This window comes from Dinoponera quadriceps, unplaced genomic scaffold (genome assembly GCF_001313825.1).
Source record: "Dinoponera quadriceps isolate SergipeBrazil2010 unplaced genomic scaffold, ASM131382v1 scaffold2088, whole genome shotgun sequence".
NCBI classification, from domain to species: domain Eukaryota; kingdom Metazoa; phylum Arthropoda; class Insecta; order Hymenoptera; family Formicidae; genus Dinoponera; species Dinoponera quadriceps.
In genome coordinates this window covers 131,048-202,215 of record NW_014556152.1, presented here as the reverse complement: position 1 = coordinate 202,215, position 71,168 = coordinate 131,048, and the positions used below count along the sequence as shown (strand labels likewise).

The 71,168-nt window shown below is 49.7% G+C and overlaps 4 protein-coding genes across 6 annotated transcripts; 3 read left to right on the top strand and 1 right to left on the bottom strand.

Annotated features, from left to right (window-relative positions):
* The first annotated feature begins 29,441 nt into the window (after positions 1–29,441).
* Positions 29,442–30,146, top strand: LOC106746993. The gene has a single exon (XM_014624214.1). It carries the CDS (start codon positions 29,442–29,444, stop codon positions 30,144–30,146), a length of 705 nt encoding a protein of 234 aa, XP_014479700.1.
* Positions 30,147–30,476: 330 nt separating this feature from the next.
* LOC106746992 lies at positions 30,477–33,236 on the top strand. The gene has a single exon (XM_014624213.1). The coding sequence runs from the start codon at positions 30,477–30,479 to the stop codon at positions 33,234–33,236; it is 2,760 nt and encodes a 919-aa protein (XP_014479699.1).
* Positions 33,237–33,897: 661 nt separating this feature from the next.
* LOC106746998 (uridine diphosphate glucose pyrophosphatase-like) lies at positions 33,898–35,120 on the top strand. The gene is made up of 3 exons (XM_014624223.1): positions 33,898–34,410; positions 34,638–34,711; positions 34,868–35,120. Exons 1-3 carry the CDS (start codon positions 33,968–33,970, stop codon positions 35,023–35,025), a joined length of 675 nt encoding a protein of 224 aa, XP_014479709.1. The 5' UTR covers positions 33,898–33,967; the 3' UTR covers positions 35,026–35,120.
* A 31-nt stretch (positions 35,121–35,151) lies between these two features.
* Positions 35,152–37,399, bottom strand: LOC106746997 (beclin-1-like protein). 3 transcript variants are annotated; one of them, XM_014624219.1, is made up of 6 exons: positions 37,230–37,399; positions 36,904–37,138; positions 36,656–36,816; positions 36,174–36,598; positions 35,532–36,020; positions 35,152–35,375 (listed from the first exon to the last, which is right to left on the bottom strand). In XM_014624219.1, exons 2-6 carry the CDS (start codon positions 37,013–37,015, stop codon positions 35,258–35,260), a joined length of 1,305 nt encoding a protein of 434 aa, XP_014479705.1. In that variant the 5' UTR covers positions 37,016–37,138; positions 37,230–37,399; the 3' UTR covers positions 35,152–35,257. The 3 variants fall into 3 exon arrangements, with proteins under 3 accessions (XP_014479705.1, XP_014479707.1, XP_014479708.1); XM_014624221.1 differs by having other exon boundaries at positions 36,174–36,586; positions 37,230–37,398; XM_014624222.1 differs by lacking the exon at positions 37,230–37,399 and having other exon boundaries at positions 36,900–36,983.
* Between the last annotated feature and the right edge of the window lie 33,769 nt (positions 37,400–71,168).

Genomic DNA, 71,168 nt, shown 5'->3' with positions numbered 1-71,168 from the left:
GACGTCGGCGCGATGAATTTCTCCGCGACGTGCGAAACCCAACTGACGGTGGTGCCTTCGCCCACCGCGAAGTACTTTCAACAAACGTACATTACGCCGCGCCGGTACATGCGGCGAGTACATACGCGTTAAGATATGTACGTGTATCTATGTGTATGTACCCCCCCGATGCCGTGCGGCCGATACATTTTGCAATCAGACTTTATTACATCGCTCGATTTACACCACGAATCGAAAGTCACGATCCCCCGGGTTCGATCGGGCCCGATACGTGCAAGGTGTATCTGCCCGCTCGCATGCTTTCTTGCTCGCCTGCCTGCCCGCCTGCCTACCTGGATGACTCGATATCTTCGCCAGGGAGAGAGAGGGAGAGACAGAGAGAGAAGGGGTGGGTGAGGAGGGGTAACCGATCCGACCGTCGGGCTGTACCGTAAGGATACGATCCGCGATCTCATACTCGCGCCTGTATATGAATACGCGCGCCGCGCGCGGGGTGGGGGCAAAAGTGAGGTAAGGTAAGAAGGACTTACAGCTAATAATCATTAGCCGGAGAGATGCGGGAGCAGATATCAGTCGAGGCAATCATTGCGGCATTCGATCAAACGAAACGGGCCCTGAACCTCGCCTCGAACACCACGTATGTTTCTCTGTACGTATCGTTTCTACGTACGTATGCGCGTACGTACGCGATGCCCACGTCACGATACCGCCGCCGATTGCGGGAACGTCCGTGATCGCCGTTTGCGATCGCGTTAATCTCGCGCCGCGCGACCGATAGTAACACGCGGTATAATCCTTCCCCCACCTCCCCCCAACTTATCCGTAATTAATGGCGCAATTATCTAGCGGTGAATTGTTACCGTGCTTTTCCTATTACGGAACTTCTCTATTCAAATTGCTTCTCTCGCATAATTACGACGCACGAGAGAAAGATGACTTTCCGTGTTTTACTCTGGGAAATAACGCGGACGGAAGACATACGGAGATGGATAGTGGACGCGGACGTTTCGTAGAAGGCGGTAACTTTTTCATCCCAAAAACCGTCCGATCACCTCTTCACGGACGATGTCCCTCCGATTAGCCATTATTATTCTTTATATCGTGGTTTTTCGAGGAGGTAGGGTATCGTGTCGATCGGTATCGATTTTAACGCGCGTCAGGGAGACCGGAAGAGAGAGGGAGAGGTCCTTAATTTGAGGTGGCGTCCATCCGTTTTCGAAAGTACGGGCGATTTTATGACCACGCGACCCTTATAAGGGACGAGGTTTAGGCTGAGAGCAAGCCGGACGAGGTAATTAAGCTTAACGCGCGCATCGCCTCGCCGGCAACCGCCAGCGGCTCGCGATTCTCCCGTCCGCGCGGCGTTCCGCCGTATAGAGTAGGTTTTGCCGCGGCTGCGTTCTGCGGTTTACCGCATGTCCAACACGGCCGCTACGGGGGCCTGCACCTCCTGCGGCCATAAACCATCATTACGCTAGTATATACAAGCGCATAAGGGCACTCGGGGATCGCGCCGAGTTACCCCGCGTCTCCGCGCTTCCATCGTGTCGGAGCCGCGCGAGCAGCATCCGTGAAATTTCTGGTAATACTTCCCACCGGAGATGGACGAACTTCGTCGATCCTCCTCACCGGTACATTTCCTCCGCGTAACGGTCGCGTGAATCTCGCGCAGGAAGTGGAATTTCCGAATTTTATATCAGAAAATGAGTTTGATCGTGGATCTACTCGACAGTGGACTACCAAACGCGTTTTCGTTGAAACAAAACAATAATAATAATAGTCGCTATTAATGGGAGGCATCCTTTAATATACATAATTAAGTGAAAATACATAGACAGACAGAGAAAGAAAGAATGAAGGAATGTATTAGTACATAAATAATGATGATAATTGCATAATTAGAAACTGAAAGCTCATGAAATCGCAGTATGAAATATTTAAATGTCAAATTGCTGTGAGCGAAAGCTTACAGAATCGAAGTTGGCAGTTAAACATAATCTTGTGGTAATTTAAACCACATAGAAATCGCGATGTTCAATGTAAAAAAAATGGGTATCTTAAAGGTCTTGGTAGAATGTTTAGGTTTAACAATTCTAACATGTGCGGACAATCGATACCACAGTCAATATTATGTAAAATTTCTAGTTCTGTGAACAAGTTTGGTTTTTGCAACCAGCAATTCTTTTTCCTTCAATTAAAACGCGTTTGATTATATATTGTCAGATAGATCAAATTGAACTAATTTTTCAGCAACCACGCAACCACGGGATTTTCCCCGAGGAGAAATATGAACTTTGCGACTGACGATTCAGGAATATCGGTCTTGAAGCTTCTTATGCCTAATGATGAGATATCGGTACCTTTTTTCTGACGTCGATCAGCCGTCCGCGCGTTTCCTTCGCGATTCCATATCCTTGAACCTCGCGAGTGTGAGTCTAAAAAACATAAGAAAATGCCTAATGAATTACGGCACGTAGTGCGCGCGCGGTCCGCGAACGACTTTCACCTTAACGGCGTTATCACTCGACACTTGACGCGGCGCACTTTGTACGTTCTCGTTGTAGTTTAGTCGGACGATAAGCAAACAGGCTAGATCGCGAACGTAATAAGCCGCACCGCGCATATAACGCGCGGCGGGTAATTTACGTATCGGCTCGGGGGAAGCTCGGGCCTTAAGTGTCGAGATAATTCGACTTCTTATCAAGCGGCGTCGAGCAGTTTCGTTCATTAAGGGAACTGGCAAGAAGAGCCGCGCGCACGCCCCCGGTAACAGTCGACGTAATAAAACGTGTCGGCTACCGCAAGCTCTCTCCGAGCAAGGCCCGGCTACTTATCAATTACAATAATGGGACTATTAAATAATAATGGCGGACATGTTAGGTGCAAGGGCGGGACTTTTATGGCTGCAACTTTTATAATGGGGTAGGTGTTAGACTGCCGACTCAGATTTATAGACGATGTAGTACAAACACCGCGTCTTAAGAGCCAGTCTTCAATCTTGTTACGCCGACGAGATGAACCTCGTGATTCGGTTCCCGTATCGCGGACCGTTTTACCGTTAATTCCGCTTTGAACAACGGATATATAATATATCGACCGTGGAAATGTGCATCCGCGGCGCGGGCCGGCGAACGTGAATTTCGCTACCGCGATATCGCGCCGTAATCATTTTACGCCAGGGTTAATGAGACACCCCGTCTTTCCTCCTCCTCCCGCCGCCCCCCTTTCCCTCCACCGCTCGCGGAATCGATCTCTTCGTGATCCCGTCGGTTTCTCGCCGGCTTCCGCGGCGGGGACGTCGATCTCGATCGAACGGCACCGGGCGACAAAAATACAGCGATCGTGAGGAGCCGGGGTCGATCGGGCACGAACGAATTTAATTCTCTCGTTCGACGCGATCCGTCACGCTCGCGTGTCTAGCCGTTCCACGGATGATGGCCGCACCACGAGCGTGTCATTTGCTCGATTAGCCGTCGCTTCTTAGGCCTGCGACGGGACGCGTTTTTTCTTCGCCCCTCGTTTGGTGGTCGGTCGACGATGCGACCGTGGCGGATATTTCGTTTCCCCGTGTCGCGGTTCCACGACATTAGGCACGGGAACGATCTTCTTAGCCCGCCTACTGTGGTCTCGTTGCTTGCGGCCACGAAAAAGCACAGCCGTACAACCGGATTTAATTGGGCTGCTCGCGGATATCGCCTGCGTTATCGTGCTCGACACGTACGCCGCGTCGACGCAACGCAAAGGAATCCCAGGAACTTCCGTGCCGCTTCACAACGGTCGAGCCTGCGGATGACCGGCTTCGATTCTCAAGAGCACTTTTCTCGTTTTACCCTATCGCAATGTGGAATCAATCATGACGATGGCTTTTTATCGCAAGCCAATGTTACGTTCGAGTTACCAATGTTACCTTCAAGGTGCACCGACTGCTAGAGTATTCGGCACCGTGATGCTAATATTGCCGCGAGGCTATTTCTAAACAGAGAAAGTACGATTATCGCGAATACTTCTAATGCTTGCGCACGAGCGCGGTCTAGACGGAAGATTCTATATATATCTCCGCGTGGACACGCGAGCACGTGCAAAAATAGATACAGCGTAACGCGACGTTGGCCATCTCCTCGCGCTTATTCATGCGCATTGTTTCAGATAGCCGCTCTTTACACAAACTTATTACGCCTCCCGCAGATTTACTTACTTACGTCTCACGTACGTCTAATAAGTATCGTATATCGCGTGGGCAACCTCCTACATGCCTAGTCGCTATCCGACGGGAATCGGCTTCGACGAATAACACGCGTTGCGCGCAATACCGCGCCGGCGGTGGCGCTTATTGTTATCCGGGTATGGACACATTGTGCATCTATCGCAGGCCGAGGAAGAGATCTCGCGTAGGTATTACACGCGACTGTCTCCCCCCTCTCTCTCTCTCTCTTCATCTCCCCGCAATATCCAGGTGCGTGTCGTTTACCACACACGTTAATCCGTCGGTTCTCGCCGTGAGAGAGGACACAGGCGCGAAGCTTACATATTTCTCTTAATAGGACGAACCGTTCTCGAATGCATCAAATTACATCGGTTATACCGATCGGGCGAGAACTTTCACCGTCCGCGTCTATGTATACTCAATTGTTGCGCGTGAGATGAACAGGTCGTCGTAGATCCTCGGGTCGAGACTCTTAGCGTAATGTTTGAATGAACAAAAATGCGTCTTAAAAATCTTTTTCGCGAGAGGTTGCGCGCCCCATCCAGAATATATCCGTCACCGCTCGCGATATCGAGACGCCGCGAATCCGCCGACCATTCTCCTCGTGTTGCGCCAAGATCTAGATAATTCGTGATTAATTAGATATTATAAGCGTTATTGATGGGAACAGCGGGGTCGCGCGCGCGCGCGCGGGTCCGAGTCGGGACCCTCGAACGATGCGAGGGACAGACGGATGAACGAGCGAACGGACGGACGGACGAACGAACGAACGGACAGAGCGTTACAGAGAGAGATCAGATCAGAAACGGTAGGTGGTCCATCGAGAGGCTCGCCAGCATCCACTCTCCTCCGAACAGTCTCGATCTGGCCATCTCTTCCAGCTCCCGCGCTCTCTCTATCCGTCTCCGTTTCATCCCTCTTCGTCGTCGTTGTCGTTCCAGCTCTCTTCCGCCGCGTTTCCCGTCTACCTCCCGCTTCCAGCATCCTCTCATGTCTCTTCGTCGCCCCTTTTTCTCTCTCCCTCATTTGCCCTTCGTCTCTCGTTCTTTCTCTGGTCCAGCTTCTATCTACCGTCTCTTCTCGTCGCTTCCTTTCCACCTCGTCATTCTCTCCCCGATCCCACTCCGCCGCTACACCGTCCACCCGACTTCCCGCTCTGCGTCCCGATACCGGACGGATACACGGAACTCAACCGCCGCTGCCAACACGCGATTCGACTACTCTCGACTATAAGCCGGCAGCCGATATACCCCGAGAGTGTCCGTACGCGAGCACCGGCTCTCACCGACGCTGATCTCCGTGTATACGCGTGCACGAAGGTGGTTCGTGCTGGTGTCGTTCGTACGAGAGCTACGTACGAGGCGAGACCGACCGGCAGCATCGACCACGGTCGAACACCGATCGAATCTCGGCCGAGGATCTCTTCCTTCTCCTCTCCCTCTCGCTCTTTGGCACGTTGGATCGCGTCGTGGCACCGTCGCCGCAGACGCACGCGTTTCCCCGGTGACTTTTCTCGTCGTGGACAAACGATGCCGATCTCGCCCGACGCGCACTCTGACCCGACAGGTCGTTACCTCCCGACCGACCAGCTTGGTGGCCTCTTGACGAGACGTGACCGCCCCTGAAGCGACGGACTTCTCCACGGCACGGTCAGAAGTTCTCGCCAGGTGATGCCGCAGGCGGCACACCAGATGTGGCGTCCGCGCACCGTAATTTGATGTAAACAACACTCCCGCCTCTCTATCGCTGACGAATTAGGACGGTTACCTACACGCGCCGCCCGAACGTCCAATAATACCGGGTCTGCCGGTGAAAAAAGAAGGAAAAGAGAGAGAGAGAGAGAAAGAGAGAAAAAAGAGAGGAAAGGAAAGAAAAGAAACGGTATCGAAGTAGCGGGACCGCGTTCACGAGTAAGGAAGTAACGCGCGTTTCCTTCTGTTTCGTCACTACCGGGGTGCCCGGGTGACAAAGATTCCTTTGGAAACGCGCGGGAACTAAACCCGAACGGGACTGCGATTATCGAGGTTGCATCGCGTATCCCTTGATGGCTCTCGCCAGATGGTTCCCGCGGACGGTGGGATGGTTACGCAGCGATTTCGCGCGAGTATCAGCGTCCTTATATCACTCGCGTGTATATGTACTTGAAATACTTTTCTCCACTTACGAGACGCGCGGAGGCTCCATTAGCGGGATGCTCGCGGTGAGACATAACGGCGATCTCGGTGTCGGCTCTCACGTCTCAGCCGCGCGTCTCCGTAATGAAATTCAGTGCGCGAGATGTATCGGCGCGAACCGAGGCGATTCCATTGAGGAGGAATCTCTCATGGATGATGCATTCGTCAGCGATAGAGATAAGGAGAATACGATTCGTCCGGCGAATGCGTCCTCGTTTGAAACGTCGATAATAATTATTCCATGGCAAGAACCGTCGGAATTAGCGGCGCGGGATTTAACGGGCTGCCGGCTGGCAAGCAACGTCCGATTATTCGCGCCCGAAGCTGAATTCCGAAAACGCGCGGGGTCGCGCAGTGGTGTCGCGTGACCGCGCGTGCACGCCGTTTTTAAGCGTAAATTGGATGCCGCCAGCAGGTTGGGCAACGCACACTCGTTCTGTCCTGCTTCTGAAGCACCAGAATCCCGGTTCATTAACCCAGAATCTAGTATTTTTCTTTTAATAAAACTGGTTGAGCAATGCGCGGATTACGTCAACGTTCGAGCATTGTGCGTGTGTGTCTGTGCGTGTATTACCGTCTTATTATTTCGAGGTATTTGTGCCGTTGAGACTCTCTCTAAAACGCTGGCGTACAACTTTTATGAAAGCTCTCTCGTCAAGAGACTGTTAATCCCGCGTACCTTCCGACCAATTAATCAAACGATTTAAAAGTTTGGTCACCTTACTGACAACGCTCGTATAAAATAATCATATGCACGCGCGTGCGGGATCACCGCTTTTTATATCCTCTGTCGTATCGAAAGCCTGAGTAATCTGTTAAAAGCGTCACGTGACCGAAAAAGTAGCGACACGCAGGTACGATGGCAAGGATCGGTTTAGCCTCGTCGACGGCGAGTATTTATCTTATTCGTTCGGTCTCCCATATCTTCTCGATTAGCCAGACGGCCGCTTGCGGTGGCAGCTAATATGATAATTTTTTCAATCGTGTTTCTCCCTCTTTCTCATTCAGCCGGAAGAAAATCGGACTCTCTCTCGGCCAGCGTGAAATTTATGATTAAAACGATGCGTCTTAATTAAAGGAAATTATACCTAGTCCTGAGATTCCCGGTGGTAGGTGGATTCTCACCGTCGGACGCCGGTATTACGTACACGCTTATTTTCTATGCCGTTAGAATAACCTTGTCTTTCATTCCGCTTTTTTTCACCTCGCCTCGAGTGTGTAATTGCGAATTCATGTTCAACATATTGGTGCAAACCGCATATTACCGTTCACGAGCGAATTATGTGTTTTGTATGAATTTTTCGTTGCTGCCGGTTAATAAGCCTGTAATTATTTATTTTATTAATTAATGGAATATAACAAATTCATAATATAATCCTTTTAACGCAGCGATTCAATTTCTGAGTGATCGGTCGAAGTGGTAGACGAGTGCGAACAAAATATCGAGTGTCAACATATCCGCGGGTTCTCGCGCGTTACATTCCTAAATTTTCATCGTTATCGCGTCCGGTGATCGCCCTTACGTCACCGGTCCGCCAATGATTTATTCCATCATTGCTATTAATTATGACGCGCAGTCGTAAAAGATGAGCACTTAACATTCTTCCGACGATGACTGTTTACGCGCACGTACATGCGCGAGCGTTCATGTACCCACGTAGAGAACGGATCACACGAGCTCCTTCCCTCTCTTTCTTTTTCTGTCTCTCTCTTCTCCCGTCCCTTCTCGTTTTCCACGTGGACAGGCATGAGCATGAATCATCTCGTAGGTGCTTGCTCGTTCACACTCGTCGAAGGACGGAAAAGGTGCGCGGCGCGGTCTCCGTGGAGAACCACGGAGAGGACAGCCTCGACTCTTTCTCATTAGACGACGATGTCTCCGGGTTGAGCTGTCCGCTCCCTAGAATTCCGAGGGAGATGTTACGATTATTGGCCCAGAGGAGGGTCCGAAGAAAGACCGAGAAAAAGAAGATGAGATAAAAGTGCGACGACGTCTGTACGTGGAGAGAAGCGTATCCGCGAGACGTAGGTTCTTTGTGAGAGACTGACGCGTGCTAAACCACGAAGAACGACGGAAGACATTGGGCATTAAGATTTCCGATTCTGAGCGCCGGAGGATGATCGCGACTGTTCCGCCCGCGAGAGGAAGAGAAAAAGGGAAAGAGCGAAAGGGCTCCTCGTGAAAAATAACGTCGCTTCGATAAAAGACGCGTACCGTTCGCGTACGAGGACGCAAGAAGGTAACCGGAAGATATCACTTTCGACGTGATCGCGTATCGAGTTAGCTCCTCGGAATTCGACGTGGACGAGGTGCCACGGCTATTGCCTATATCCGTGACGACGTTGGGGGGGAGGGGGCGAGGGCGGGAAGACGGAGGTGAATCGAAGGTAGGCCGCAGAGGGGAACAAAGAGAATCCAGCCAGAGTAGGAGGAGGCAACGAGAGTGGAGGAGGGTCACGCCTGTCGGCACGAGCTCTTTCGATACCGTCTGCTTCACGCAGGACTCGTAATTACCGATCCATCGATCGAGAGGCGCTCTAGTCTCGCTCAGCTGACTTCTATTTCGAAAGGCTTTTTCTTCTTGGTCGTCGTTGCCGCCGCCGCCGCATCTTTCTTTTCACGGCACTTCTTTTTTCGTCGCATCGCGGCCCTCTCGACGGACTCGTTCCCACCCTGTTCACCGGCTACGTGACTGCGCGGCCTCTCTCGTCCGAGCCGAAGGAGTTACATGTCGTCTGTCTTCAGGTTCGTTTGTGGTAATTACGACGGGTACGTTGAACCCGCTGCGCGGCGCAGATGCACGAGGGGTCCCCGCATCAGGTGTTTTCCATCCTAGACTCGTCATTGCACGGGACAAGAAACTGGACCGGACGCGACGTCCGGAAATTTCGATACATCTCTCGCAGATTCTTATCTTGATTAGTACGAAACGCGGTATAAACGCAGGAAGTCCTGTCGGATTGTCACGGGATACTGAATCGAGTAATTACGAGATCTCGGAATGATCGAACCAGCCCTGAGTCGATCCATCGTTCCCCTAAGTCGAATTCGCACGTACAGCGTATCGTGGCATGGAGAACCACTGCCTCGCAATATTGCACACTCGGCTACATTGGTGGATCGTTAATGAGGCTTCGATTAGATCGGTGCGATATCGAGGGACCGAAGGATTCGCGAGGCATTGCAGTGACGAATCGTGAGACACGGGTGAAGGTGTTTCTTAGTCGGAAACGCGCGCACAACCGCGCGACGTTAAGCAGCACGCATTTGAGCTTCGTCCATCCCGTAATGCAACAATGATGAGATTAAACGCGACGGAGTTTAACTCTAATACCTGGTAACGCGTATCGCGCGTAAACGCAGCCAAGTATGCACAAGTAAATATCCCGCGAATGGAAGGTAAATTAAGGCGAACGTGTCGCAACAACTTATTTTTTCTTCTTTCAGAAAGAAGCAAGTCACGCGACATACGCATGAGCGCGTACGCACACATTTGCAATCCGGAAAGCAATTTATATTGCTTTTCCGCATTGTTCATCGTGAATTATCATTCATCGGTAAGAGATCGCCGCGATATTAATCAGACGATGCGCACGCTAATCGGCATATTTTTATTGCAACGCGACGCGGCGATCGTGCCTTGCCAATCGCGTTTTATTATCACGCAAATTGTTTATTGGTAGAACGCCTTGTCGATAAGCTGACGCTGGGGCCCGGTGCGAAACGCCCACAGATTTTTAACTCCCCATTGGTATTCGCTGAAACGGGATCCGAGGCGATTAGTAAGTCAGGATCAGACGTGACAGATCATTAATTGCATTTATTGGGCCCGGTAATCGAGAGGGCAGCCGAGGCGTGGGTCGACGGATGAAACGTCGAGGGGGTCGGTCGAGGTCGGTCGGGCCGAGAGAGGCGGGGAGAGCGAGACAAGGAAGCCGGGAGAGAGCGAGAGGGCGAGAAGAAGGAGAGAGAGAGAGAGAACGGCAGGATTCGAGGCTCTCGATCGGATCGCAACCGGGACAGGTTTCGTTCAGCAGCTTTTACGAGTCCGATCGCGGCGTTATTAGTAGGACGTTTTATGGTGCCCGGATTGTATTCAGGCAGCAGCAGCGGGCGGGCGACTTCGCGCGGTTAGCGTTTCGAGCGAGCGACGAGTGTTTCGCACAGGTGCACGTTAGACGAGGACGAGCGTTCCTTACGAGATCATCCGAATAAATTAAACACCGTCCCGAAAGGGAAACGCGAACGGGGAACGAGTTTGCCGCGCTCCGATAACATCGCGCCTCTGATCTATCAGCAATCATTTATTACACTCGTCCCTTACGATTCATGAAAAAGTATCTTGTAATCGGGACGATGGCTGTGTCAACTGGACGATCCGACGAATCGATCGTTGGCGTATACGGACCGGTTGAAAAATGCGAGCACGCCTCGTCACTTTGCGCGAACTTAACGCGCTCGTTCGACGCGCATTCGCCAATTATCCGTACGTGTGCATGTCCAATGTTTATATACGTACATTCAATTTGTCTCCCTGTGTGTGTATGTGTGTGTGTGTGTGTGAAAAGAAATTATTAGAAGACCGAGTGTGATATCTGCCGTGCGGCGATATCGTTGAGGGAAGCGGCCGCGCGAGAAACGGCTCGTTCTGCTCCCGTCGACGCCACGGTGATTCGATTTCGAGGGCAAATCGATGCCGAGTCGAAGATCGCCCTGCGAGGTAACGGAACCCACTCGTCAATGCCCCGTAAGCGTTCCATCGCTCGGCAAGTAATTGGCGTCGTAAAGAATGGCGTACGGGAGAGAGAAGAAGAGAGAGAGAGGAAGGGAGAGAAGGAGATCCGGAAAATGCGCACCGCGAGAGCGTCCATTTGCAACGGAACGATCGTCGGCCGACACCGCGTTCCCTCGCGGATCAGGCCGCGATAGACATAAATAATCGATAACAACGTCAATATTCTACTCGGCGAGAACGACTTCCAACGTTCAGTCGGAGGTGTTCGAGCGCAACGGGCGTCGAAAGAAATTAGGCCACAAATATGCTGGCTGTGAGACAATACGCGCGCATGTCTTGCCGCGATATTTCGCGACGCGAATTCTCGTCGTCGAAAACGTGGTCTCGCTTGCGTCTACCCAAGTCGAAATTTTGGCCTTATATTAAATCTTTAATTTTATAATATAATAGGAGCTAAGATAGCAAAATAAGCTCGATTTCAATTCTATTAATATAATAATATCCTAATTTTTTGTGGTATAATGAGTAATAATGTTTTAAATTTCCGTTTTTACTATTTTAACGTCAAAATAGGTTGTTGAAGGTAGCATTAAAATTCAACCAGCAGAATAAAAAGTTCAAGAAAAAAGTTGAAAAATGTCGGTATCGTAAAAAATAGGTTTTTGTTAGTCTAAAGCGATCTAAGTAGGCGCAAACTATCCTCAAGGACGTCAAAATAGCATCAAAATTTCGACTGGGATAAGACTGTCCATTATTATCGATACCGATTAACGATATCAAATATTAATTCTAATACAAACGCGCTAGGATTGTTCTTTATCAACCCTGTTATTCTTTGAAATAATGTGGGAACGATAATTCCGGAAAGATTAATTTCGAGAATAACACGTTAAATGTATTATTTCCAAAAGCATAATGTCTTAAAACGTGAGAATATACTTTATTTCGCTGTCTGAATTACATTTTCAAGTATTTTTACGGTCCGGTGATGATTAATGTTGCGCACGTTCTTCGGCGAGACCATACTTCGTCCGGGAGAGAAAGAGAGAGCGATGTCGCCGTCAAAGTCGCCATGTCAAAGTCGCGTTACTCGACAGATAGATAAGTTCTCGCGCGACGGTCTTATCGCGGAATCGCGTAATAAAGTCACCCGGCCGCTGAATTATATTAGACTTCCCGCTAGGCTGTCGTGTAATTTCAGTTAATAATTGGAGTCGTTCCCGTGCGGCACCGAGCACGGGCGCATGAGAAACGCTCAAAAGTGGCTACTTACTTACGACGGTGACCCAGAATTTTGGGACAATTAACGGCGACGAGCGAGTCTGCCGCAGTCGCGAATTTCTCCATCGTGAATTTTTAAACGGGCAACAACGGTCGGCTCGCGATTGTGCCGAGCGCCGAGAAACTCCTCCCTCCGCTGATACTTTTTGATTTTCCATTTTCTGATAACCTGACGATTTGTCTCGATAATTCTGGCCATAATGACTTCCGGCAATTTCCGTCTCCTCCATAATATGCAGATTCCGTGAAAAGTATTAAAAATTTCGTGTTCATAAACCTATCTCGCATTCTCACGCGCGGGATGATTTAAGTTTTCGATACAGCGGCACCGACGCGAAACGGCGCGTTCAATTTGCAAAACGATAGGTATCGCGGTTGTTTTTCCCTTTTACCACATTATATATATCGTCGGCTCGGAACAAACGATTACCGTCGCACAGCCGGTGGTGGTCGAGCCGAGTCGAGTCTACATAGCCGGCTACCTGAGCCTCGTTGCCGAACGGGCGACGCAATTATTTTGCGCAACAAAGCGCTAAACGTTAACGCGCATAAATACGTTGTGAATAAATGACCGAGGCCCCGGCGGTTCTCCGCGCAGCATCCGTCCCACCTGGTGCACGCTCGAACCTGCGCACCTACCTGAACCGCGCACGGCGCCGATCCTGCCGCGCCGTATCTGCGCTAGAATCATAAAGGCACGAGTTTTACGAGCCGTCCCGTGAAATTAATACACGTGTTTCGCATTCTCTCGAATTCGGTGCCGATTATGTGCCCGGACGAGAGCGCGGTGCCGAGAGGGCTGGTGGCGCGGCCGTCACGACGCGCGTTCCAGCTTTTACTCATTCTCCAGTTTCGGGTTACCCGTGCTTATGCGCCGTGTCGCGCACGCTAATTGATCGCCGGCCGACTCTGAGACCCGGGCCCGGGCCCCTCATTACCGTAATGAACAATAAAGCCGGCCACATCGCGTAATGAACGTCGTCTTCGTCGTCGTCGCCCTGCCGCTGTTCAACCATCTCGAGTGATCGACGCTACGGGGTGAAAACTGACGAGAATAGAGGTAGTGGGCTACGAGTGAAGACTAATTCACATAGAAGGAGGGGTGTGTTTAGATTATTTGTTAAAATCGATGTTAGATTAGGCGGAGATGTATATTACAGAATGCGACTGTAACGATAAGTGAGATAATCGTTGAAAATTGTCCAAGCTTAAGGAAAAGTCAGAAATATTTTCAATGTTCTGATATCTGAAATTAATTTCCCTGAAAACCGTGTATGCGGTTAGTTAAATTGTTTTACAATTTTAATTTGCTTTTGCAGGAGGAGTCGCTCCGCTTGCAATTATGCCGTCATCGCGATACCGTAACTGCTATGATTGCAAAACGATTATTCAGCTATTGTATAAATGTCATTACGAACAGTGTATAGGAATATTATCGCTTTACGGATCCATTCCGTAATTATTCGGTGGTGTGGAATTGTCCGACGAGGGATACAGTTGCGAAAGGCTTAATAAGGAATAAAGGGGGAGCTCGCTGTTATTGCCGGTAGATCGAGAACAGATGAAGCGGTTCCCGAACCCTTTGTTAATCTTTCTGACCGACGATTTTGTAACGCGAACGATCGTAGGCGTAACCCCGCCGCTCGATGCCCGTAATTGTCTGGGACGCGAAACGTTCCGCCGCTCCGCTCGGTTGTTGCAACTTTTGCGGAATGATGAAATTGATTTAAGTGTACCGTCCCTATGACATTTTAGATCACGTTCCTCCGTTGGGTTTCTCAGGGTGAACGCTCGGAGAAATTGAACAATTATTACCGAGCGCCCTTGACCGACCGCACCCTGCCGACTGTTTTTGGTCACAAATTTCTTTCCATCGCAAATTCGACAAATTACGGTGATGAATTTTCTTTCCAATGAAAAAGCTCGATTAGAGTTCCAATTACAGTTTACACGCAAGATTCTCACAACTGACAATGAAATATTTCAAGAGAGAGACTCACTGAGTGAGTCGCGGTTAGCCGACATGAAAAAAGTGACGAGGAAATAGCAGAGTTTTCGCGCAACTGTCGAAGCGGGTCAAAGACGTTACAATGCGACCACGGATAAGACGCGTATGCCGTCGACGTGTTTCGAAATACATCCTAAGAATCGGGCGCCCGAGGACAATGGCGCGACAATGGTGTCTCAGAGGATGTAAAATACCCACACTACTTCCTCGGAGAGAACGATCGCGCTGTGGTGCAACCGGTGACGGCGGTGCGTTCGCGTCGGAACGCTCGCTATGGGACCCGGCGACGAGGAGGAGGTTGCATACGCGAATCATTCGTGATTCTTTCTCCGCTCGCGCCGCGAGACAGCTCGCGGATCGGCGCTAACAATGTCGTAAAAAGGCTACCGAGGCGAGACCCCGCTTCACCGGCCGGACGTTCGAGATGCAGACGGATCGTATTCGTGAATATCGGGCCCCGATACAGATAGATAGATAGGGGTATAATGACGAGGCTAGCTCGTTCGAGCGAGGTACACGTCTATTCGAGGAGATACTAACTAAGATGGTATCTCGGCATCCCGCTGGGGCCCCATGATGTATCGATCCTGTACGGCCCTGGGCAGCCTCTCTCGGGGCCCCTCCGCGCTCACCGTATCGTCAACGTGGGACCGCGATTCGCGTGGATTCCTAAACGAGTTCCCGGTGTAACAGCGATATCAACAACCGGTGCTTCTTTAAGCGACGCCACCGAAACGCGACGGGCGCGACCAGAACCGCGGAGGGTTCAATTCTCGGAAAGTACCGGCGAATTCGGCGATATCGCGCGAACGTAGATTCTCATAAACGCGGCGGTAACTCCTAGAGAGGCCGAATACCGGAAAATCTTTCCCGCGTCGTCGGTCCGCTGGAGAGGAAGAAGAGAGAGGAGGAGAGAGATCCACAGTTCCAGGAATTCCAAACGTTAACAGCGCGTTTCGAAGTTATAATCGCGTCGATAGGTGAATCGCGCCGGCAGGTAACGCAGCCGGATCGGAATTTCACGTCGAGATCTTCCGGTTGCTCGCGAGAGGGGGGGAGAGAGAGAGAGAGAGGATGGGCTGAGAGTTGGAGAAGAATTTACATATCGCGGCTGCTCCTTGGGAAAATATCGGGAAGGGCTGGATACGTGCTAGACGGAACGGCGCGAAGAGAGGGTCGTTTTGAAACCGGAGCGACCGCGACGGTCACGCATGGCCAGAGCCGCTAATGGCACGCTAATAGCTCCGTTTCTCCTAGTTTTAATTTATCGCCTCGCGTTTCAGCAGCCCGCCTGCGGCGGGTCCGATTGCGTCCTGTTATTTCGTTACGGGGTGGTCCGCGTGCGCTCCTCAAAAGCGCGTGAGACGGTGTGACACGATGAATTTGTCACGCATTTGGCTCACGCCACGTACACCGGGCTACTCCGCTCGCTCGTTACTTCGTCCGCTCTTTACTTCGTCTGTTGGCGGCTTTAACGGCGCGGGACGCCGTAATAAATTTCCTGAATCCGAGGCACGGAGCGATACCGCCGCCAACGCACCTTGCGCCCGCGAGCCACATTACCTCTGGCGCCTTCCAGTGTTTATCAATGAGCCGCCTCTAAAGGCGTCCGAGATATCCGCTAGGTGTTTCCACCGAGATAGCCGCAATGTAGTCCTAATGAATAGCGATTATTATAATTTATCCTAAAGCGGATCGCCCGTCGGGAGCGGAATAATTGGCCTCTTAAGTCGCCGCTCGTCCGTCGACACGGAATATATCGATATCCTCGCGGAGACTACTTGTGATTGTCTGATATGACCAACAGGTAGACCGCGATAACAACTCTCTCACGTGAAATAGGTGAAAGCGGAGAAATGAGAAATCACAGTATCAGAGAATACACCTACGACGCGAGCCAGTAATACTAATTACATGTACGTGAGATCGCGTCAAATTCGTCCGAGTCGACGTGTCAAGGAGATAATTCGGATCCAGCGCGATTCGTTACACCTCTCGAATCACGGTCTCTCCTCGCACAGATTAATTGCCGAAAGTTGACGAATCGTTCTGGGATTTAGAGCAAGAAGACGATCGTTAACATGTTGAATGCCGTGACGATCAACCGGCGCTATGATACTACCGTGTCTTATGAAGTAGCGTATAATTAATTACATTTGAACGATCAGTTGCGGTAGAAAGCTATCGAAACGAAGTGAAGGACATGTATATCTTAAAAATTACTGTTACTTTATTTGCTGTATTTTTGACGATCCAGTCATCAATTAAGCTTCCGCACAATCACGACGGCGGTCAACATGGTTGGCAGTTTCATTGTGCTGATAAAAATCAACGCGTGAAAAAAACGGTAGTACCGCGACTGTGAGAACCGATCATCGCGTTCGACGATCCGCTCGTGTCGGATCCGGAAGATCGCTGACATCGCCTGACAGCGACGAAGATGACGGGCACGATGACAACGACGGAAATCGAGCTCGTGCCGTGAAACCGAGGAATCGCGGGCGTTTCTCGGCTTCGGCAGAAAATCAGACTCGGTTCGCGGCTCGCGGCACGTCGGCGAGCAAGGAGGTCTCGCCTCACGACGAGAAATTACGACGCGGCCGCGGACAAGGTGGGAAGCGCGACACAAAGGTGGATCCGGCGCGGCGCAAGCAAGGGCATGCGCGAATCCGCGTCTAATCACGAGTTTAACGCTTTTTATCGCGTCCCCCGGGCGTCCTCTTTCGCGGTGGGATCGTTTTCCCACAGTCACCGCGATACCATCGCGCACCGGCGGGGCATGAAATCGGCGCCGATCTCACCTCATCACCTCTTTCTTTCTCCCGTCTATCTATCTTAGGCCGGTTCAATGTAGCGACAGCGGTAGCAATCAATCGCTCGGTTACTAGACGCGATTTCGCGCGAAAACACCGAAACCGCCTCGTCGCGGTAGTCGTCATTGTCGTCATCATCATCGCCGATAACAACGATCGTCGATCGCCGATTCCCTCGACGGTCTTTCTTGCGCCACGAGCCCGCCCGGTAGGCGCGATCGCGCGGAGAGAGATCGATCGTTCGTTTATTAAATATACGCACATCGGAGCGGTGCGTGCACGCTCGGTAATTATCATTGTCGTTCGCATTATCGTGCGTGATAACCATTCGTTACTGTCCGCGGGGGTATAATTAAGGCGCGAATTAGCCGTTTCCGTCATGGGATACCGGGCTCGCGATCGTATCGCGATCGCCTTTAAATTGACGGGTTTATTGCGAGTCCGATCGGTAGCGAATCGAGGCGTTCGCTGGGATTTTTTGCCCGCCGGTGCGCGTGTCAATTAATTAAACGTGCGTAACGAAATAATCGTTGTCCGGCGTTATTGGCCACGTTAAAAGTCGATCTGTAAGCGCGCGGCTCGACGCGCCGGCGAACAGGTTTCAATCGCGCGCGATTATCGGCGCGATGCGCGTTCTCGTGACTAATTGTGACGATTATTCCGCATGCGTACGTCGTTTGCCTACACGTTAATTGATCCCGCCTCGATTTGCTCGTGTCCGCCCGTCAATCTGTCTTAACTGCCCAACTGTCGCACCATTCCGTACTTATCGCGTACTTTTGCGCTTAGAATGTTACGTTCCTCCCCCTCCCCTCTCCGCCTGGTCCCCTTTTTCCGTTTTGGAGTTGTTAAGGAATGCAATTACGAACGGAGATGTTTCAACCGAACAAGTGTTCGTAGATATTATGCTCTCCTACTTTCTTCAGAAAATGATTGTCGAAGGGTCGCAGTCACTCGCATTCCACGGCTTCCGAGTTTCCCTCGGCGGAGCGAAAATTCGTATGGGAAATATAGTCGCGGCTGCGAGCGTACAAGATGCATCGGCTCAGCCATCTGCGGTCTCTTTCGCAGGTCGGCTGATACCGAACGTGATGCAACTAGCGCATCTACATTGTACGATGCACCGTCTGAAATCTCATGCGATCGCGTGATTCCTCCTTTCCATGAATCTCGAGTCGAATGCCTTCGGGTTCTCCTCGCTTCTTCGCCGGCATTAAAATTACCATTTTCTTCACATTGTACTTTCCCGCGACTACGAGCGCATTCCGAAAGGTTCCATTCGGTAGGCACACAAATCCGAGAACAAGCGAGGCTTTATCCAATCCCCATCTCGTTCACTATTTTAGAGGATTTTCACTTTCTTGACATTGCATAATCCTAATCCAGTTTTACGTCAGANAGGGGGGGGGGGGGGAATATGATTCACAAATTTACTCTCATTCTCGGAATTCGAGAAAGCGTAAATTATACAGATACGCAAGGTGTCACTCGTACACGCGCGCGTTAACGTTACCTTCTTTGTCAAACGAAAATTCCGTGCAACTGTTATCATTTCCAGGGACGGTCGAACGTGAAGGTTGGAAAACGTCTTTCGGAGTCGAGGGATTAATCTGTACGTCGCAATTCGCGTGCATCGACAGCACCGATACGTTCCGGACGAGTATGTTACGAGCGCATGTGTATGTGCGCACCGTGGCCGTTTCTAACCGTATTGTGCCCGATCATATGGCGCGGACCGCGGCTTGTATAACACATAAAACGGGGATATAAACGGCCGATGCTATCGGGCCTGGAGGAGGTTCCGCGTAATCTATCCAATTATCGTTCGATCAGAGCCGTATCCCTGGACGCTGGGCCCCGCCGCCGCCACCGGATCTCGGGGGTAGCAGGGCGTCTCCTTACCCGGAGATAACCGACCAGCTTGGCGCCGCTGGCGCGAAAGCGCTACTACGAGATTATCGTCGCAACGGTATCACGGTGTTAAATGCGCGACGCGAAAGTCCAGTCGCGAGATTTCATTGTCGCAGTGGCATCGTCATTTCTGTGCCGCTTCCTCTCTCGTGGACTCGCGAGTCAGCAACTCGCGAGACGTTAATGTACGAACATCAGCAGGGTCGGAAAATAACTCGTTACTTGAAACGTTATTACTGTTGCAAGTTACTTCCCTCGGTAACGATCTTGGCGACATTATTCTTATCGTCAAGAACGAGAGTAACGATAATACAATTATTTCCTATATAACGAGTAATCGTTATTTTCATCATTACTTTATACATGCAGATACATGCTTTGTATATGTATGTATATATATATGTATATGAAATGCGCGGTAGTGAATTGTAAACAAATTATTTTCAATACTTAGTGAAAAAATTACAAAAATTACAACGATTCGTCATATTGTTACGAGTAATGATAACGGTGATTTTTCCAAATGAGTAAGACGGTAATGAAACACGGTACTCTCGGAAAGTAACTTTTCCAACCTTGGACGCCTCACCAGGGTCGAGCAATACCGTCTACTGGATACTCGGCACTGCTGCCACTGGGAGAAGCGTAACTTTTCATCGTGCGGAAAATTGTTTTCGAGCCGACCGGCCGGCCAGTGTCCGAGGAAATAATCAATCAGCGACGAGTTTCCTGTGAAGTGGAGATTGATGTATTGCCCTCTTAGACGCGCCGACCGGACCCTAAAGGAGGGTTTTTTCGGCGGGCCGCGGACTCTCGCCGCCGCCGGAGGTGAAATAACACGGTACCACGTTTGATGGTACCTTTTACTCCGAACGCGTGTCACGATTACTCAATCCCATCGGCTAAATCGTTTCTTCCGACGGACCGCGAGCGCTCCCGCGTCGATCTCGCGCGTCGGGAACGAGGGGGATCGATCGGCCGGCGTGGGTTCGTCGATAGAACAGCGGCTTAAGGTTTTCCATCCCGGTGCGGCGACCACGGTCGGGCCCTAGGGTGGGGTCACCGAAGGTTGCGCAACTCGCGGGCTATTGCGCGGCGGTGCTGCCTTCCACACGATTGCCACTTTAAGTGCGCCATAATGGCAGCGGGGCTCGCTAAGAAGAACGCGATCTTAAGAAACAGCTCACGGGCTGCCTCGCCGGCAGGGCCCCATCGCCGTCCGTCTCGGTTTTACTCGCTTTCTCTTTCTCTCTCTCTCTCTGTCTTTCGCCGGGAGAGCTGAGAGCCCGCCGGCTCTCCGCCATCAGTTCCCTCTCGTTCCCTCCCTCTCGCACGTTCGCCCGCGTACTCGCCGTCTTTCTCGCGCTCTTCGTCCGCGCTCAGGGGCCCTGCGGATGCGGATCGCCGTTGGGCCTTTCACTGCGCGGGCCTGCGGGCTACGGGTCGCGACCTCACCGTGGTCCACTCCCTCTTCGCCTTCCTCCGGCTCCCTCTCGTGTCTTCCTCCTTCCTCTCTTCCACGCTCTCGCCTCCTCCCTTTCTTTTTCTCCAAACATTTTTACCTTCCTCCCTGCCTCCCCCGCCCGCCGCCTCCTTCGTCTTTGTGCTTTAGCTTAACCCGGCTCCCTTTGCCTACACTTCGCTCGGGGTCTTCTGCGTCCCTCTCTTTCTTTCTCTCCCCCCTCGACATTTGCCGCCGCTGCTTCTTCTTCTTCTTCTGCTCGCTCTTCCTACTCCCGTCGAGATCCTCGTTTATTCCACGTTATTCTTGTTACGTTTAGACAGCGAAAATCAACGTGTCGTATGTACCGCGGACTTTTTCGGCTCGAGCGCGAGGAGGAGACGGCGGGACGGTGAACGTCCTTGATTCCTCGTCACGTCTAGCCCCGAGGTAACTGCATATATCAATGCGTTCGTTATCAACGGTTACTCGCGCCGCAATAATCAACATAAATCTCACGACCCGGCGCGGTGATGGTTTTGACGAAGCGAGCGAACGAACGAACGAACGAGCGAGCGCACGGTGCGCTTTTTACATCGGCCGTCGAACGGATCTCCTGAATCTTCTCTTCGTCGTACCGTGACGATCCGCCTGGCCTGATTCCGCATATTCATAGCCTGCTCGTGATCATGACCCGCGCGATCGGAAGAACTTAATCACGGTAGAACGTGTGCGAACGTTCGAGTGTGAGAGACTGGTTCGCCTCGGCGGTGGAATCGCCTATTCGAAAGCCGCTTAATTTCGCCCGGCTGCGATTATAAGCCGCGTTCCACTTCTATATTTATATTTGACGAGGTCGAGGCGCGCTCTCGTCTGCGTTCCTCCAACCGCTTGGTGATCGAATCAATCCTTTCCCGCGAATGATGGTGCTGTGACTCGGGGATATTAAAATCAATGAGTTTCCGAACGGTAATGTCTCTCTCTTCGTCGTTGAAATATCTCACTTCGTTCGCCGGTTTTTGCGACAAGAGCGAATTCTGTCGCATTCGCCGTGTCCCCGGACGCGCGCAAGAAGCGGCGCATTTTCGCCGCTCGTTATTGCGATTATCGACGGTTATCATAGAGAGCGTATTAACTTCTGCACTATTATCGAGTGAAAGCTTAACTCGCGGCGCTCTACTAGTTACGAGCTGATCCAATTAGACGGCGAGTCAAACTCGTTCTGATATAATAACGTCATCGATTAAGCCCTCCCGTAACGAGAGCACAAGGTGGGTGACGACGGCCGGCCGGTCAGCCGAGGCCGGTGGGGGACTTTCTCCCATTCTCAGGATTCTCCGGTAATGTGGAAATTGCGAATTACACGCCGCGCGAACTCCGCGTCTCGGAAAGTTCAAGTACCGGCTTGCCGGCCGGCCGGGACGCGCAGTCTAAATAACGGCGTAATGGACAAGAGAGGCATTCCTGTACGGCCCAGCCGAGGTATTCGCACGAGGTATACTCGCGTACCTCGCGGTTGCGCAGCCATGATAGTCCATATCCCTTACGACCGTTTTCATCCTCCTCTAAAAGTGTTTTAAAGCTCCTCGAAGTGGGTGCCCGACGACCGTTTTCTCCGAGGCGAAAACCTCTCGTCCCCGCTCGCGAATCCCCGGAGCGAGTCGCGAGCCGACGATGTCGCTAACCCGGTTCTCTCTCGAGGATGCATCCCGTGTGCACCATGCTGCCGCGAACTCTCACGCGGTTTCCCGGTAACGACCTTTTCCGATACGCGATGCGTGCGCGCCATTTAATAGCCGGCCGCGCGAAAGCGAGCGAGCGAGCACTTCGGGTTTTGTGTGTTTAACGGTTGACCCAGAGACGCGCGAAAAAGCGTACGAGAGCCCGTATCATCAGCGTCGCACGTATGTACGTACGTAATCGTGATTCGCTCGATTCCCTCGTTTTTGCCCCGCGCGGCGAGAAGGATATTATCGCGGCGGCTAAGTCGCGCGCTACGTCGAGTGTAACTGTGAAATGCGCTTAACGTCGATGGCAGTTACTATTATCACGTAGTAAAGCGATACTCGATTGCGACCTATATAAACATTTTAATTATATCCCGGACGCGCTGCTTTTATTTCGACGACCTGCGAACCGTTGCGACACGTAATTGCGGTAATGCCGGACTTTTTCCGGGATTAATGAAGGCGACCGAGGACGATCCTCGCGACTTAACGACCGGCGACTTTTGTGCGTCGAGATCTCCCGTATCTCACCGATCGCAGCCACCGCTGTCGTCATTAACATCGTTTACTTTCGCGCGCTCGTCAAAGTAGCAAATAATCGTCGTTGTCGTCGTCGTGCACTCGCGATTCCCTTTCGCAGCCACGGAAAGAAGACGATAATGACCATCGGAGAGCACGCCATTCACGTTCCACGGAGCTATTGAATTACACGATGAAATGAAGAGCGCTCGCGTATCGGCGACCACGCTGGGCCGAGGTTACCTCGTTAAAAGAATGTGATGATACTCTCTCCACGTATTCTCACTATATCACTTGACCGTATTCTTAAGTGCGCCGCATTACTTTTTACGTTGTAAGTATCACCTTGCGAAAACTTGCCAGGTACACGTCGATCGCGAAAGTTGTAAGGTTGATAAAGCTGATTTTTTCGATCATTCCCTTACACGAATAAATAAATAGTTAGGGGTTGACGAAACAAACATCTGCACATACCATATTTTGAGATAATTTTACGCGCTAAAACCGTACTGCCAGCATGTACATTTATTTAATGCAGCAACGAGAACCAAGTTTCTCGCTGAAAGTTTCGCGACGATATTTCCTTGTTCCTCGTGCAAATTTATTCCCCGAAAAGGATGAGGTGTGCGAATGCCCGTTCTTTTCTTTTTCTTTCATCCGTCGTACAGCAGAGTCGGTGCTGCGCGCGTAAAAGCTCACGATCAAACGTGTTTCCCGTTCCCAGGCCGAAGGTGCCACGGACGAAGGTGCCGGGTAAAGTGGACGGAGCGGCCTTGAGATTTAAACGCGCCTGTTCATTTTGGCGGTAACTCTCTTTGTCGCTTCCAACGAAAATGATTGTTAAGAACGGGTTAACCGCCGTGGAAGAACCGCCGTCGTAAAATAAATGTCAAGTCTAACGCAATTACCCCCGGTACTGCTGGGAGTCGTTGTCGTCACGAGGCACGGCGTCGGTCATTAATTCTCTTAATTTGTGGCGCAACCGAACGAACGAGAATCTCTGAAAGCGGTATCTTGGGTAGAATATCCCTCCCTCCCTTCGCCATCTCTTCCTCCCGAGTCGTTCCTTCTCACTTCTTCATTTTTTTCCCCCTTTCCTCGAGGTACACGAGCATGAATGAGTCTAACCGACGAGACGAGAAATATGTTTCGCGTCTCTTTTTCGTCGGTGATTAACATACAATAGCGTATTATCCTTGGTATCATAACGGTACGCTTAACCATACGATGGTTAATCACGCCAAGTGGCGGATGATGGGGTGTTAATTCGTGCGGGCCATCTGTCGTGGATTCAGCATGTGTTTATCGGTTTTTTGCATATATATGAACAGGGAGAAATCGGTCTCCCTGTAATCATCCGTGATACCTATCTCCTCGCGATCCCTGATTCATTTCGCTCGATAGTCGCGATCGAACGAACCTACATCGCGTTATAATTGCGCCGAGAAAAATACGGATTACACACACCGCCCGCAACTATACGATTAATAATAATTTTCCAAAGCGGGACGCGAAAAACAAAGCGCGAACCCTGACTTGTCGTTTCGACGCCGCATCCGTCGCACGTCGCCCGTCGCGTTAAATTCTTGCCCTCTCTCGCCCTGCTATATACTCCCCGCAATTATTCTTTTCATACATATTTATATTTATATGTCTATGGGCGCGACAAAGTAACGAAAGAGAGCGTGAAAAGAGCACTGTCTAAATTAACGCCATATAAATATGTATGTTATAATAATTACAGCGCGCGCCTTGGTGTGCATAGCAATATGGCGTTACTTTATCGCAACCTCGATAAACACCGAACGCCGGCCGGTCGTGGAGGGGTTAAATGTGCTAACATCAATCCTTAACCTTTTAATACTATCGTATCGTCGGGCTGGTCGGCTGGTTCTGGCTGGTTGACTAGCTGGCTGGTAGCCCTGATACGGGATAACTATCCACTCATCGTCCGGCGAAACAATCTCGGAGCCACCTACGGCTCTTTTAGCGTGCCCGAGACACGCACGAGTACAAATTGGGATCCGCCGGTTGTTTGACAAATTTCGTCTAGCGCCGCGGGAGAGATCTTCTAATATCCCGATTATCTTTCTCTCTCCCTTTCCTTTTTTCTCCTCTTTATCCTTCTCTCTCTCTGTTTCTCTGTCTTCCTCAGCTGCCGCGGACCTTCCATCACGACGGGCCGTCTCGTTTCATCACCACGAGACCTAGTTGGTCCGCCACGTAGTCGTCGAGCACGTCGGTCGCGCTCAGATATTCGTTCCACGAGTACATTGGACACGAACGGACGAACGAGCGAGCGAGGGAGCGAGTGAGCGCGCGTATTCCTCGTCCACGAATACGAATGCAAGCTAACCGTGCGCAATGGGGAAACGTTTGTACTGGAGCGTGGAGAGTACACACGGAGTACCTACTCGCGGGGATAGAGACGGTGGTTGGTAGGACGAGAGGAGCCTACCTCCGCCGAGAAGAAGGTACCGCTATCGCCCTCTGACCTCTCGAAGCGAGCGAACGAGGCCTCCTTCCACCGGCACCGGTAATTTTGCCTTCGATTCCCGGCTTCCTGGTGCTACCCAGATCTAGATCATCGAAAATCCGACTTCGGTCGCGCTCGTGACGCCTCGTTTTTATCCTGATGTCGGGTAATCGCATAGTACGACGCTGCCCCCCCCCCCCACTTTTTCTCTCTCTATCTCTCTTTCTCGTGAATTGGCTCTTTCTCGTGAATCGACTCGAAACTATCGTTTGATTTAATTAGACTTTGAACACACGTCTCGACATGTAATTCACTTTTACCACTTGACGGAAATAATCTGTCGTAGCAATTACAAAAATTTTTCAGAAATAAAATTAACGTTGAATAATTTGTATTACACGTTTAACGTTGATTGGCGGTTATCGGTAATGTACGTTCGAATAATGGGTTTATCTAATGATACAACTACGAAGAGAGGGAGGAAGGGAGAGAGAGAGAGAGAGAGAAAGAAAGACGGAGAGAAGGGGAGAGAAGTGGAGGAGAACGGTGACGTTTATCGTCCATACATATAAAATGTAATTATGTCCCCTTGATTATATAAAAGACACGACGGGCGATACCAAGCGGAACGAGCCGAAACAGGATCCGCGAGAGCAGGCTTTTAAAAGTATCTTACGGAGGGACGATAAGTTTCTGCCGGCGCACAAAGAACCATCCGCAAATTAACGTCCAAGAAAATTGCGGCCCGATACTCGCGATACACACAGGACGCAATTATATCTCCCAATTATCCGAGGAGTTGAAGTGATTTCTGTTCTTATTCCTTTCCGCTTAATTGTACCTAATGCTTTATCACTCGCACGTTACTTCTTGTTCGAAATCAATATCGTTCGACGGTCGCATTACGCGCGATGGCGTCTTAACGGTAAGCTGAAAACGCCGGCCGACGGTTACGATTATTGTGTGCACTCGTGAAAATTGCAGTCGTCCGCGCGTGGGAAAAAAGCGGCCGTTTGATATAAGTATCGTTAAACGGGCCTCAGTGCGCGCATTCCAACACGAGGAGCGAGATCGCCGCGGTGTGCGAGAAAAAGGCGCGCGCGCGGCGCTAGGTCGCGGCGTTAGGCGAATTCGAAACGAGAAACCGTTTCTTAGGAGAGAATTATTCAAATTGCCGATGAACCCCGGCGACTCCGGCGGAGAGCACTCCGCTCCGCGTATTGTAACAAGTACGTAGAAGCCGAGAGAGGAGCAGCTACCTACGTAAGGGGAGTCGGATGGTGTAGGAAATAACGTCGTGGGATCGTCGTCGCGCACGATCAAGGTTTCACCGTGATGTTTATAAGCGGTGCGTCCGCTTAGAAGCGGGAGAAAATAGGTTCTCGACGACGTAATGTATTTGGGTCAGGATTCGAGATAGACGAAGAAAGAGAGGAGAGACGAGGAGGAGGACACAGTCCGTATACGTACACGACAGTCCCACATCCTGCCGCGAAGTGCATTCCGTGTATCCTCTTGAGCGCATCCTGCGAGTGACGCTCGCAGGTTCTGAGATAACGGTCGTCGATGGAACCGGAAATATGAGAGTAAGCATCGTGGCGCGCTATCGCCGCGAGATTACAGTGATTAATCCTTAAGCGGACACGCGACACTTAATTTGATTACGGTCTATTCTTTGGGTACTGTTGCCATTGTTTGAGCTTGCGCTCGTGAGTAATGTTTCTGTCGTAAATACAGCGCAAATTACGACGGCGGAGCGCCGCGATATCAGCCTCGGATGCGTGCAATTATCCCGCATTGTTGAATTTTTCCGAAATTCATTGTTTGCACAACAGCGCTCCGGCCGTGGTAACGCGAGTGCACGATTAATAATCGACATTTGCCGCGGCGAGCACGACGCGTAATAACGCGAGCGCTGCGAACGATGTCGCGCGAAACCAAAACGGGACCTGGCCTTTAAAAGAGCATCTTACGAACACTCGGGGAACGATTGCATCTTTCCGGCATAAAGAACCCGCGGCGAATTAACATTCGCCCGCTCGGTCAATATTTCCGGTCGTTCGAACGGTGCCGATTATCCGCGAGTCGGTTTTCAGATTCCCAGGCACGCCCGCGTAAGGGAGGACAATTTCGAATCAGCATCAGCGAGAAAAGCGATGCCAACGACGCACGGATCGCACGATTAAAACACGCTTCTTCGCCGGGCGGTAAAAACGCGAGATGTGAGACGAGACGAGGCGAGGAATCACGTCGAGGGCCTCTCGTCGAGCGCGATGTACTTACGCGGACATTATGGGCCTCGGACGGCGGAGCTCGCGGAAGGAAAAAGGAAACAGCACAGCGAGATAGTAGAGGTAGGGGAGAAGGGAGTTAGGATCGGCGAATACATCCGTTCGTTTTAATCGCTAATCACCAATTACGCGAAACGTCCCGCGCCCAAAACCCGCAGAAGCATTTTAACGAGCCGCCGTGTCGCCCGGCTCTGGAATTTTACTTCGGTCCGAGGCCCGACGACTTCCACCGCGCTCAGACGGGCACCCACGGTGTGTTCAGGATATATCTCTCGTCCTCTCCATCGTTGCCCATCCCGCTCGCACCGTCGTCCACTATCTCGCTCCGGTCGGCGGACCGACCGTGTGCGTGTGCCCGTACCAATTAGTGCATACTTCGGCTCTTGGTGTTCGAGGGCCCTCAGAGTGGAGCCCCCTGGGGTCCTTCGGGGTGCCGCTGCCGTCGAAATTTGCGGAATGGGACCGCCGGTCCCCGAACGACCGAGAAATCTCGTTGATTCGTGGGATTAGTCGTCGCCGGCGCGACGATTGATTCTCTCGAGCGTGCGGGGTAGCACCAAGGACGGCGGACGTCGCTCGGTTCGCGGATAAGAAGAGAAAGGACGGAATCATCGTATATCGCAGCGACGATGCGAGCAACGTAAGATACGCGAATGCTAATGATAAAGATTTTTTATTCACAATCGCGATGTTGCGCGCGACAGATCTCTCTTACGGACTCTGAGGACGAAAAGAGTGCATGGGCGTAAACGAGAGTCGCTTTCCCCTTCCTCTAGATTTTGGCAGAAAGAAACAATTAAATTGTGAAAATTATAAGAAAATATAACTGATATATTACATCCGACCGAAAGTTACGGTATATGTTTTGTAATTAAATGTGCACTAAATGTGTAAATCTCGAACTGCCTTCCCCTCGTTTTATTCTCTCGTTCTCTCGATCGAGAGAGATTCGACACCGCCGTCGATTCGCGGCGGGGCAGGCGGATCGTGCATCTCGCGGGTACACGCGAAACTCGTGGGCGTATATACGTCGAATTACTCTTTCTAATGAGGAACACACGGAGGTATGAATTTGCGAGGGTGTCGTGTCTTCCTCGCAGGTTTTCGTAACGGTTTTCTGGCGGCGTCTTTCGCGCCGTAGAGTTTAAGTATACACCACTGTGGGAGCTAAGTAATAACTGCCAATGGAATTAGAAACGCCGAAGAGTCGCGGATAGTAGATGGGATGTACGTGACCGTAAGTTGATAGTTTTTTTTTCCGCCGTCGCGCGTCGATGACGGTGCGCGAGCGCGTGTGCACGTATATGCACGCGGAAGTGGAAGAGACCCGCACGAGGCGGGTATTTAAAATCTTACCTCGGGAATGCGCGCGTGCGTTGAGAAACATTTCGTACGTAACGTCGATTGAATTAATCTCCTTCGATCGCTATCTCGTCTCGTGCGCTTCCCTCGGCGAAATCTAATTTGCGAAGCCTAATTTATGGCACGTAATAAGCTTCAACCAAACGGAGCGGCGGTTGATTTTGCGCGCTGCTTGGCGAAGAGAGAAAGAGAGAGAGAGAGAGAGAGACAACACATACGAATTAATCGAATTAATCGACAATTATCGCGTTGATTTACGCGGAACCGCGCAGCTCGACTGTCACTTCTCACCTGTCAACCATCCGTGGCATTCTCGAACCTCCAAATTTTCGGTGAAAAATTCCGCGAATCGTCTCGGGACAGTTCCGGATCCTCAAGACTTCCGGCACGAAGTTCCCGCGATTCGTCGCGACGGAAATGCCGGGACGACCCGCGTCGAATCCACCTTAACCGCAGATACGACTCAATTCGCCGCGAGAAACCGCCTCGAGTCACGTCATGTCCTGCTTCGGCGGCCACGACGAGCAGATCTACCTAATCGAGATACTGATCGATAGACTGACGTTAACGCCCGGTAAAATCAAAGACATCGGCGGGCACCCTATCGTGATCAAGATCAAGCTGTTAGATCTGCCCGTGTTCGAGATCACGCGCGATCAAACGGACGCGTCGAAGGCAGAATTGCCGCAAGACGGCAGTGTGCGCTTCGCGGCCGGCAAATGTTGCCTGTTCGTCAAGCAACCGCGCGATCTGGTTCGCGATCTTCGTTCGACGAGCCTGAGAGCCGGGGTGTTTCGCGCGGATGACACTTATCCCACGGCCGAGACCGAATTAACACTGCCAGGCTGCCTGTGCGATCAGGTCGCCATGATCGGCAACGACCCCGGCAACCTGCCGAGGCCGTTCACGGTGAAGGGGGGCTTCCATCTTCTCGACCCGGGCGAGAATCCGTCCGGCACGCTGCACATGGAGCTCACAATCACGTGTCTCGGACGTCTCTACGCGACGCGCCACGAACTGCACCCCAAGTCCCCCGTTCTCGCCGAGAGTGAGGATAAGGAACGGGAGTTGTATGTAAAGCGTTATGTACCGCCCGAATTTCTGCCCCAGAAAGAAGCGTTGCCGGAGGTCGCCCCGATAGTAGAAAAAGCGAAACCGGAGAAAGCTAAAAAGGGAAAAGGCAAGAAGAAGAAGAAGAAATAAGGTGGCGAGTGACTTTTGCCGAAGCACTGTGTGGACGTTTTCCGATGGCTCGCGAGAAAGACGTTTGCGCTCTGAAGTGCGATTCTACGTGTTCGTTGAACGATTATTTTCGAGACTCGTCACCGTGACGACCGTCCGACAACTGGGAATGTCAGTTGACTTCGAGGCTTTCACGCACACGCGCAGCGATATCGTTCGACTTCCGGCCCCCCGAGGCATTCGCCCAAAATTAATGGCGCAATTCGGGCAGAGACATCGTTAACATCGATTCGCGTTCGCTCTCCAAATTTACCGTATGCCCGGCGACTCGTGTGACTCCAATCGCAGAACATGGCCCTGAAGAAGAGGAAAATCTGCAAGTCGGAAGCGGATCAGTTGTACATGCTCGAGATTCTCGTCGAGCGCGTGGATCTGTGTCCCGGGAAACAGCTCGACGCCGAAGACCTCGATTGCCTGATGGTGCGCGTAGAATTCATCGATCTCACGCCTGTCGATATCACCGCCGAGGAATTTATCAAGGCTGCCAGAGGTGAAAGATGTAAGAACAAAGAAAGTCGCTTGCTCGCCGACCAGTCGGGTAAATCGTGCCTGTTCACCCGTGCGCCGAGCAATTTAATACGATCTATAAAATCGACTCCTCTGAGTGTCGAGGTGTATCGAATTCCCCGGATGAAGGACCGTAATTCGTGCGACGACGGTTCGATTCTTCTTTGCGCGGCAACGGCATTTCTGCCGAGATGTTTCGCCGATCGAGTGGCCGAGGCCAAGGGCAAGATGGACGGGCTATCGGAGCCGTACACGCTGAAGAAAGCCTACACGTTGACCGACGAGCGAGGCTTTCCTTGCGGGTCCGCGTCGATCCACTTGAGACTGTCGTGCTTCGGGAGTTCTATTATCGACCATTTCACGTTTCGCCAAAAATCATTCGTACTTCAAGACTTTCCTCTCGGCGAGAAATTTCGCTGCGTGAGACAATCCGACAAGAGCGCGATCGACGATACGTTTCCGTCGAGCGAGGTTCCAAGAGCCGCGTATTCCGAACCACACGACCAAGAGGACGCGAGTTCCGCGCCGTTAACGAGACCGCAGTCAGCGCCGCGTGTGTCGATGGACCAACCGGGATTCGAGAAGCTGACAAGCGCTGAGAAACTTAACGATCGCAGATACCGCAGTCTGGTATACGCGGCTTATCCCGACGAGCCTACTTGCTCGTGCTTGCCGACGAACCGCTCGACGCATCCTCTTATGTGTCGTTCCGGATGCCTCCGCTCTTGCTGCATGGCCCTACGAAACCCCGATATCCTCCAAAACAACGTACCCGTGCTCTCTCTGCCTGCCGACCATGTGAGCGATCCGTCAAGTGGCGTTGGAGACGACACGAATCCTTCCGACGATCCCACGAGGATGAGAGGCGGCGGGGAGAAGGAAGATATCCGCTCAAAACACGTCGAGTTAGCGACGTGGAGCGGCGAGTACGCGCGGCACGGAGATAATATCAACTTGAAGCAACGTTTGATGGGCGGAAGCGAGTATCCGCCATCCGAAATGGTTACCACCGTCCTATACGAGAAGAACAAGGAAACAAGTGCAGGCACGACGTGCAGACCCCGTCCGAGGTCCGCGGACGGGGTCATGACGGGATGCACTTGTCCGGGGAAAGACCCGTTGTCCGGCAGAACGGGCACGATAAAATGCGCGAAGAAGCCATGCGTGGGTGCGGACTGCATGATACGTGCCTTCAGAGAGGCCCAGGACTTTGTGAATTCCCTCGACAAGGTGCTCGGGATGACGGGTCTCGGTTTGATGGACCCGTCCGACAGTCCTTACTTCGGCCGAGGTTACGGCGCTCAGGATATGCCGAGGAGAGGGTATCCCGCGGCGGTAGCAACAACATCGCCGAATCTGCAATACACCGCTCCTTGCACTCAGACCGGCGGTGCTACCGCATTATCCTACGCTCCCATCGCCGCCGCCGCGCCGGTACGCGGCGGAGTCGTGCGCGAGGCGATACCTATGTTACCGGAAACGCCGTTGCTCCCGCTGAAGCCGAAGAAAAAAGAGGACAAGAAAGAGGAGAAAGCGGAGAAGCAGAAGGAGGCGGACGTCGCGGCAGCCGCGCCGTCGGACGTCGAAGTTGGTCCATGCGGTGAGGCCAAGTGCAAGTCGTCTCGACGGAAGACACCCGGTAACGGCCGGTCGGAGAACGGCAGCGATTCGCATAAAAAGGAAACGGCGCGGTCGAAGTCATCGCCGAGTTCCGTTCCCGTGAAGAGCGTCGCCAGTAATCCCGGTGAACGGGCGCGACGTCCGAGAAACAAACCGAACCTGGGTGCCGGCGGTGATCGCGATGACGGAAAAGTCCCGCCCGTCAAGGCCAGCAAACGAGTAATGCGCTACGTTTACACGATCGGCGAGGTTTACCCCGGCATCAGTTACGGGCACAAAAACTGCGTAGATCCGCGAATGCGAGTGCCGGCGAACATGGGCTGGTTGTGGAACACGACCGACACGGCGAGCAAACTAAAGCCGCGGATCGGCTGGAGGCCGGGCGCGATCGGACATTATCTGTACGAGTTGCTGAAGGAGGCTAAGGGCTCTCTGGTGGAGGATAGTCGAGCGAGGTCGGTGCCCTCGCGCACCGCCGTTCGCCGCGGCAAAGCGTTCAAACCCATGGGCTACGCGTCGGCGAAGGAGGGCGAAGTGGAGACGGAGCCGCCGCCGACCCTGCATATTCATCGGAAGGACGGTACTTACTACGTGACCATGTACCCGATCAAGGGGGAGACGGCGGATGACACGCCGCGGCTGGAGAAGCCGACGAAGCCGCTGCAATTGAAGATAACGCGAAGTCGGAACGACGCGTCCGTCGCGTCGAGCTCCACCGCGTCGGACATGGAGCTCGAGTTCTCGCCACCCGCGGCGGTCAACAGGTACCGGAAGAAGCCGGACGTGGTGCACGTGGACACCCAAGTGAGACAGCAGGAGATATTGGACGCCCTCAAGCCGCCCGAAACTCCCAGAGCGAAGAAGGAAAAGAAGGGAAAAGAAAAGAAAGAGAAGGAAAGGAGGGAAAAGAAGGGGAAGAAGTAGACGAAGTCGTCGCGATTACCGACGCGATCGCGAGAGAGAAGTGGTGATCCTAATAACGGTTGATCGTGAAAATCATTCGCCTCGAGAGAAGGACGAAATGATCCGCTCGTGCCTTTCATATCGATGTTATTCGTCGACGAAAACGGAAATGTCGTACGCGTTCGTGTGTGATCTACCTTTAATTTCATCCGAACCTTGTCAGGTAGATCGGAGTCGGTCGTGGATGTAAACCGAGGATGTATCTTTATCGGTAGGAGAAAGAATCGCGTACGTTCGATACCGCGGCTTGCATCGTTGATAAAACGCACATCGGCGTCTCGTAATTCAACATTGTCTCAAGACATTCAATATGGCTGAGTGTGCTTAAAACTAACCTTGCCTGAAACTTTGTTGAATATTGTATCTTTAAACTCACCGAGAACAGGATTCATTGCGCCGATCGGAAGAGCTCCATATAACTTGCGTCCAAAATGTGAATCGGGAAGAACGTCGCGTCAAATTGACCGAATATCGCGAAGAGCCGGACAACGCGCGATACTTCATTATCGTTAATCGGCGACATATTTTAAACTATCTCAACGAACTTCGGCGTTTGGCCTCGTACTACGTGCGCCATCTGTAGTCAGCGCGCGGTAAGATTTGTCACTTTGCCGAACGCGGCCATTGTATTTTGGCAGGGATAAAGGTGCTCGGAGGGTATCTCGTGATATTTGACGTTTTCGAAGGTAGAGATGAATGTTAAGGCACAGGACGAGAAGAACACGGTCGTGCGCGAAAAGTTGCTCGATCTACACGACGTTCACATAGGAGAGGTTCCGCGGGACTCGCCGTGGTTAAATACCGTGCGCGTACACTACACGCAAGTCGGTCGGCGCAAACAGTGGGATGTGATTAAGGTTCACGACAGTGTGAGTATAATAGTTTTCAACATCACTCGGAAGAAGCTCGTGTTTGTCAAACAGTTCCGGCCAGCAGTATATTACTGGTCCTTACCAGAGAAACAAGACAACGTCGATGTCGACCGTTATCCTGCAACTTTAGGATTGTCCCTGGAGCTCTGTGCTGGTATCGTGGACAAGGAAAAACCTCTGGTAGAAATAGCAAAGGATGAGCTGAAGGAGGAATGTGGCTATGAAGCACCTGTATCTGCGTTCAGCCAAGTTATTACCTATAGGTATTATATAGTATTCAATAATTTTCATATTAATTGTGACACCTATCTTTAATTCACCTATGTTCGAGAAAAATACAATAAGCGCGGAAGTAATAATCTCTGGTATAATTTATATGTTTTCTATAGTAAAACCTGTGTTATATTGTATACAGAATTGTCACATCTAATGAAGAAAATATATCTGGAAGAAGAGTTAAGATATATTATATCTGTGATGTTTCTTTCAGATCTAGTGCTTCTGCCAGTGCAAAGCAAACACTCTTCTATGTGGAAGTCACAGACGATATGCTCATACATCCTGGTAAGTTTAAATTTAAATATGTTCCAGTTATCTCTTATAGTTATAGAAATACAGTTTTAAAGAACAATGTTTTTAGTAATATTATCAATAAATTAATACGTGTGGTATAAGCGAGAATTCCTCAATTTGTCCAATTTGAATCTGTTGTCATACTAGGCGGTGGTTCCGAGGCCGAAGGTGAGCTCATAGAAGTGGTCGAATTTAGCATTCCAGAACTGAAGAATTATATGAATTCCAAGGATATAAAGAGTCCCTCTAGTTTCCTCTTTGGCATATCCTGGTTTTTACTTAACAAATCTGAGTACTGTCTTTAGATTAAAACGAAAAAAAACGCAAAGATTTTTCTGTTCTACTTTATCTGGAATATAAAGAACTATAAGTTATATGAATAAAAACTAAGATCTCTGAACGGCAGTTTCAAATTAATTACCAGAGAAAAATCAGTGCTACCATTCGGTTGAGTTTATTTAAAATAAAGCATATGTACATAAGCAGTCACGCGAGATATTTGCATAATGTAAATTATGCAAAATCACAAACTGGCACTCAATTGCTCAGTTCGTCTTTTGTGAATTGGGAGCTGACCCATGCAAGGCCCCACTTTAAATTTGTTAGTAAAAATTTCAAAGCCTTGGTCCATTGTTCCTCTGAGTTGAATTGTATCCTGTCAAAAGAGGATAGAAATGCTGAATATATTTTTCGCACTGACAAGTTTCATACAAGCATAGATCATAATACAGATATAGATGAATATAATCAAACGCAGATTTTCTATCACAGATCAAGACATCCATGTTTATGTACATATACCAAAACGTACTTTATAGAGTAGGAGTTGCCCGTCGCGGTGTCTTCTATTTTACCACGATCCATTCTGTATGGTAGGCAAAAACCGCTGTCTCCTTTTTCTACTTGTTCCTTAAATTGTTGCAAACAGTCCAGAAACGCCACCATAGCCGCGTCGAATTTTGTATCCCACAGGAACTTGAATCCGCCACTTCCATATAACGGAAGTTCCTTGTTTTGATCCAACGCCTCGATGTAACTATGATTGCCAAATGGCACTAGTCGGAAACGCTTAAACGTCAAGTTCATTTTGCGCGCAAGAGACGATAGTAGAAGCGTCGTTTGTCCCCATGCCGCATTTATTTCGCTCCAGTCTACTGGAACACTTGGTAATCGACCTAGTCGGAACGAATTGATGGTTCCAAAGTGACCCGAATGCCAGATATGGAATGTGGCGTTAAAAACGTTCGTTTTCTTCAGCCTCTCAAGCTGTGAAGCTGCGTACGCTAATTGGCATTCCAGACTGAAAAAAATACTCAATTTTAGATAAAACAATAGTGGGAGGATGAACGATTTAGTAAGCAATTATTTTGCTCCTACGTGTCGCGTCAAGCGTATGCATCAATGTGTATCTATTTTTGTAAAATATGAACTCTTTTTAGGGAACTTCATTCACCTGCGACATTCGTCTTCAGCTAAGAGGACATCCCGTTTGTGCTTAGAATATTCTTTCCAGTACCTTTCCTCTTCACTTTGTAATCTCTCCCTTTCTCTCTCCTGTTGCGCTATAGCATTTTTAGTAGCTATCTCCTCTTTCCTCAATGCCTCCAGCTCTCTTATCATTCTTTCTTCTTCGGACTGTACATCCTGCAATTCCTTTGCTAGGTTCTCCATCTCCACATCCTCGTGTCCTTGAAGTTGCTGTTCTATTTCTAGTTTTTTCAGGTACTCATTGTAATCCGACCATTCTCCTTCTGTCATTCTTAATTGCTGATCCATTATAACCAACAGGCCATCTGTACACTCATCACAAAGAGGATGATCTGCTGAACTGCTACTGCTGAGAATGTCAAATAATGTTGCTCGTACCTGGAAAGCATACTAGAGATCAGAGATTGGAGTTATACATATACATTTTGCTGCCGTGCTTCTCTCTACCTTTAGATGATGACTTAAGCTTTCAGTTTCACCGGAATCACCAACCAACATGAATCCATTTGTACCATTTCCTGATTCAGTTAATCTGAATGGCGGTACTAAGTGTTCTATGCTATCGCTTTGGGTTTCTAATCCTCCGACTACTTGCTGCTGTATAGGAACTGTAGTAAAACAAATGATTATATATTTGCTCTAATATCAAAGCAAGTGTCAAATGATATTACCAATACGAAATAGAAATTACCTACGTGAAAGTTCGGCAAGCGTATGCTCCCCGAGATGATCGAAACTAGAGTCAAGTCTAAGTGGCTGTAAACACCGTTGGCACGCAAAGCTCACGTTCGTCTTCATGTCCACCATCGTGTTGATTATTATCGAGGTGAACCAAAGGGAATAGTTCACCGCACAATCCTACCAGAGTGCGTTGTTATTTACGAATACACGACGCATAAAACAAGGCGCACATGATATATAGTTAATCAGCTGTAACAAACAGAAAGCGGCCATTCCGTAGGTCATTTCAGGCGACGCGTCCTCCGAAAAAATGCGTTTAAACTACGTCCGATATACACACCTTCCCAGAGTACGCTTCGGAAAATGCATCCCCTGAAACTCTTACGGGATGGCTGCTCTCGGGTTTCTCTTTGTAGTAATTTACGGTCTGTTGTGAAAAGTATACGAGTGGCCAACGGCTTGCCAGGCGTCATCTAGCAGCAACGTGTAAAACCCTTTTGACAAATGTTTCGAGAGAACTTGCTATGAGATGATTAGATCGCGCATGGAATTCACTTTTGATATGTGAAAGAACGCCATCTAGCCGAGCAGATACGCATTCCAACGACTCGAAATTACCGCGAACTGGCACGATCACGTGATGATTTCAAATAGTTCAACACGGCGATTTTCAGTTATGGAACGGCTCATAACGCGATCGGACGGGCGTGCGCATGCTGTTCCGTATTTCTCGCGATTCCAGCTCACCTAAGGTAAGTTTCGCGTGAATTGCGTCGGGAGTGCCGAAAATAAAGACCGTGCGTGTATCAGGACCAAATATCGTCCGATACTTCACGATTCTCGTTTGTCTCAGAATTGTTCGGAGTATTGAGTGAGATTCGTATGCATCCATGTTGGAAAATCGCGATCGTCAAATTCGTGACGATGCTCAATTACGGAACGAATCGCGTCGGGACAATGTGGATTCGTGGAATCGTTCCGTGTTTTTCGCGATTCCTACTAGCCCAGGATGAATCTCGTGCACGAATCATCGTCGGGAGTGCATTCGAAAGCATCGTGTATCAGGACTATATATCGCCCGATATTTCTCGTAAGCCTTTATCTCATAGAATGTGCGTCCATATTGGGAATCGTCAAATTTGTGATACGATGCTCGGTAACGGAACGAATCGCGTCGGGACAATGCGGAATCGTTCCGTGTTTCTCGCGATCTCGACTCGCCCAGGACGAATCTGGTGCTCGAGTCATCGTCGGGAATGCTGAAAGTGAGTATCGTACGTGTATCAGGACCAAATATCGTCCAAAATTTCTCGTAAGCGTTTGTCTCATGGAATGGGTTGTTACGAATACCGAGTGAGATATGTATGTGCGTCCATATTAGAAAATCACGATCGTCAAATTCGTGACGCGATGCTCAGTAACGGAACGAATCGCGTCGGGACAATGCGAATTCGTGGAATCGTTCCGCGGTTCTTGCGATCCCTACTCGCCCAGGACGACTCTGGTGCTCGAGTCATCGTTGGTAGGGCCGAAAGTAAATCTCGTGCGTTTTCTCCTGTGTTGACAATTACTGTCGAACCGGAATGCGTGCGTAAATCGTGAAACGGACTGCTGGAATTGCCGAATGAGAGTACGCGCGTAAAAATGGCTTCCATAGTTGGTGAAGGTTACTGCTCATGTTTACTCGCCGAAGGAAAAATGGTAAGTGTCGATTAAACAAAGATACTACAACAGATATTATTGCGAAAGAGAAAAGATTTGTTAGGAAATAACGAAAATTTTGTAGGGTTTGCTGGAAGAATATACTTCAGCAACATGTTGCTATGTGACACGTTGAATGTTAATTTTTATGTCTTCAAAATGGTATATTCTAGCATAGTATAACTGTCGATAATTATATTTAAAATTATATCGCGTTGTTTATATGAATAGATATATTTCTTATGTATTTTTCATTATATATTTTGTGACGTAAATATTATCTTTTCATTGAATTATAGAATTTTTTAGTTTGTGTTTTTGGTCTGATGAAAATACGCGAGTATAATTTTTCAGTGCATAAAATGCAATTTGTCATTGCTGGAAATAAGGTTTCTTCTGTTATCGACGTTTCTGTTATCGACATTTTTGTCTGTTATTATAATATAGTAACTGAAACGACCGAAGAGGAGTGTATCATCCGAGGATAACTTGCGAAGATAAAAATAGTCATTCTCGTACTCGGCTATATCGTCTCGACAAAATTTATATCAACAAAAAATAAAAAAAAATGTATTTTGTACAATTAATTATCAATATGTGTAAAATCAATTTTTTTTTTCCAGATTACCTGGTCAGTAAGTATCAAGCTATTTCCTTAGAATATACAGATGGCGCTAGGTGAGGCTTAGTTAGATGCTGCGCTCTAGTGTCGATTCGCAATACTAATAACGCTCTTCTCAACTGATCTATAGCGCCTACATTTTACAATGCCTTTGCCACATATAAAAACATGTCCGTATAGATATGACAAATTCTCTTATGATCTAAAATTACAAATTGGGTTAGGTTGCTAAACTATGCGATACATTCCGACTAAATTTTTGCGCTTTATTTCGTAAGTAAGAATTTGATCTCCCGATTCCTTTCGACAAGCGCGTGCGTTTTTTTCCACATCCCACAGAGACACCGAAATCCGTTTCGATATTTCTTTTTAATCGAAATTAAATATTATCTCCGAAGACCAAGGAGAAAATATTCGGTGATCATCGGGGGGAAGAAGGGATGGCAAAAGTTCCGCCACAGTTACTTTTTACGCGATTTATATAACAAAGTTGTGCATTCGCGTTTATAAATGCCCGCGACGGAAGTTTCCGTCTAATCCGCACGTATTTTATGCGACGCGCGAAGAAATTACTTCTCGATGACAAAAGCGACGCGGATCGAACCTCAACGTATTTATATGACAGCCGGTAGCTTCGTTGCGCGGATTGCCATGTACGAGCTTATGCTAATGTCTGCGACGTGTGCGCGAGCGCGCTTTAAGCGATAATTTCGCCGCGTATGCATAAATATCGAGTGGCTGCCAAGGATCAACAGGTGGCGGCTCGTTTCTGCTTCTTCGCTCTCCCGTATTCGCACTCGCGCGGTATAACTTAAGTTTCACGCGCATACGTCAGCGGCGCCCATTAGCCGGCGGCAATAACAATCGGCATTTTCCAAATGTAACCGCCCGAGCTTTCGCGTACTTCTTTAATAACGGCTACGACCCCCATCGCTTTCCTGTCTACCGTCGGTGAATTATTATACGCGAGCTTTTTACCCACACGGTGCGTATCTACGCCGGTCCGCGCGCTCGAGAAGCGCGACGAATCGCAGCCGACTCAAGCCACGTCGCTCACTCGGAATCCTCCGGCTGGCTCCGCGGTTCCCTCGGAGTTGCCTGAGATTAAAGGCAAAACCAAAAAGATATTTAATCAACCGGATACTCGGCATCCCGAAGCGACTGCGCGTTGCTTCCCGCCTGAGATTAAATTCGAAATGAAAGGGGAACGTGATAATTCGGAATCCGCGCGCTTACCTGCGCGGGGCTCCGGCTCGTATCCTGAGATTAAATTTAATTAGGATGGATTTTTTTTTTCTCTTCTTTCCTCAGCGACTTGGAATTTCACATCTTCCGCGACCTATGAACGTAGGAGCCAGCGGTACATACACCCAGCGTTGTTTCAATTATGCGAAATGAGAAAGATAAAACGATGACGGTAAACACAAACGTTAGGATCCTTCGGCACGGTTACGCTAATTAATTGCCCCGCGAGATTTATCGCGTTACCATATTTTCCGACTGCACGTGTAGGCACCCTTCCTGTGGAAGGAAAAAAGGAACTAATGTAAATTACATTAGGAAGTTTAATTGCTCATTGGGAGTGAGTTTCGCACATCGGCGCGAAGATAAATCCGCGAGGGTACGCCTGCATTAGAGTGCGATATTTGTCATGCATCGTGCACTCCCGAGCATTCTCGCAACGCCTCGCGGCTTGCAACTTAGTTGCAACCGTGACTGCATCGGAAAGTAAGGAACACGTGAAACGAACGATGTACATCCTGTGGTCTAATAATATACCATATTTCCGCCGAGCGATGCGCCGCAAATAGCATCCTTGCAATTTGCAGTTAAGGTTCGTACGATCGGTGTAATACATACTGTCACTTCGGAATCAGGACATTTAACATTTTCATTCGAGGGCAAAACGAAGAAGGCGCACACGATAACCCGCTTCTTTCTACCATCAGAAGTCGCGAGGTACCGTCGGCAGCTTTCACATCGCGCGATATCGGCGTTACTTATTTCGTGAAATTTGCATCTTGCATTTTTTGCGCGTTGCACGGTTGCAACAATAATAATAATAGCGGCTGTAATAAGCGAGATCGGAGTGCACTCAGGAGCGCGGACATAAATCTTCATTTATTACACCGCGAATGCGTCACCGTGGCGACTTTTTACCATTTCGCGCAACATCGAATCCCCGATGAGAGATTTATCATTCCTCTCTTTCCGATCGTCAACGCGCCTCCACTTTCTATGCAAATCATCCCATCAGGCTCGTTGTACAAGCCCGTGTGTTCCTGGCAACGTGTAAGCGACGTCGTAAGGGACATCGATTAAGAATCGAGACGGTACGATACGAGGGGCCGACTCCTCCGATCCGCGATATCGTCGCGAACGCGCCGAAATCGACCGCGTGCGTGAGTGCGTGCGTACGCCACACGTGCAACTTTGCTGTGGTGTAGTGACTCCGTGAGGAGGAGATCGGCGCGGAGGGGAAAGCTGAAGAAGGGTGGGCGGCGACCGCTCGAACCGGAGGAGTGCCGTAGAACCGACGTGAACGAAGTCCGTTGAGTTTGAGCCGACCTGAGTGAAGCGCGGGCGTCACGACGACGTCGGCGTCGCGGTTGGCCTCCGCCAATCCGTCCCTCAGCGGCCATGTTTGCCGTGTACCTGGGGCGGAGCACCGAACAGCCGTTCTCTCCGTCCTCGTCACGCGTTTCATGCTCGAGCTCCTCTCACCTCCTCCTCTTCCTCCACCACCCCTCCTCCTCCTGTTCCTTCTCCTCGTCCTCCTGTGCTTCCTCCTCTGCCTCCTCCGCGACTCGGTCTTCTTCTTCGTCGTCTCTGCTTCTCCAGCTTTCCTCCTCTTCCTTCACCGCGCCGCGTTATCGCGCGCTCCTCTTTCTGACGACCGACACGCCGTCGTGTTCTCGGTGGGTGCGCAGGTTGCACCCGAACTGCACCTGCGGCCGGTGACGTAATGCCCGACGTTCGATGCTAGGTGGCACGTTTTCAACACTGATCCGCTTCGCGGTTTCGAGAGATCCCCAAGTCGGAGATCTCGTATCGTGAATTTATAGTTTGGTATGTGAGAGCAGTCGGACCGGCCGAGGAACTAATTAAAATAGCAACGTAGCGTAATGACACGTACACTTCGTGCCGACTCGAGCTGTTCTTCGCGACGGATAAATTTCAGACGAATCGTCGTACTTCGTGCAATCGCAGGATGCATCTTCGCGCGGGCCCCCCCTCTCCCGTTGTACTGGTCGGTTGATTTACGGCGCGCTTACTTCGCCGACGACGAGGTTCCGCGCATAGAAGAAGAACTCTCGCGCGCGCACTCGGCGCTTCGTTTTACGATTACGCGAATCGCGTGTAATTGCCGGGCTCGGCGTCCCCGTCCGCGGCTGCATTTCGCTTCTTCGCGGCGCGTCAACTGTCCCATAGATCTTCGGCGGCGGCGAAAGAGAGTCGGAGTAATTACACGGGCGATCGCCGGCTGCGTCAGGGGGGCGCAATTATAATACTCGCGCGGAGTTATGCGCGCGCGAGCTGTGTGGGGCCGATGCGCGAGACCGGCGTCTCGATTGCCGCTTCTCCCTACGGCGGGAGCCTATTATTCCGCGGGCTTACGAATCAATTAGCGCGAGCGTATCATTCGCGCGCGGCGACAGGACAGGCCGGCTTTCGGAAATTACCTGTCTGGCCCGTCGAAGCGATCGCCCGGCCGTGAGATCGCCCTGAAATTAATTCCCCGCGATTTATACGGGTTATTAAGCGAAATTAATATTTTCCTCCCGCGTGCCCGGCGATCCGATCGGCATAAATCGTGATCGCGAGTGACGCGGAAATTGTAGACCGGGAACGCACCTGCCGACGCCGAAACTTTTCGCGAGCGCTTTCCTCGCGATGACACGCGGTGAAACGCGCGTAACCACGCTCACCTTAACGCTTGTTGCGCGATGATATGTGAAATTAATTGTTTACGGTGGGGAATGATTTATCGCGCCTCACGCCTCGAAGCGACCGAAAGCGAGATAAGAGGCAGATATGCTCAACGTGTCGAAATTAGGCGAGATAAAGTAATATCCACGAGCGCCCGCTGATAATGATAATCGGCTCGTGAATTCAGCGGGAGAGAGTATCTCGGGCCAAAGTGTCGCGTTCGTCGCCGCTACCGAACAATGGTCCGATTTCTGGTTCTCTCGCCGGCAAACGGAGAGAAAGAGAAACGGCGGCGAAATATCGCGCGCGTCGTACGATTACGCGCGGGCCAGATCCTCGATCGCGATAATACACCGCGAGCACATTGTTAATAAAACTACACGGCCGCAACTTTTCCCCTCAGCGATTTTACTTTGTCAGAGCAACGAACGATCGTATCTGCGGCCGGCGTAGCCGTACGCACTCGAAACCACCGCTCGTACGCGCGCAATAATTTTCTCGAATAGAGGCCCGTTTAATACAGAAGCCCTCCGGGTACAGCCGGTTTCTTGTTCCTCCGTGGTATCTTTACTGCGCGCGGAACTCCGTTCGTTATGGCGCTCAATAGGATCTTGTTACCGGCGGTGTAAAAATCGCCGAACAGGATCCGAAGAAAACGCCTCGCGCGGCAGAGTGAGTCGAAGTTGAGATTTGCGATTTCAGCGCGGATTACACGTAACTCCAAGGTCGGATCGATACGTTTCCGTGATAGAGGAGTCGCCGGCTTCCTCCTGTTCAGCCCGGATCCCGCCCGGTAAATCAACGGTTATGAACGAAGAGCGTGAACGTTCATTCCTCCGATTCCGGTTACTTTGCGTGCGATTAAACTCCGGAGTTTCAACTTCACCGGCAAATATCTGAAAAATTTTCTCACCGAAGCATGTTTTACGGCGCACGGAGATTGTTCACGCGCGCGCATAAGCAGAGCGGCCGGTTAAAGTTTCAACATTGCGCGGCGGTGGATTCATCGGTGATCGATCAACTTGTGACTCAACGGATATCCTGGTGCACTCTTCCTTCTTACATTCGATCTGCAATTCGCGTATACACACGCACGAACTCCAAATCGATTCGTCTCTCCCGAGATGTCCGGCGAGTCGCGGTAGTTAAGTCCCCGCGCGAAGACACCGCGAAGGCCGCGACGAATAATTAATACACGCCGGCTGTATCTTCCGCGACCGTGTTATTAGCCGGCCGGGCGCGAGCTGCTCTCTCGCCCCCGGTTTATTTTAGCAGAAGGGTTTACATCAGACGATCGAATCCGTTGGCGCGCGCTTGGCCAAGCTCGATCCGGCCAAACCGGCGACTCGTGTTTACACCGCGAGTATTTATGGGCCACGGTCCGCCCACGAGCGAGAGTTCGTTTTCGGAATTCGGAGCATCCCCGCAGCGAGTAGATCGACTCGGGAACCCGGCTCCGGTTGACCCTCCTCTACGCTCGCTCATGAGATACCCGTGGATTCGCGTCGGGAGTCGAAGAATGTTTCGAGGAACGCAATTCGGGGCTGAGACTCCTTGGAAAGGAAATCGGGCGTCACACTCGTGGCACTCTGTGTGTGTGTGTGTGTGTGTGCAGCAGCTTCCCTCGTTTTCTAATATTCCCTTGTGAACTGGTTCAAAATACGAACGAGAATGCCTTCATCGAGTACTTCGTCGAATCCACCGCTGCGACCGAAAGATACCGGCTTTCCTATCGGATGCGGACAAACGAGTCAAATATTTCCAGCGCGCTAAATGCAGCCGCCAATGTGCATTTCCGCTCAGGTCCGCGATCGGCATGCGGAAATAAATATCGCGGGAGAGAAATTTTCATGAATCATGAGATTTTGAACCGCGTTTCGACGCCATAAGTCACCGGCGTAAAAGCGCCGGGTTTGACAGAGCGGGCGGAGGGAAAAGTCGTTTTCGATCGAAATACCAATTTGCCTGATGGGGAAAAGAGATGAGTTATGTAGGAGCTAATAGTCCGAAGATGGATGCGTTATGGTCTCTATTTCAAGCTATTTGACAGGCGTGTGTATGCAATATGCATATATGTATATCCACGTATATGCATACGCATACGTATTAGGTATAAAGTTATGTTTCGGGCAGAGAGCGGAGAGGTGGAAGAGCGGGGATGCGTAATGGTCGCGCTCGCGGCGCGGAAAAGCTTCGCTTCGAAAAAAAAAAAACGAGAGAAAGAAAAGAGAGAGAGAGAGAGAGAAGGAAAAAAAAAATCGTTTATTTTTACAGCGCAGCCTAGACCGGCCGAACAAAATTTCTCTAACGGCAGAGAAAACAAATCACTCCGAATTCGATCTGTATATTTTGTCGGGTTACGCAAACACGCCGATACGCCCGTCGAACGTATTCGTGAACGTTGCGATTGCTGAATTATAGAACCCTCGCGGGTATAAACGAATTCGAATGCGATATGTCGCGCTGGAATCACCGTGCTTTGCGCGAGCGATCGCCGCGCTCTATGAACGCGTGAGATTTTCCCTCGCGAGCGCGACGTACGTTTTAGAATTCGATTCGGTTGTCACTTCACGGTAATCATCGGTGCCACTTTTAATGCTAAACCCGACATACGTACTGTTGATGTAACTGAATTTTCCGTTACCAGCATGGAAAAAAGAAGTAGTTCCCACGGCTAAAAATTAGCTTTAACAGCTGAAAATTAGCTGTCCATACAATACAACTGAAATTTAGTTAATTCTTTTTGTCCTTGTACCTAATTTTGAACTCCCACAGTTAAAAAAATATGGTCTGGTAACTAAACTTCACATGGACAGCTGATTTCTTTTTTCCGTGTAGGAAACAGACGAAAATCCAGTTGTAAAAACAAAAGATTCCTTTAGGGGATTTCTGTTAATTTATTTGCTCTCAGATGTCTCAACCAAGTTTTAATGCAACTGAATGTCCACACGAATGTTCTCAGTCCCAATAGCAGACATGTCATTTTTTATCATCGAATTTTCATTTCATTTTTGTTACCGAGTTTTCATCTGGTCCCTATTTAATTGCAGGAACTGAGTCTTTTTCGTGTAGTCATCAGAGAGAGAGAGAGAGAAAGACAAAACTTGACAAAAGTGAGCAAATAGAAACTCAATTTCGCGTAGCTGAAGAAAAATTCGGTCTGACTGACTGACCGACGCTTTGACACTGCTGCTTTGAACCCTCGAAGAGGTTAATCGTCGGCAGCCGCGCGCGCGCGGAGTCGTCAGTCGTCCTGAGAGAATCGCGTGTCGGTACTCGGCGGTGTTTTTCGTGTATCGTCGGTGTTCCGCGTTCTGTCGTGTCCGCTATCTCGCGCCGAGCGGACAGGAGCCTAGCGCATCGCGTTTTATGCATCTTCGTAGCGTCAAGATACCACGATCTCGTACTTACGCGTCACTCGCTCGCCCGTCCTAGGCACGTTTTTACGCGCCGCCGGCAAAAGGGCGCTCGCGTCGAGGCGCATCCGTAATGCCGGCGAATGCGTGCCGGCGCGAGTGCACGTGCAAGTGCCGTGCCGCGGTGCGTTTATCGCGCTGCAACGTGCGTCGGGTGGCCCGCACGGCGGGGGTCTCGCCGTTCCGGACGTGTATTTATGGCCGAAAAAATATTTTATCATAATAATACGGAGATACGGCGTGCCGGTAGGCCCTCCTTCTCTCTCTTTTTCTCATTCCTTTTCTATCTTTCTTCTCCCCCCCCCTCTCTCTCTCTCTCTCTCTTTCTCTCATGAAGGTACTGGTGCAAATGAGCGCGTGAGGGTCGTGTACCTACATAAAGAGGAGCCCGTTTCCGTTCTCTCTCTTCAACCCCCTCTATTTCTCCGTCTCCTTCTCCCCTGTGCTCTTCCGTCGTCGCGGCACGATAGCTTAGCGCGATTACCAGAAAATTATTAGGATATCGATTGAAGTCCGGCGGCCCTCGGATCCTTATCTCCCGTCTCGCTTTTTACAACGAATACGGCGATGGTCATGCCACTGTGCGCCCCGCACGGTATCGGTTACAACGTGAAACCGAGCCAGCGACGCCGCGACTCATGCTAACGAGGCATAAAGCGCCGTGCGGCGAACNCCCCCCGGCGCCAGACAATTATCACGCGACACGAAAGAAATTAAGAAATTCAAAGGCGAAAGAGAGATCGCGGCTCAATGATCGGGAGATACGTCCTCGTAAGCCGGTGGCGGAGATATTTCACACGTAACAGCCGACAGTGTGAAAGGAAGCGGGAATTTCGGCGAAGTCGCGCACTCGACGCTACTTAAAAACGCACGACCGACCGATCGCGGATCGTTACGGAATCGCAGTTTTATTCGCTCGTTCCGGCCGCGCGATGGGTCGACCGACGATCGGCGGGTTAAAACGCGGAGTCTCGCGAGCGATCGCATAAGCGTACAACGCACACCACTTAGCACATTAGTCGGAATGGGCAAGGGCGCGAGATATTCCCGGTTAAGGCTGGTAAGAGCCGCGCGCGCGGTATCGTATCGTCTCCGGTTACGCGAGAAAGCCCTCTCCGGCGAAGTTACGACACCCTTACGCGCGCAGTTACAGCCGCGCGACTCTAATTGCGATAGCGTCCCGCGCGTCGCGCACGCCGACGGAATTTGCATAAACGGAAAATATCCGCGAGACGCGCGGCCACGAATCGAACGTCCCCACGAATCCTGAATATGTATGACGCGCGTTAAAGAGCACGCCGTTAGTCGTTGTGCACGCGCGCGTTTTTTTTTCTTTTTCGTCGCGTCCATGGATGCCTCATCGTTTATCAGATCTTTCGGTCGTAGTTGGAATCACCCGGTGATTAATTATATTCCGCGGAAAATAGAGAGAGGATCAGTGCGCCCGATGAAATAATGTTTTTTTTTTAATCGTTAGTACACAGTAAACAATTTTGTGTTAAATTTAAATGTTTCACATGTCCTAAATGAAATGTATTCATATTTTTATGTTAATTTAACGCAAGCTGAATATGTTGAAGAAAACACAAATATTGCGTCAAAAATCGATACTGAAGCGTAAAAGGTGTTATTTCAACATTTATTGAATATTTCAACATTTATTGAATATCGACACAATACAAAATGTTGAGGTAACGTAAACACAATATGTTAAATTAACACATGAGTATGTTAAAGATTTTAATACAAGTACAAATTTGGTTTATCGTGTAAAAAGAGAGAAACATTCACACGTAAAAATGACTGATGAGGCAACTAATAGTTCTGAGAATCTTTGCAATCTATCATTCGAAGAAAATAATTTATTCTGTACCGCGTACGTCAAATGTAAAACGTTATGGACGGTGATTCTGTGCTATTCTATGAACACGCGTTTCCATTCGTAGATATTAATATAAACTGCTAGTATTTGCTACTAATACTATCGCTAGATATTCCTCACGGATACTAAACGTCACCGTGCGTTGGTAACCGCGTTAGAAAGGACTTTCTTCCGGTTCGGGATATCGCATTCAAATTTTTTTTATTTTTAGCGGGGCGTGGTGTATATATAATATATATGTAATGAATATGAATTAACAATAAAACGAAATATTTAGATCCCGTAAAACAAATCGGCGGATATTTACGACGACGCAGCGACTGCAACGGCTGGTGAGAACGTAACGTAATTCACTTTAACGTGGGTTTTAAACGCTTAAAGGAGGAAAAAGCGCGAACGCTCGGTCGTCAGGTGCGACTCGTTTGCACATCTACGAGCGCGCTGACAAAAACCTGATATCGCGCGCGCTTTTTATTGCGATATCGGCAGCTGGCGTGCTCTGAGATATCTCCGAGACGTCTTTATCGCCGACTAATTCCGTCGAACACCTCTCGCTAACGCAATTTAAGATACTCGTTGCGCGAATGCGATATAAATGTAAATGGACGCGGAAGAGAGCGTGCTCTCGGGGGAAGACGTATTTCTCTCGTTTTGCCGACACTTCTATACGTTTATAAGCCCGACGAAGAGAGTCCACGAAGCTATCGGCGAAGCTATCGTGAATAGAGATATTCTATCGGCCGATATACACAATGACGCGATCATTTCGACGGCGCGCTATCCATTAATCATCGTTCGCTCTCGGAAAGTCTACGTTTTGCTTCGACGACGCCGTTGGTTTTGCCTACTGTCTCGCTGTCTACGCCAGTGCCTCGAGCAGAAGGCGAGCTCAGCAGGGTTTCCGGGAATTTTTCCTCGGAGGCGAGACACGCGAGAAAGGAGACAGAGATTCCCCTGTGTTCCTTGGCAATTACTAAAAATCCTCCCGGGACGCCTGGGAATCGAGAATACGTAAAGGTCATCCATCGTTATCTCGACACAAGACATCGAGCCCCTCGCCGCAGCCTAATGCGTGAAATTATAATTGGTAAACGGTACCATTAATCGTAAGCGAAATGATTAGTCGTCGCGATAAAAACCAAATTGTACACGAGACTTCCTTCTTTATTTGCCCGGTCGTGTGGTTTATCGGCAGCTACGCGAGAGATAAAGCTCTCGCTACAGGAATCCGATGGAGATGTAATCACGGGGTTCCGTCTTGACGAAAAAAAAAGTCGAAGATGTATCCACACGATTTTTCCTATTAACGGCGCAAGTCGCCGGACGATAACGATCTGCTTCACGTGAGAGCACGGTCGATACGCGCGCATTTGGGTCGAAATAGGGATAATGGCGAGGAAAACGAAACGACGCGCAGAACCATGGCGGTATCGGTTCCGCGTTCCGCGGCAACGACAGAGGGGAATTCAAGAACGACTCTTCGTCTGGAGGTGTTAGTGAAATCAGAGGATCAGGTAACTTTGAGACGGCAGGTGAAATGCACCGTCGTCCACCTACATTTTGACGGCTGCGGTATACCACCTCCGGACACTTAACAAAAATCCCGGCGGCCTTTCCTCCCCCTCCCTCCCTCTGCGTGTTCACCGGCCCCCGCTAACCCTCGCCACAACTCTCGCGTTGCTTTAAAAAGCGTGGCGAGGGATGGCCCACCGCATTTTGCCGGGCATTATTCAGCCCCGCGGGTGATCCCCTTTCTCTTCCGACCCTTCTATCTTCCCCGCCTCCTCGCACCCTCTCCTATGCTCTTTTGTTTCTCTCTTTTACCGCCTTCCGTGCCGCATCGCATTGTGTATCCTTTTATGAAGTTATGCGCTCTCGCGTTGAACCCGTGAAACGTGATTCCTGGCAATCGACGCGCTCCAGCCGTCAAGATCCGGCGTTTCCGTGAATTTATGCGAATTACCGATTCGCAGCGATACGTTGTATATCTTTAGGTGTGCCAAATTACTTATTATATAGGATGTTTTTGGTTTGATCATAAACTTAACGAAAGCACCGATAACACAGAAACACTCGGTCGAAATTTAGAGTCTACTCTGAGGCCGTCATTCGCAGTTTGTCATCACTTGATAAGTAATCATAAATTCATAAATCTCTGATTATTTGGTAACTCGTGTTTATTTCATACAACAAATATCGATACAAACAGTCATATATAAGTGTATACTCTTAAAAAAAATATTCTTTCTCTCGGAGAGAGGTTTCGTACTATTTACCAACGCTGAACGAATGCGCGATAAAAAAAGAAACGTACGATCCTCGCGCGCGTGCGAACGACGAGTATCCACGATAAAGGAGCACTCAGCTCGCCATTTACGCTCGATCGGGCCCAGAAAGGGCTCGCTGTCCTCGACGTTTGTCAAAGCTACGAGATACTTTACTGCACCGTAGGGAACCCGCGAGTGACGCCATGAGTCGGCTCGAACCGTGAAATAGGCGCCGGGCGGACCGCCGTGCCTTTTCTGGGGAAACCTGCTCACCGGTGGACGCGATTTACGCGTCGCGGCTCAATTCGCGAAAGTATACGGCGAGGTAGGGCAAATCGCGCGCTCTTGCGAAAGCACGGGGGCGTTTAGCGCGCGGTTAACGGCGCACGCTATAATCCAATTTATAATCTGAATCACACAACCCGCCTAATCCCATTATAAAGTCGCATTTTCATGCGGCATGCGTGCGGCACGGCGCGTCCTGCAAGCGGCCATCGGCCGGCGAAACATTTCGCCACGGTAAGCTCGTTAAGCTCGCACCAACTCGTGTTTATAGAACCGCTAAATATCCTCCCGATACTTTTCCGGATGTCTCGTCGTCAGCGTGTACGTTCCGATTTGATAGGCGAATCGCATTCGCAATCTCGGCTCGCTTCGTTATGCGTTATACCCGCGAATGCTTAGCGATCTCGTGTGACGTAATAAGCTCAACATTCGGAGGAGAAACGGAAAGAGGCGGAAAAGAGGCGTTTTCTAAGTTTTCCAATTAGAACCGTTCGCGTTGACGTAACGCCGCGCCCGCTCGACATTTCTCTCGCGGAATTTTGCCCGAAGTAGTATGCGTGTTTTCGGTGCAATTTCGCTATCGGAAATTATCGTGTCGTTAATTATAAATTTGCGGGATACACACTGATGGAGCGTCGAATCGTAGTCACAACAACATATATCGGACTTTCATTCGTTTTCTGTATTTTGACGGGTGTCTCGCGTTTGTACACGACTTGGCTCGTGCACGCATACATCATAGCTGTTTCCCGCGCCGCCATAATCGATTTCTAGTATGTGCAGTGGCGCGGGGTCGATTCGAGTAGAGTGTAAATGCTCTCGAGAGGCGGCGTCGCGACACGTTTAAATGCCCGGGCTTTCGTTCGCTTGTGAAGAGTCAATACCGTTACATTCGACACGCCGCGAAGAAAATTCGTCTCCGGGCTCCGGTGCGCATCGCTATATCTGGAACCCCCCATTCTAAAAGGGTCGGCAGGAGAGCGCTCTCGCCATTACTCATTCTCCGTTCTGTTTAAAAATATCGTACGCGTGAAATATGGCCCGAATTGAAAGTCTTCCGCGGCAAAGGACACGGAAGACAGGACAGAGGGGTTCGTAGTTGAAAAACAAAAAAAAAGAAGAAAGAGAGAAAGAGTGAGAGTGAGAAAAGAAAGAAGGAGAAATAACCTACCCCTCGTGCACACAAGTCGGACCCGGGCCGAGAGGGAGATAAAGAGGGAGAGAGGAAGAGCCCACACGACCTGTGGGCATGTGAGCTACCGGGGATATTCAGAGACAATTAATCAAAAGATGGCTGCTCGTGAGAAATACGATGCGGAACCGTTTCTATCTGTCGCGCCGGTCGGGCCGGAAGCTTTATAATTCTAGCTATCCTCGTGCCGGTTTAAAACGACACGTTCTCAAATACGCGTCAGGTAATTTATATATAGGCGTAGTTCATGATACGAAAAATTTCAACGAAGGACATGCAAAAGTTCGCGAGTATCGTTCGCCTTAGTGCTGTTCGTTTAATATTCAATATGTAGATGCAGCTCCGCATGCGCCGACTGTTTCGATAACGACGCATGAGAAATTGTACGACTTTCGCGCATAAATCTCACCCCCATCGCTACTCTCGTCTATAATAAATTTTACTTACAATGGACTTCTTCGTCCGTCAGTACCACTCTCTCTTATTTTAAAAAATAAAATAATTATTTTTCATAATTATTTTATGCATTTGCTAAGTGTGTTTATATTAGTAGCTACGAGTATTTAATTTCTGTGTAGTATACATTATAATACCGTTTCCTTCATTTATATTTTTTCTTATTTTATGTTTAATTTCTTTGTCACAATTTCTTAGATTATTTAACACCTCTCTTTTCCTCTCTTGCTACTGAATCAACTAATGCGAACTTTTGTTTGGCGACTGAAAACAACCATGGTTACGTCTCATAGAGATTAGCTCTTGTAAGAAAAAGAAGATTCCGAATTTTAAACAAGCAATCCTCAGATTAAGATGATTTAATCACATACAACAAGGAGCCGGCGGCTAATCGTCGATCGTCGTCGCGATCCGCCTTTTACTCGCGTCATCCGTGCGTCGTCCGTATGCCGGAAGTGGATTATTTTACCTGCGAACCCACGGGAGGACAAACAACGCGCGAAATCAGCGAACGTCGCGTTCTTCCCCTCGCGCCCCCTGTTCAAACAGACCCGGGATTGCCGTTGCTGCGCGCACACCATCTCGCGTCATGAATAATCGGGATTCTCTTCGTGGTCCCTTCTGCTCTCTTTTTCTCCCCGTTTGCCGCGCCCCGCGCCGGCGAAGCGACCGACTTTAATCCCGCATGAATATGTAGAGGATCCGATTCGACCTGGGTCTGGCCTTTTCGGCAGTATATATCCCCGGCTCTCTCGACGGCGATGATCGCCGGACAGTCTCTATACCGACGATTTGTAATTATCATAAATTCACCGAAAGTACGCGCCGCCTTGGCAGGCTCGTTTAATATGACGTAAGGAATTATTATGGCTCGAGCGTTTTTCGTCCGCTTAGACATTCTCTCTTCTTTTTTTTTTTTCTTTCTTATTCTTTCACGTACGTATACTTTCACCATCTTCGTAATCCATATCATTTGTATCGATACGGCGATATCGATTAACCAGGCACTCTATCGACGATATTTAACATTCGCAAGACCGCGAGCTGTAAGTTATAGACTCCGGCGTACTAATAGAGAGCTTCCTCGCGCAGCATCTCGCGTTTGAGATCGTCCTTAACGTACGAAGGGACGTCGCGCGTTCTCGCGTAATAAACACGCGGATAAACCCGAACGCGTCATTAGATGTCTCGGAGCGGAACGAAGAAGGTGACGGGAAATGGCCGGGAACGTGTCCGAGCGAGGCGTCATAAAAGGTTGACGGTTGTATATCACCGGCGGGAAGGGGAGGGGGGGTGCCACTCGGACGAACCACGATTCCTCCGGTGAAACAGGTGTACCTGTCCGGACAGGATAATAATTAACGTCGTTATCCTGATACACTTCTTTTTCCGCGAGGATAATAAGGCTTCGCAAAGGCGATCTATAAATAGTCGCGTTTGTAAGTAATCGGCGTCACTTTGGCAAGTTCTGTTGTTGTTATTGGCGCACGTTGTCGAAACAAAGCACATTTGACGCTCCGAGACGTGAGACATCGCGGTCAGAATGACGAAGATTGCCGTGCAATAAACATACACGGTTCACATCGCGGTTACATTGTATTTTCTTAAGTCGAATTAGTGAAAATGTCTAATAGAACTGAGTGAAACAGTATTCTACCGATAATCAGTGAATATCCACTAATTTTTCAGTGGAAACTCTTCTACTTAGCTCTTTTGTCTGAATATTTCACTTTAGAAAGTAGAAATATAATTTTATCTGTAATACATTCTCGAAATCCTTTTGTTTTATAATATGTCGGGACCGCGCGGGCGTTTTAGTATTGTGAATCTCTATTCGAGTGGCATCTCCATTTTCTTGACGAGGAAAATAACGTCATGTATTTCTACTAGCTCGGTAAGTAGCGGTATCGAATGTTTTTCGAGCAGTTCTAGATATGCGCGAATTCAGGCTATCAAATGATATTGACGGCCTCGATTGCGCGAGGACACTCTCGTCCGACGTGTACACGAAGTGGTACGTTGGGATCAATACCGGTGTGGGAATATCTGTCAATTAATCTGAAAAAAGCCGATTGAAAATTCGCTACTGTATCATCGCGTTGGATCTTTTCAATTTCCGACTTGAGCCGAGCTCGCCTTATTAGATTCATTGATTTATTCGATCGACTGGCACAGAAATATGAAAAAGCGAAATGGCGGGGAGGTGCGTGAGCGAGACGGAGGTATTCGTTTCAACTGTCACTTTACCGTTTTAATTATGCGTCTCGCGCCTGCCACTCGCCGCCAAGTCCGCGTGCTCGAGCCTCTTTTTCCGCGCCGTCGTCGTCGCTGATAGCAACGGCAGAAACGACCTCGAGGAGCCTCGCTCGATGAGAACGCGGGTAGAGCGCGTTGGCATGACAATTCGGTGAGAATCGGCGAAACGGTAGCGGCGGCCGTGCAGAAATCGGGAGGAAAAAGAGAGTGTTTACGATCTCGTTGACGGAAGCCGTGACTTTCGGGCTTTTAGGGTTCTGTCTTTCAGACTTTACGACTTCCGAGGCTACGGTCGTGCCAAAGCAAAGACGCGGGTTTGTTGGCACGGCGCAACAACCTAACCTGGTGCCGCGTGAACGAATGTGAGAGAGAGAGAAAAAGAGAGCGGGGGAGGAAGAAAGAGAGAAAGAAAGAGAAGTATATCGAGAAAAGGCGGACGGGGAGAAGAGGGATAAGGAGAGAGAAAGAGAGTGGACGGCGTGCAGTCGAAGCAGTTAAGTTTTATTGCGCTAGTGGTAAACGACCTTAGGAGGTGCCCCCGGCCTTTTATCGAACTACAATGTTTGTATACACGATTTGTCACAACATCGTTGCGGCGGCCATAAATTATCGACTCCCATGCGTGGCCCGTTGCAAGTGCCCGCGCGCGGACAGTACCGAAATCACTCAGAAGGAAAGTAGGTTTCCGCTCGAGACACACACGCAGCACAAGCGCCACTCGGCGAGATCCTCTTCGGGCCTCCGGGCTGGATTAACGAAATTCATTGCCAAGTGAGTTATCGCGCAGTCATAATTGTGGTTTACGAGTCGGGTAATATGTACGAATAAATAACATGCAGCATAGATTATTTTGATATGTTGTTAACACGTTCGCTACGTCGTACATTTTGGAGAAAGAGACAACCGCGAACGAAGAGGGAATCTCCTTCGCGCGCATGATTTGCTCGTAGATCGAGATATAAGCGACTATTTCGCAGACACACCGCGTGCTTCATTAATCTGATCCAATTTTCCGAGTTAATCTACACAGAGAAGAAAATGGTTGAATTAACGTGACAATAAACGAATTAAGGCGCGTCCGGTTCGTTTATTAAGTCGAATTAATTTAACCAATCTTTATCTTCTTCGTGTATAATACGAATTTCAACTTTAATATCCTCGCATTCCGTGTGATATTACATGCAGTGCAGTCGTAATGTGAAAATAAAAACGTACACGACATGTAGAATGCGAGATCGGACTGTAGACCGCACAGTTCTCAATTTTGAGTTTTGAAACAACGAAAAGGACCTCCTGGCGAAGGTTACTGGGACTTTTCGCCCTCGGTTATCCCATCCGCACCTTGTCCCCCGTCCCCTTCGCCGCACTTCACGGAATTCCACAGAGGCCGAGAAAAATGCACAGATTTCATTTCTGGAGAACGAGGGAGATGGATCGAGCGAGGGGAGAAAAACGAGAAAAAAAGCGACAAGCACGAGAGAAGGAATGGAAACGAAATTTAGGAAGGAGGAGGAGGAAGTAGTGGTGGTGGTGCTGGTGGCGGTCGAACAGGGAAGGAGATGAAGGGAAAGAGGACAAGGGGATGCTGTACGAGAAGATAGCCGTATGGGCATGGAAACACGGTACGCCATGGGATCGCATGCATGCGTCTCGTCCGGCCCAGCGGGTGGTGGTGTGTGTATGTGTGTGTGCTCCTTTTTTTTCCCCCCTTCGTCCTTTCCTTTTCTCCCGCGGTCCCTCACAGTTCTGACCGATCTCTCTCTCTGTCTTTCTCTCTCTTTCTCTCTCGCTCGCCAGCCAACTCTCGGTTCGGTGCCAGTCAGTAAACTCCTCGTTTTGCCTACGACCCCGACTCTCCGTTCCCTCCCGTCGCCGCGTTTCGGCTCCGAATTTCAGCGTCTCCTGTAAATAATTGTCCGCTACGGGAAGGGCTGAAGGGGGTACGCGTTCGAAGAGCCGATAGAGTCGAGAGATCGAGAGATGCGACGCCGCGGTGGATCCTCCTTCCACGAATAAATCGGCCGGTTCGTCGCTTCTGCGCTGGCTACGGTCAACCGAGAACCGATCGTGGTCGACACCGAAGCCGTGTACAAGCGATCGCGAATGACGAATCGCGCTAATTCGGCTCGATTATGTCACGTCGACCGGTTGAAAAGACAGTATTGCATGAAAAATCCAAAATCTCGTAATTATCCGAAATATGTTACTTCGAAGAATTAAGCTAATGCAGATAAAAAACGCATTTTTAGGATTGCGTATGCGAGCACGTTTAATTTTACACTTAATTATTGTAACATCAGGGAAGGAAATTTAAGAGTGAATGTGAAAGAGAGGAAGAAGAAAATGATAGCATCTCGTTAAATATTCTCCGAAGAAAACAAGTCCGGATATGTTGAGACACCTGTCATTGATAACGCCAGCAACTGGAGAGTACATTTTGTACATATTATTATCGCGATCTCGCCGATACCACGACGACGGGAGGACTACCCGTCTACGTAGAAATTGGCATATGGATTCCTAAGCGGCGTTTTCTTACGGCATATATCTTCCTAATTAGGCTTGGCCACGAGATCACGTTCGTTCCGCGACTTGAAATTATTATCTCGATCGTATCGTATGCGAGAAACGGTTCGTCGCGATTTAAGTCGATGCGCCGTTGTGCACATTGATCGAGCAAGTAAATTAGACTTCCAACGACGCATGGATACTTGATAGCTCGTCGGTCACGCCGTGGGAAGTACAAATTGCGCGAGCTCCCGAGCTACAGGGTGATATACGAAGTCAGTTAGAGAGAACCGACGACGCGCCTGAAGGAACTATGCGAAGAATTCGACAATTCATTGTTATTAACGCTCTGTTATCAACTCTTCGCCGATGTTTTAAAGAGATCGAGAAAGAGAGAGAAAGAGAGAAGAAAGGAAGGAAGGAAGAAAGGAAAGAAAGAAAGAAAGAAAAATACATTTATTATCGCTGTAAGGCTAAGTCCTCCAAGAGTGTTAAAGTATACAAGTTATAAAATAGCAAGTTGGAGAACGAAAAATATGTTAGCTTGAATTGAACGAAAAAGCAAATACATTTTAGATTGCGAATGTATAGTTGAACATGTGACGAAATATATTATCGGTATCGTTACCAATAGGCTGGGATAAATTCACATGCTGGTAACTTCTTGTTGTCTCGAGATACGCGTAAGATTCGCTTTTAAACGAGAGAGAGAGAGAGAGAGAGATACGGCGATATGTCGCGAATATTTTCTCGTATGAATCTTCAATTATTCCTCAGCGGACACCGACGGATTTGATTTCGGTAGAGAGCTCGGTTATGGTTACAAAAGTGTGGGTAGAATACGCGCGCCTCGGGACGGAGATACCCGTGTTTATCATCGTTTCGATACCAATCCTCCCCCTCCGGGACTATTCAGAACTGTTTTCGTGCGGTGAATCGAGCCGAGGCGGATCGTGGATCGACGCGGAGCACACAGCGCGCCGCGCGCATTAAGCGCGAGGACGCGCACCGGGAACGAATCGGGGGATCGTAGAAGAATGGTCGAGCCTCGGGGTCCCGCGCGAGGTTGACAAAGGCTGAAGCGCGACTAGGTGGAAGCGCCGGCCGAGACGAGGACAAACATAATTCAGAATTATCCCGCGAGGCGGTCCCGTCTCTCACATATTTCACTCTCGAAAGGGGTTTTTTGTCCGCCGGTGGAGCGAGAGGAGAAGTAGTAGTAGGAGAAAAAGGGAGGAAGCGGAGAGTGTTACGGTGGAGAATATCGAAGCAGCCGGTGCATCGCGCACTTCTCAGATATCGACGACGGCCTTTTTCGCGAGTTCGTTCGGAACACTTCGCGCGAGGTGCGCGATCGCACGGAGCTGACTCTAGGACGAGTAGGCGTAGAGAACCCGCGAAGTTGAATCCGTAGATTCAAGCAGGTGCCGCCCGCATCTGTCGTTTCGTGCGCCGTCATCGGCCCGTACTTATCGTCCGCGCTTCGTCGCCCCGATATACAAGCGAGATTTTTGATCGAGCTTTGCTGGCAGGTGACTGTCACTGACAGAGAGACGGAGAGAGAAAGGGTTTCGTTGGATAACGTTAACTTTATTTTTTCTTTCTTCTCGGTTACGTCGGGGGGGTCTTTTTACCGTTGGGTCGCTGTTCAGATATTATCATATTCCCATAAATATTCCCATATAGATTTAATTCGGTGAACCATATCAGCCGCGCCGTATTAAAATTTTATTCACATGCCGTCGTTTCCTAACCGCGCATAAAATGTAGAAAAATGGAAATCGGACGCGAATAAACTCGAGTAGGTGTCGGGTTTCAAAATATCGTGAATAATCCGGTTGCGCGCTGATACCCCGCTCTTCTCGCGACTATATAATTCTCTATACCCGATTACGTATGCTCTTTTCGTGCAAGAACCTCTTAATGTTCCTCTCGCCACACCCATATCGTATTTCAAGAATAAATAAATTCCATTTTCTCGTCCTATACGACGGCAGTAGGCGTAACCTGCATCCAAAATGCGGCAAGCCACACCAATGTTTGCGCGCCGCACACGCGTGGATGGAGGGTGCATTACGCAACTATTTCCACAGCGCACCAGCTTAATGATATTTTCTCAATTGCACGATAAGACTTTGACGTTCCGCGCCACGCCCACGCAACCTTTCTTCGCGTCAGCCTCGTTCTTGCAAATGCGGCTAATATAAATCCGTTAATAAAAAGTCGCGCGTGCATCCTTATTGTATCATCTCAATATTTCTCAAATTTGTAATATTTCCACGTTAGAGCAAATCTTGCTGTTTGACAAACAAGGATAATCTTCGATTACGGGATGCGCTTCGATTATAATCGAAAGCAATTAAAATTCACCTTTGCTTATCGCGTATCGTCGGAATGAGAAAAATTGCAATACTCTTACCTTGATCGACTCTAGACATCGATAAAATTTATCTGCCCGGAATTGCTAAAAAACAGATTTTCCTTAGATATGGATATGTTACGGAACTCACTGGGCGGAAAAAGAAGTCTTAAAACAATGATAGATATTTTCATGTATAAGTAATATCTCATGTATAAGTAATAATATTATAATATTCTTAGAGGATTTTTTCTTGAATTAAGTGCAAGTAGTGCTTGCTTGAATATAAATTCAATCAAATCAAACTAAAAAAAATCCAAGAAGATTATAATATTCTTGCTTATGTATGAGGAGAATATCTATCATTAAATTTAAGACTAGTTTTTCTCCGTATGGAGAAAAAGTCTTACAACCTTCTTGCCCCTGACTTAAACGTATCCGAGCGTTGTAACGAAGCCGTCATAATTTCAAGGATCTCAATTGCTCGTAAGTTTTTAATCGCTCGTGACGAGATTGCCTGAGAAGTTGATCGTGAACGCTTCTTTCGCGAGATCGGGAAGGAACACGTCGGCGTATTATCCCGCGCGTGTTCGCCTTCCACCAACGTGAGCAACGGTCGGCGCCGCGTGCACTCGCAAGAACGCCTTCCGCGTTACACGCCTATCTGTCTCCCCCGGCTTAATTATATTTTTCCAGACGCATTGCCGCGCTCGATGGCGAAACCGACGCCGCGGGGCCGGCGTCGTCGTCGCCATCGCCGACATCGGCTTGCAACGGGCACCGACTTCGGGCTCGCAGGCACAACTGAAAACGCCTCGCGTGAACAACTTTCCGCATTGCCGGCGCGCCAAGGCCGGCGCGTTTAAATACGGCAGCGTGAGCCGCGCGACAGCTTTACCGCTCGCTGTAAAACAAACCCTAATCTCCCGACGTTGCTACCGGTGGCACTATCTCGCTCCGTTTGTTTGCGCTCGCCGGGGGAGAACGACGACGTCCGTACAGTGAGAACCATTAACGGCTCCTATTGCTCGCTGACTTGGTCGCATAGAAGAGCACGTTGCACGGGGAATGCGCGGAGGATGCGGTATAACGCGGCCCGTTAATGATTCTCTCCCTGTACACGAACGGTACCTGGCCGTGCGGTTGAAGCTCGAAAACGCCACCCGCACGTAAAAATAGCCGCTCGATCGAGCGGTACCTCTTCGAGATGCGCTACGTCGGCCTCGTGACTTCGGTTTTTCCGATCGGACCGAGCGAACTTTCGATCCTCCTCGTCGTGTTCTCCTTCCATCGTGTGGCGTCAGTCCGCGCTACCCCCGTCGACCGAAGTCGTTAAGTGATTCGGCTAATTGCGTCGTACCCGTGACTCCGTCTTTCGCCTTTAATCACCCTAATCGCCGTCCGCTAATTATTCGCGGCGCGATTAAAGAGGCTAACGTGGGGTCGAGCGGAATACCGGTTCGCTCCCGCGGTTTCCCGCCGAGGTAACACGCCGGGACGTGGATTTCTTTATTTCCGCCATGCTGGCTTCGACTTTTTCTTCTTTCTCTTTTCCCTGCTCACAAAGAGAGGCGGAGGCGGTCGAGCGGGTCGAACGAAGCCTTCCGCGGCTTGGCCGATACAAATGCGCGGGATTAAAAGTTTTAAAACCACCACTGGCTTATTTATACCGCCGTCTCTTACCGTCCCTCTATCGACCCCGCAGCGTGCGACGGCATTAGCTGCTTATAAGATGCTAATCAAAGTGCTACGAGAGCAGTTGGATACGATGGGGCGATAGCCGCGGCAACATTATCTATTTTCCCGGTATCTCTCGGGGCTGGAATTGATATTCGGTGTTCGCATCCTTTCATCCAGCGGTCTCGCGATAAACTGCACGCGAGGATAAATTATGTCGAATTATGTAAAATCCGGAAGCGGTATTTTCCGATCCGGGCGTGCGGTTTAACGTCGACATTTGTGTCGGCGGTACGTAAAACTGTCTAAAACTGATTCCGTTGACGGTGAACGATGGCGAACAAAAGGAGATATGTTGCTCTTTTTCATACGTTCAAGCATTCACAGCCGATCCCGGACGACGCGGTTATAATAATAATGCAATTAATGTCGCCGCGCGCAACGCTCAGGAATAACGGCGACTCCTTTGATACCCGAAGTCGAGAGCGCGCGCGCGTAGAAAAGAGCTCTGAAACAATAACGAGCGTTCGTGTTTCATACGCGTACGCGGCGCGACGCCCATAAATTGCGGAGCGAGGCGTGCCTTATTTTTAATCGGGATTTAATTTGACTGTACCGGGCCTTTGTGTGCTTGAGCCGACGCCACGAGGCGGAGGCGGCTCGCGCTCGTTACTCGTTTTGAGCACCGAGAGCGATCTCATTGCTTGAAATCGCGATAAATATAGGATGCCTTTAACCGGCCGCGCGTCCCGACCGAGACGGACAATAAGCGAGCGAGCGAGAAATATTGATTCCCCGAGATATAATTGTCCAGCTCTTAACGCTGCTTCGAAAGAAAGCGATTAAATACAGCCGCTCATGATCGTCTTGACGGCGCTTAGACGCGAGTAATAATCATATTCCGATCGTAAAATCTTGTCGCTTAAATACGCCTGGGAACGTACGCTGTGAGTATTAATGCGGCAACACCGCATGTATATCATACAAACATAACGTATAATGATGGGCGCTCGAATCTCCGACTTGAAAGTTCTCCGGCGATTCAATCATACGAAGATCCGAGTCGCGCATCGGAATATTAATTCGAGGCCGAAAGTTCTTTTCAAACATTCGAGTCTTTCTCAAGATCGCCAGCCTCTCAAGAATCTCTTCGTTGCGGAGTAGCGATCGAAAACGATTCGAGAATCTTTCGAATTTTTCGGATTTTACACTTCATCGCCCTTCGTTACTCCGAGCGAAGGATTCCCCGAGTTGAAATTTTCAAGTCTACGTTTCCTACGTGTTCAAGTGAAGAAAACAGAAATAAGTTTCCACAATAAGTGCTTCTTCAATGCCAGGAGAATTTAGTCCTTCAGAACTTAAATATTAGTTCCGCATTAAGTCTTCAAGTGGAGAAAACGGCAATTACTTCCTCATTTGTAGCACTAAAGGAGCATAATAGAAGACCTTGGAACATTTAATGTAGAACTAAATTAGGCCTAAACTAAAATGAAAATTTCGGTCGTTCGGGTCCGACGTATCTCGAGGCAATTATTATTAATGCGACGTTAAATCTCCATTTTATTCCGACTCGTTACAACGCGCACCTGAGATACACGATTCGACGACATTTATGTTGACAATCCGCGTCGACGATGTTTAATTTATAAATTGACGATCTTCCGCCGGGGCATCTTTAATTGATCATTACGCGACCGCGTGCAGCGCTTAATCCGTACGGAATTCGGCGATGTCAGGTCCTCCTGGCGGTGACGGGGCGCGGGTAGACGCTAACAAACAAAGGATTACATTACTCATCCGTCACTCGAAACCTGTACAAACGGAATCGGGCGTCCGTTAAGCTCCTCCGAGTTCGGTCGCTCGCGCGCGCACGCATCGATCGGGCATAATTAAACGGGCGCGTTGATCGCCGTCCGCGATTAGGAACGAACGAAAATCCTTGAATGCTCAACGGGGCCGGACTCTGGATACTCTGATGGGCGGTTAAATCATCGGTCGCGACCGCGGCGGACGTATCAGCGGCACAAAAATCTTGACGGGCGAGTGTCAACGGAACGATAGCCTTCGTCATAGGCGCGAACGCCGGACGCGATTAGCATTTCTCATTTGCATATTGACGGGATTTCTAAAACTTATGAATATTTTACGGCCGTACGGTCGCGACGTTTTCGCGCGGCCCCCCGCCCCCCTACGTTCGGGGAATCATCGTCGACGATGGCGGCGCCGCCGCAAAAACCTTCGCCATTAATGTCGTCCCAGTGGTCGTTACGCAGGTTCATTAATTGCTCGCGCCAGCATCCGGCTTGGACATTACTGCTCGCCGATCGCTCTATCGAGCCCGTCTATCAGCGGGTGCATCGTGCGCGAATAAGTAGCTACTTATCAGACGCACGCCGAAAAATTCACGGCAATGCCGACGACCAATCACGAGTCGTTTCCGGGCCGAATATCATCGGCCGCCGGCTGCCACCGTCTTTCCCGTCCACGTCGTTGCCGTTGACGTCGTGTTTCCCATCGACGTTTACGTTTGATATATGCACGCGGCAAACGATAAGGTCGAGTCCTCCGGCGGAAAGGACATACGCGGATACTGATAAGGAAACGGGGAGGATATATACCGGCGGAGCGTCGGCGTTTGAGAATCTCACGGGACCGTGAGATGGCGACAATGTACGCTTTACGGTGAGAATAGAGTTTCGCTCTTCTCTCATTCTCTTAGAAAATTATTTGCTCCTCCGACGGGATATTATTTATTTCTTATCCTTCGATGAAATATTTCGCTTCTTATATATTAATCGATATAAAATATATACGATAACTTCCTTTCTCTCTCTCTCTCTCTCTCTCTCTCTCTCTCTCTCTCTCCCCAATATATTGTTGTGTTGCCTGATTTTTCATATCAGTTAATAACGCCAATTTTGAGATATAGTGTACATTTTCGAGTATTATCTCAGAAATTATTGATCGGGAGAAAATTGTCGCAATAAACGAAAATCGAATTTCGTCGCCTCGAACGGACACTAGAGATACTAATATACTAAATTACACTCACTGTAAGTTTCAATTCTTGAGCGAAGCCTCGGGACGCGATGAAATGAAATGCGAGAGAAACAATGAAACACGTTATTATCCCAGCGAAATTGACATTAGAAAGGATCTTTATTTCACGTCCCAGGCGGAATTCAGAGTATCTTGAACTGACACGGAATATCGCGCGCGATTAAAAGCGACTTGCCGAGACGGTGCGAGTTGCAGCGGAGCTTGTGACTGCCACCGATCAATGTCTCGATTACCGATTAGCTGGGGAATTTCATTATCACGGCCGTAAAATGGTCATTATTTAGGAAAGTTCGACGAACGACGGCGGCGGCGGTGCGAATGAAGTCGTTGGAAACGGCAATATTTATGCGCGGACGCGGCGCTACCAGAAGCGGAAAACAATAATAATTGACGGCGGGGCTTTCCCGGCGGGCGAAATACACGTCGACCTCGTGCGCGCGAAAGACCGATCGGCGATTTATCGGACTGGAAGCGATCTCGCCGGGCGCGTTCGCCGTGCGCGATGTTTTCGTCGTGTTATTAAAACCGCGCGTGAATTATGCGCGCGGCATTAACGAGGGCCCGGAGCAACGCGATCCGATCGAAATCCGGCCGGCTAGGATCGAAACAATCGGAATGATCGAGTGCTCGAATCGTTCCCCGTCGTGAAATATACCGGCCAACGTGATCGCGCGGTCCAAGTCACAGTGTTTAAATTCGATATTAACCGAAAAGCACGACACGCGTATCTCGATGAAACGATGAAAAACGCCGGATGAAGTATGGAGGATCGCGCGGTGATTCGATCGCTTTGTCCTTTCCGCGCGGCGTTGAGAGGTCCGCGGAGAATTGATTTCGCCCGCGCACCGAAATGTCGACTTACTTTCTCGCGATCGACCGCGACTAACGCGATGCGCGCGATATTTCAAGTGCGCGGATATTAAAAAGAGAGAACCGATGAGAAGACGTACGGCGGGCAGAGGCACGTGTTACGAGCGAGCGCGTTTCGAAATCTCTCGTTACGAGACCAGTCTCGCGTTGCGGATAATACCATTTTCCCGTAGCACTTCTTGTCCGTCCGTGTATTTTTTACGATACGCAGCCATTAGCCGCTTTAATCGCATGTACAAACGATATAGCGCCGATGGGAATATACGTGGCTTCAAAACAACCGATTTTTCTCTTCCGCGCTGGCGGTTGACCCCTTGAAATACAATGACGTCTGGAAGACGTCATTCATTTCATGTACCATTGTAGACTTTGACGTCTCCGAGACGTCAAGAACTGTCTCCGGTGACGCCGTGCAGTATATTATTAGATTATTCAATTATTTCACTTGTGATTATTCAGTTGTTTCACAAGCTTGCACATAACTGCTCATCGAGCAAAATTAAATAGTATTTTTCGGACGCATCAAATTCCGTTTTATTTTGTATGTCAAGGGGTTAAGTTGGCAGTGGCGCGAGACTCGGGGCCGAAAAGAAGAGAGTTTCCCTTGAAAATATCGCTGAATATCGATCTCGTGCATTGAAGGGAAAAATTGTTAATTTCATTGCAAATTGTAGTCATTTTCGGCGCCCAACATATTTGTTTGTTGGTCTAAGAAGTAGTGGTGACGATATAAACATAAAATTATTATCAATAACACTGTAGCATTTATTTCGAGAGAATGGATTTCCCGATCGTAATAATTTCACTGTGCAATTATAGTCGCAAATACACGGAGACAAATAGTTGGCTGGCACAGCAAACTTTATGAGGTCGCAGCAAAATCCGTCAGGATTACGTGGATATAAAACGATTTGTTAAGAATACTAATTGCCATTTGCTGGATCCTTTTGCTGAATCTACAAATCATTTTGCTCTAGGAACAAATTAGTAAATGTACAAAAGTGTTTGTAATTTTGCCCTAACGGAAACAAATTGACTTGTCCTAAGGGCGAGTTCACTCAGCAGAATATTTTCTGTTCCGACAACAAACCTGTTTCTGGTCTAATTACGAATAATTTGTTAATTTGGTTATGGTAAAAAAATTGTATTGCTGTCGCAACGAATATGCAGTAGCAACGATGGTTTCACTACAACAGCAAAATTATTTTTCTCCGTGCGCTAAATTTGTTTCTTCAATGTGCGAAGTAGAGAGAGAAAGAAGACGGGAGTAGAAATAAACTCGCGGCCGTAAGGTGCTGCCATCGGCGCGCGAGAACTCGCGAAAGCGCGCATGGCGCGGAGTGGTCGAAAAATCCTCGACCTTTGACTTTTCGCGACAAAACGTAAACCAGCGGCTTCTTATGCAACTGTTATGCGCGAATCGCCGGATATGAGGCTCGCGCGCCATAACGAATGTTCCGTGTCGAGAATTTACTGCGCGATCGAACTGGTAATAAATTTGACGATAAATTTTCTACCGAAAAATCGCTGTCGAGCTGGCGATCGGCCGCGGCACAAGTGGCCGCCCCTTTCGATGAATAAAGATAGCCGAACCGACGATTAGGTTTTATGTCCCGTGTCGAGGTATACTTAACGACGCGTAAGAAACGCGTCAAGGCGAAGGCTCGAGAGTTCCAATTATGTTGCGCGTCGCGTCGACTGTGCCGATCGTATCTACCACGTAGGAGGAGTGACAAACGCTAACGCATGTCCGGAGCGAAATAGCGTTCTAACGTGGAAGCCTCCCTTCGTTCGTCGGCGAGCGAGCGAGTGCATGGACGCGAGCCTCGCTTCGGAATCGCGCATTTGTAACAATTTACGCCGGGACATCAAAGATAATGAATCACATTCCGCGACACCTGTCAAAGTCCTTTCCGGACGATCGTGAAAAACGCGCGGCGCGCGTAGATTAACGCGCGCGCGATATGATCGTCGATCGCGCGCGCGCGCGCGCGCTTGACTGACGAGCGTGCGAAAGAGAGAGCTCATTTCCGTCGTGCCGCCGGTCTCGCGGCGTTTTCGAAACGCCGTCCCAGAGAGAAATCCATGAAGTAGGAAGCCGCGCGTCCGGGGATCGGCTACGCGCAACGCGCGATCGAAACTCGTTTCTCTAAAAATAATTCCCGAGACGATGCCCCCCGACCGACGTTGGCGGCGTCGCGCTGCGGCGATCGTCGCGGCGCGGATCGCCCCTCGGCCAGGAATTCTTCCTTCAGGTAGTGGATAGATAGAAAGAGAGAATGAGAGAGGATGAAAGAGCAGCGAACGCGCGGAGTTGCAGGCTGCACACAACACGGGGCTTCTTTTTCTCGGAGGCGGAGCACTGTCCATCTACCTGGCCGCGACCGAGAGGGCACAAACGCGAGGCATTCTAATAATAATCTATGGGAACCCCGTCCAAAAGCGTGTTGGAGGGCGCGGAGCGGGGGAAAAGAAATAGATAGGCAGATAGAAAGCGAGAGAGATAGAGCGTTAGCTGAGAGGGAGAGAAGGAGATGGAGCAACTGGCGCAACCGAAGCGGGAGAGAGCGCTAAGAGGAGGGCAGGAGAGGGAATTAGAGGGGCTTTAGCTTCGCGGAGCCTATTATGAGCGCAGCGGGTGTGGGTGGACACATGGATCGTGGCGCAGACGAATCGGCGAAGAGGCCGAGTGGAGTAAGATAGAGAGAGAGAGAGAGATCCGGGCGGATTCCAGCGCATTTTTCTCCCGATTTCAGGCGCGCGGCTCGCCGTCGCTGAAAGCCGCCTGTCGATATTTAATGCGATAATGTCCCGTCGCGTGTGACCGAACGTCCCTCCGCCTGACTCCGGACTGCTCCGACTTGACTGACTGATGTCCGACGCGTCGTCGCCCGACGAGGGCACCGCCGACTGTTCTCCTTCCTCCCGAAGAACCTCCGAAAGAGGGGGCCCGACGGCGAACTTTTTCCCATAGTGTGACACCTTTCTAACCGCAAACCCGGGGGTGGACGGGAATCGCGGAGCGGAAGTTGAAATCGTGCGCTCGGCTCTGCAATTATAGATTTTTAGGATGCACGGAGCACAAAGTCGGCTTTTCCGAATCGCCTTCGATCTGTACGTTTCATCAAACGTCGAGTGGGCCTGAGGAAGGAAAATAACGGCCGGAAACGCGCGATTTCGTGAAGAATTTCGTCAAAACTACACGTGTAATACCGTCGATTAACTTAGAGACGAGATTTTCGTTACTTGTGTATAATTTTGCTTTTCCTTTTTACAATTCGTGACACAAATGTTTTCCCCGGTCCGTTTCTTTCGTTCTGAAAATTACAGTGCGCGTCTCACCGCGATCTTGACGCGATTCTATCTGCGAGTGACCGTCCTTCAGAGTTCGAGGCTGATTCGAAGCGCTCAGGGAGGAGGAACCGGCGGCGTCGCGAGGGTGGCGGCGATAGTTCGTCTTCTCCGAGAGAGCCCGCCGAGTCGTTTTTACCCGTTCAAGTGGGCCACGACCGCGACGGAAAGGGCCGCACGGGACGCGTGAGGTTTTAAAGAATGGTTTCCCGTGGCGCATCACTCTTCCGCGCCGGTTAAGGCTCTCCTCGTCGTTTTATCGGCTGTGTTTACACCGGCCCCGGATGAATCTTTTTCGGGGAGTACTTCGCCGACGTGCCGGTGTCCGCTGGAGAAGAACGATCGTTTCGCTGCGGCGAGATAACTCACCTGTCCGGTCGCGTCAAAACAAAGGATCGCGTCACAAAGATTCGTCCGGGGAAGAGCCGGCAAAAAACACGGTTTTCGGGGGCGACGCGTGTGCGTCACGTATAACGTTGGCGAATCACCGTTGCGAAACGCCATCAAGCAACTTAAGGTCGACGGTGCGTCCTTAACGGCGGCGAGCTTCGATTCTCCGGGGAATGCGAGATGCTCCCTCGGAAAAGTGCTAACGGCGATTTTGATAATACGATGAACCGGTGATACGTCGGCGTCACAACTACGCGCTCGAAACGTGAGAATTCGTAACCTGCGAGTTCCTAACAACGAACACGCGGCGGATTAATCGACGGGACCGCGACGATGGGCTTTGTCGACGAATATATTTGTTATTCGCGTATCTGATGTCAAGGGAAAGGTGTCATCGACAGTAGACGAAACCCTCGAAGTCGTTCGGCCCGACCACCGTATAACCGCGCGGTACTCGTACCGTCATAATTCACCCTCACATAATTACGGGGTGCTCGTTCATTCTCTTCTCCACTTCTCTCTTCTTTCCTTCGTTCCCTCTCTCTTCCTCTCTCTCTCTCTCTCTCCCCCCTTTCGTTTTCCCTCCGTCGACTTCTCTCTGTTGCCTTTTCTCGACGCTTTATAAATCGTGGCCGCGCGGCCACTTACCCACGGCAGGTATAGGGCGCGTGTCACCTGTCCCGAGACATCTCGTAAATAACAGAAATAACATCTTAAGTCCGATACACGATATGGGCCTTCACTGTAGACCTCCACCGCCACCACTATCGCCAACAACACTTGTCGGGCCGCGCGATGATGGCCGATAGACGCGTCGCGCATTTTTTGCGTTGCAAAGATCGACGGGCTGGATACGCAGTCGCTGATAACGAGGAATGTACTCCGGTAAACGGGAATACACTCTTCCCACATGTGCCTTTTATATTTATACGCGATCCTTTTTATTCTGACAGTGGTTCGCGTTAAACTGTTGAGTCTGCTCGGCTAATTGAAAAACAAGTCTATCTTCTGGAATATCTCCTCTTCATGACAACACCCCTATTTCTCGACGTGCAAAGCCATGTAACGCAATAACGCGTATCGATGTACCAGCAGCAACGAGACCGAAACATCTTCGGCGGTTGCAATCGATGGTTGTCGTACGAGCGGAATTATCACGCGGGTAATAATAATAATAATTGTTACGATCTCAATTATGCTTCCTTATCGCTCGATTTCTTCCGGCATTGTTTTCCTATAGAAGGGGAGAGGCAAAGTGCAGATGAAGGAGGTACGTCTCGAATCGCGAGTAATTAAGCTCACCGCGGTTCTCTCGCGACTCGATTTCGTGGCGTCAGGCCGGGGATAATCAATAACGCCATAACGAGACGGCGAGCGTAAGATTGAAACGTTTCACCGTCACGACTGCGCGCCTACTCGTAAGCGAACGAGCGGGACTGAGAGAAAGAGATACAGAGAGGAAGGAAGAAAGAGAGCACCGACCGGACGTTTTCTCGACAAACGACTCTGTCAGATCGATGGATCAGTAAATGCCGCGTCGGATTGTTTAGCGGAGGACCGGCTTGCTCTCGATAACTACCACGCACTCCAGTCAGGATGAGTCCGCGTCTTTCGAGGTCCCCGAGACGAAAAGAGAGAGAGAGAGAGAGAAAAGGAGAGGCGCTAAGTGGTGGATGAATACAGGTCAAACGTCTTTGAATAGAAGTGGTTCATACACTTCTTCCCGATGATCGACCAGTCCCTGAAGATCGAGATCTACGTACACGATACCGTCGTTGCGCACCCCCGTCCGTAGAGTTTTAAGTGCCGGCCGAAAAACGCACAGATCCGTAGATTCGACGGTTCGCGCACGCTCTTATTGCGACTTATAACGCAATCGGACGAGCTTGTATTCGAGTTAAAATACGAAATTATGCGGCACGATTAGGTGGCGTGGACGTGGGACGATGAGGTAACATTAATATTTCGCGAGGAAGAAGAGGCGTTGTCAGATAAGTTAGTTAACGGTGAATGAGCGGCGCGTCACGTTAACGTAGGGACGTGAGATAACGGTGTGA

Excerpts from the sequence above, each read along its gene's own strand:
- LOC106746993 (XM_014624214.1), top strand. The coding sequence starts at position 29,442 with ATGTCCTGCTTCGGCGGCCACGACGAGCAGATCTACCTAATCGAGATA.
- LOC106746992 (XM_014624213.1), top strand. The coding sequence starts at position 30,477 with ATGGCCCTGAAGAAGAGGAAAATCTGCAAGTCGGAAGCGGATCAGTTG.
- LOC106746998 (XM_014624223.1), top strand. The coding sequence starts at position 33,968 with ATGAATGTTAAGGCACAGGACGAGAAGAACACGGTCGTGCGCGAAAAG. Across the intron at positions 34,411-34,637 it reads AGCCAAGTTATTACCTATAG|ATCTAGTGCTTCTGCCAGTG; the intron begins GTATTATATAGT and ends TGTTTCTTTCAG. Across the intron at positions 34,712-34,867 it reads CGATATGCTCATACATCCTG|GCGGTGGTTCCGAGGCCGAA; the intron begins GTAAGTTTAAAT and ends TTGTCATACTAG.
- LOC106746997 (XM_014624219.1), bottom strand. The coding sequence starts at position 37,015 with ATGGTGGACATGAAGACGAACGTGAGCTTTGCGTGCCAACGGTGTTTA. Across the intron at positions 36,817-36,903 it reads TACGCTTGCCGAACTTTCAC|TTCCTATACAGCAGCAAGTA; the intron begins GTAGGTAATTTC and ends GTTTTACTACAG. Across the intron at positions 36,599-36,655 it reads GCTTAAGTCATCATCTAAAG|TATGCTTTCCAGGTACGAGC; the intron begins GTAGAGAGAAGC and ends TCTGATCTCTAG.